Here is a 72,089-nt window from a genome sequence, read left to right as displayed (position 1 = left end):
GCGCCCAGATTCCCTCCATGTCGTAGTACTTTATGGTCCACCCAATCTCTAGATCAGTTGCAGTAGATTTCATCCCAGCACAAGCTAACTTGTTTTCTCTCTTCCTCCAAGTATTCTTTTCAGTCTCAGGGAGGTCCTCCAGTTCTTTCCAATCAAAATCAAGCTCTACATCACTGGGTTCCCAATGTTCTAGTGGGGAAACAGACTGTTGAGGAGAAATGGGGTATTTTTCAGGTTTTGGGGCTCTTCCCTCACATTCACCCTCACTGTGAGGAGAGGGCGCGTCTTGGACGAGAGATGCGTCCTTAGAAGCTGACGCGTCCTGAGAAGGAGGCACGTCCTCGTCTGAAATGATTATGCGTAGGGGCTGTTGACTGGTTGTGGGTACAATTTCATCATCCGTCCAATCTTCGATGGCGGCCCTATTATGGAGAATTGGAGTTCTTTTGCGTTTGAGTCCTTTCTTTTTCATTCTTGAGCTTATGAGGACGTGATCCATGGAATCGGAACTGGAGTCAGACATTATTGAAGTCTTTGAGTTGAGAGATTCAAGACGTGTCTTTCTTCTTTAAGGAAGGAGCTCGTCCTATGAGATTCAGGGAAGTCGGGTTTGAAAGAGATCAAGTGTGGGGAATAAATCCCAAGGCGTTTGTTGAGAACTTTGAATGGATGGAAAGGTGAGGAAGAAAACGCGTCCTCCAGCTGCAAAAGAAGGAAGAAATATTTGAGGACGCGTCCACATATAAAAAAAAAGAGAAAGAAAAAAGAAGGAAGTTACTGGAAACGTGCGTGGACGCGTCCTAAAGAATCTATTGCAGGAGATATACTACGAAGACGCGTCCTAGTAAATTATTGCCCCTATGTGACCTCTGGTTAAAATGACTTAAACATGTCCCAAACAGGGATTTGGAGGACGCGTCCTGACAGGAAGACGCGTCCAATATGGTGGCAACGTAGTGGAATTTCAATCGACTATAGTTGATTAGGAGACATTCTCTAAAAACCTAGAAACATGTCGTTCGAGAATCAAGGAAGCTAAAAACGGTGGTTTTACAGATATATACACATATACATACATGGGAAAAAAAAAAGAACAGTTCATAAAAAAGAGAAGGTATACCAAGGGTTTTTTACTTGCTATGACCAATTTATCAACTAAATGAGGAAATAAAAGAATATCGGCGTACCTTGTGAGTTGAGGGTTGGATTGAGCTGCAGAAATCAAGAAATGGCCGGCTGAATCGTCGGAGTTTTGAGCTTGAAGATTAGAGGCGACAGCGATGGTGGTTTTCTGAGGAAAAGAAGGATAGAAATGACGGTGGGGGTTCCCTTTTTGGGTATTTATAAAAGAAAAGATAGTTGACGTGGAGGACAGTTGTATGCCACAAGTACCCAGTAAAGGTAAGACGCGTCCTCAGTAATTGATGCGTCCTGTGTTTATGAGCCAAATTTCGTTGCTTGGATTTAAGGATAAAAATTCCAATTTTATTTTCAACTACAAATGGAATTTGGGGGTAGTTGTTATACCTAAAATTTGGCATTGGAGTGACTCGGGTCAAATGCGAATTTAGTACAGTCAAGACCGGTATTACATTATGGAAGGTAAGGGCGCGTCCAGGCAAGGAGGACGCGTCTACATGTTAGAAGATGTTTTACGGACAGGTGATGGTGAAGCATGGGAGTGCATTACTAGCTATGAACGCGCCCAGTAGATGTGAACGCGTCAACCATTGTGAAGGGACTTGATAAATGTAGTCTTGTGGCAAGTTAAGGCTGGGAGACGCGCCTGTATTGCGCGCCCTGAGTAATGGAATGCTTTGTGCGATGGTTTCTGAGGAGACAATACAAGTTTCATAAAGGTGAGGACGCGCCCAGGGCCTTAGGACGCGTCCTGGGCTTGGTCTAAGTATTCTCAATGGTCACTTCAGGACAAAGCTTGCATGGAGAGGAACAATGGAGATTGTTTTTACTAACGTATTTGTTGCAGGTACTCTTTGAAGAATTCCCTCCTTGAGACGGTCAAAGAGGGGGATGTCCGTAAAAAGTTTGAAGGCCTCCAGGGGTATGCCTGATGATTGAAGGGCTCCTCCTATATTCAACGGGTGTCCTCGTTGGGGATGCGGGGTTAACATTGGTAGTGTGTGCTTTGGGAACTCTGTTCTTGTATTCAACGGGTGTCCTTGTTGGAGAACTTTGGAGTCATCCTGCACTTTGCACCCAAGAGCTTAGGATCACCTGTCCTGTTATCTGGTGGGTTATCCTCATTCAGGGGACATGGATGCGTCCGGCACTTGGGGTGAACCGTGGCTATACCTGCGTCCGTAAATCAAGGGAGATAGTTGTAGCGGAGTGTTATCCTTGCGCATAGAGATGCACTATCCGTGAAGTCCTGTGATTACGGACGAGACTTGGACCTTCGCGGTTGGGCTTCATAGTTGGACATTCCTAAAGCTAGCGGAAGACGGACTTTGGATGGGCTTCTACCGGGCCTAGGAATAAGAGTCTAAGCCCATTAGATTTCTTGTTCCATCAATATTTTGTGACACCTTATCAAGCACTCTTACCATGTACTTGTGAGTACACACTAGAAAAATCTTTGTTTTAAAATATTTCTCTAAATATAATTTCTATTTGTTTTAGCGTCGTCTCTTTATTAACTAAGGTTATAATGTACATCCAAATAATTTAAAATTTTATTATGAAAATAAATTATTTAAAAAAACAACTTTTTGTAAAAATTATTTTACAATTTTAGCAAATTTTTAAAAATATATATAAAAATACTACTTTTATACTAAAAATATTTGCAAAACTACGATGTTGCACAATATGTTGTGTTTAGTTTGAATTTTGCAACTATTTTACGTTGCATTCGATATTGCATTTTATGTTATATATTATGTTGCAAATATGATTGCTAATTTGCAGAATGTATAATCGTAAATATTTTTAAATGTGATAATATTTTTGTAAAAATAATAATTAAAATTGGGTATTTATTAAAAATAAAAATTAGTTTATTATTTAATTAAGTAAAAATATATTTGGTTAATAGAGAAAAGTTCTATGAAAATCACATTTTTATCGAAATCACCTATATTCTGCAATCAAAACACTATGAAATATGTTATTTTGTGAAGTATGTTCTGCGAATATCACTAATTCATTAAAATTGTTGAAGATCATTTAAATTTAATAAGTATAATGTGTATATTCTGCAAGTTGACTAAATATTTTGCAAACTAAACATGATTCATAAAATAAAATATTTTGTAACGTTCTACATGCAATACATGAATGATGTTCAAGATTTTGAATAAAATAATAATGTTTGTAGAACATAATTCGTAAAATAATACGTTTTGCAATATTTTATTTATAAAACATAAATAGTCTCCCAAATTTCCAATAAAAATGGGGGACCCTTGGTTAATATAATAATTTTAGACTTCAAATTAGCATATATCTTCTATATATAATAGAAGAACAAGAGGATAATATTTTGAGATTAAAAAGTCACATTGAAAAGACTAAACTATCCCTATTTTTAATATTTATATAAAATATGTGTTTTGTGGGAATCGAACACGAGTTGTTTCATTCTTCTGTACAACCTCATACCAATACACCATATTGTCACATGTTCTTTTAATCATACACATAATATGTAAGTGTGCTAAATGAATATTTTTATTTAACTTTAAAGATAGTTACCTGAATTTCGCAAAAAAAAATAGTTACTTGAATATTTGTACAATTAATTTTAAAACACTGAATTCCAGATATAAATTTAGGCATAGTACATAAATGGATTACTATCTTATTTATTATTATTTTTTAATTTGAAAATATATCTCATATATTTTTAATATATTTTTTATTATAAAAAGTAATTAAAATGTACACATATAATTTTTAACGAAAATATTGAAAATAGAATCGCCTATATATAAATAATATAGATTGGTATTAAATATTTAGATAAATTCGAATTGTAATGAGTCCATTATTTAAAAAATACTCGAAATTTGACTACATGATTAGTCGAAAAACATTGTCACATTATACGTTTAGTAAATTTATATTACAAGTTCGGCAAAAATATATTACCAATAATGTGAATTTTTTTAATATCTTATATTAATATAAATTAATGTGTTTGAGGTATTTATAGGATCAAGTCAATTGATTATTTGTATTAAAATTACTAACTTCGCTGGTAGCGCATTAGTGTTTTGGGACTTGTCCCGATTTTAAAAATATTTAAAATTTGATATGAGAGCTCATAAGATTTGTTAAAATTACGATGATATATTAAATCGATTTATTTTTTATTTTTCACTTTAAAAAAACTAGCATTTTAAAAAAGAATTCTTTTAGATAAACAGTATTCATTGATTAGGATAATATTGTACACATATTTTGAATTATTCAAATAAAAGTTATATTTATACTATATTGTATCATATTATTCAATGCATTTTATACTATTTAAAATAAATATATATATATATCTGTTATAGAAATCGGCCGATTTTTTAAAAATCGTCGATAAATCGCTCAAAAATCGGTCAAAAATATTTGTCCGATTTGACCGATTTCCGATAAATCGCCGATTAATCATCCGATTTTTTAAAAATCGTCCGATAAATCGTAAATCGGCACCTCAACCGAATAGTTCCGATTTCCGAAATCTGTAACACTGATATATATATATATATATATATACATATATTGTTCATTAATTTGAACGAATTAACCAGTTCAACTAATATTTATAAACCTTTATCGAATTGAAAATTATTTAATTTTAGGAGAATAGTATACAATATTATGAAAGTATTTTATGAAGAAATATTAAAGTTGTAATAAAAGAAAAATAAAAATAGTTTAAGTAACAATATATTTACAATTTTTCCGTCAAATTCTTGAAAATAATCATGAACATCAATAATAAGACTTACAATATATAATTTATTTTTATGTTACAATCATGATTGATACTCGGTCGCGTAAAAAATAAATATGGATTGTTTGTCAGTGATAATGTGAATATCATATATAAATTATTGCAATTTATTTATTACATAATTTTAAATTATAAATAATTATAAATACATGTTATTTAATGCGGGTTACCTACGATAAAAAAATAAAAAAAAATTGAAACCATTGTAATTTCCTAAGAAATGTAACATACGATGTTAGATATATTTGATAATATCATGGCTAATATGTTTTATGTTTAGCTTTCAGATCTTATTTGAACAGGATAAATCAGTACTTAACTATTGATCAGTACTTATACCGGAAGTCAGGACTTAAGGATATCAGTACTTATATTATCAGGAGATAATCATCAGAAGTTAGATATCAGAACTTAAGTGCTGAAGGATGATCAGATAAGGACAGTAGCTGATTAAAGGAAAGAAGATCAAGATAAAACATAAGAAGAGATATGCATGAAGAAGGAATTCCGTGAAGAATGGAATACTTGGAAGAAAAGATATCTGATTGATATATTTTAGGAAGCAGAATTATATTCCATATCAATTAGCGATTATCTTGTAACTGTGTAGTATATAAACACAGACATAGGGTTTACACTATAAGTGTTATCATTATTCGAGAAGATTATTCATTGTAATCCTAGAAACTCTCGTGATATTGTTCATCACTGAGAGGTAACAGTTCCATACTGTAACAGAGTTTATTGTTTCAATAAAGTTTGTTTTCTATTACTTAAGTTCTTAAAGTTCGATTTGAGTGTACTATACACTGTATTCACCCCCTCTACAGTGTGTGTGTGACCTAACAAGTGGTATCAGAGCCTATCTGTTAACACACATACAGTTAAAGATCCAAACACAATCATGTCGGACACAGAAACTCCAACTAAGCCTACCAAAACTGAGGAATCACCAAAGACACAAATTCAGAGTTGGTATGAGACCATCAGAGTTCCCATACCGAGACCATCTGAATATCCCATATGGAAGGTAAGGATGACCATGTTCCTGGAAGCAACAGATCCAGAATACCTTGATAGAATCAAGGAAGGCCCTCACAAACCAACCAAGCTTGCTGTTGCAGTTGCAGGTGAAGCAGCAAAGACCGTACCAAAGGAGAAGAGTGATTATACTGCTGAAGATATAGCATCAATTGCTAAGGATGCTAAGGTATGACACTTACTGCATAGTGCCATTGATAATGTAATGTCAAACAGGGTTATCAACTGCAAGACTGCTAAGGAGATATGGGATGCTCTGGAAACAAGGTGTCAGGGAATAGAGACAATTAAGAAGAATAGGAAGACAATACTCACTCAAGAGTATGAACACTTTGACTCAAAGACTAATGAGTCATTGAATGATTTATATGATAGATTTGTCAAACTCTTGAATGATTTGTCATTGATTAATAAAGAGTATGATCTTGAAGATTCAAATCTTAAGTTCCTGTTAGCTCTTCCTGAATGCTGGGATTTGAAGGCAACGACAATAAGAGACAACTATAATCTTGATGAAACAACTCTTGACGAAATTTATGGTATGCTCAAGACTCATGAGCTTGAGATGGAACAAAGAAGCAAGAGGAAAGGAGGAAAGTCAAGGACAGTTGCTCTTAAGGCTGAAGAAGAATCCCCCAAAGCAGCTTCCTCAAAGAAAGACAAGGGTAAAGCTCTTTTCATAAAGTCTGATACTGAGTCATCAAGTTCTGAGAGTGATGATGACTCAGATTCTGAAAGCTTGCCTGAGACTGATGCTGATGAGGAGATGATGAAGCTGTGTGCTCTTATGGTGAAAGGAATCACAAAGATTGCATACAGGAAGTTCAGGAAGGGAAAGAAGTTTTCTAGGAAAGGCATAAGTTCTGATAAGAAGAATTTCAGAAGATCTGAAGGTAGAGGAGGAAAGTCTGACAGAGGAGATTACACCAATGTTAAATGCTATAACCGTGGTGAGAAAGGCCACATATCTCCTGATTGCAAGAAGGTAAAGGGTGACAAAGGCAAGGCTCTTGTCACAAAGCAGAAAAGCTGGACAGACACCTCAGACTCTAAAAGTGAGGAAAACTATGCATTGATGGCAAATGCTGATAAAGAAAGTGCTGATAGCAGTTCTGAAGCTGCTGAAACAAAGGTACCTCAGACTACTTATACTTTTCATACTGATGATATTAATGAGTTGAGAAGATATCTTAAAACCATGTCTGTTAGTTATAGAGATCAAACTTTAACATGTGAAAGATTAACTTCTGAAAATCTTGCATTTAAGAAAAGAAATGATTTCTTAGAAAAAGAGTTAGTCATGTTCCATCAAACTCAGAAGGATAGAGATAATGCTTTTTATGTTAGGGATGAAGTGCTAAAAATGAATGAATCTCTAAAAACTGAGTTAGAAAAGGAAAGAGAGATTATCAGGACTTGGACTAACTCTGGCAAAATAACTCAAAATTTGCTAAGTAGTGGAAACTGGAAAGAGGGCTTAGGTTATGGAGAAGATAAGAATGATAAAGGAACTGAAGAAATTAAGCCTATTGATAAGCAAAAGCCAAAGTTAAAACCTGTTAAGTTTGTAACTGTAAAGTCTGAAAATGAGAAATCAGAAGTTACAAAGGAATTAACTTCTGACAAACTAAAACAGGAAAAGACAGCTGAAGTGAACATAGGCTTAATGACAAAGAAGCAGCTTAAGTATAAGCTGAAAGATGTTAAGAATGCAAACAAGGTAAAATCACCTAGAAAAAATAGGAATGGAAAGGAAGGTGTGAATAAAAGCAATAATTATAAACCTGTTCCTGATGCTCCTAGGAAAATATGTCATAACTGTGGAAGTTCTAACCATCTGGCTTCTTTTTGCCGGAAGAATAAGAATATTAACTCCTTACCTTCAAAATCAGGAGTTAAGAGTCAGTCTGTTAGATACAAACCACAAAATCCTTATTTTCATTATGGTAGTTTATGGCATTCCATTTATACTTGTAAGGAATATCATAGTTTGTACTATGATTATTATCAAATAAAACCTTATTTGAAGAAAGTTTCCATTGTTCCTTCTAGTGTAAATTCTGATTCAAAGTCTGATAGTGTAAGTTCTGATAAGAAAATTGTTAACATAAACTCTGATGCTAAATCCGCTGCAAATGTTAACAAACTTAATAAGGCCAAAGGATCCAAGCAAGTCTGGGTCCTTAAAACTAATAATTAGTGGTCTTTGTGATTGCAGGGCAACAGGAAAAATATTCTAGTTCTGGACAGTGGATGTTCAGGACATATGACTGGAAATAAGGCCCTGCTATCAGACTTTGTGGAGAAAGCTGACCCAAGTGTTTCTTATGGAGATGGCAACATTGGAAAAACATTGGGATATGGCAATATCAATCTTGGAAATGTCATAATTAAAGAAGTAGCTCTGGTCTCAGGACTTAAACACAACCTAGTGAGTATAAGTCAAATCTGTGACAGAGGTTATCATGTTGATTTCTTTGAAGAACACTGTGAAATTATGAGTAAATCTAAAGGCAAAGTTGTTCTGAAAGGATACAGGCGTGGTAACATTTATGAAGCTAAGCTTTCAACAAGTTCTGATGGTTCTGCAATCTGTCTGATGAGTAGAGCATCAATTGAAGAAAGCTGGAATTGGCATAAGAAACTCTCTCATTTAAATTTCAACAATATAAATGAACTGGTCAAGAAAAATCTTGTGAGAGGACTGCCAAAGTCAGTATTTGCTCCTGATGGTCTTTGTGATTCCTGTCAGAAGGCCAAACAAAGAAAATCTTCATTCAAGAGCAAGACTGAATCATCAATTCTTGATCCTTATCATCTACTACATGTTGATCTATTTGGTCCAGTAAATGTCATGTCTATTGCAAAGAAGAAGTATGCGTTGGTCATAGTGGATGAGTTCACCAGATACACATGGGTGTATTTCTTGCACACAAAAAGTGAAACTGCATCTATCTTGATTGATCATGTCAAAAATCTGGATAAAATGGTCAAAGATTCTGTGAAAATTTTAAGAGTGATAATGGCACTGAGTTCAAGAATTTGATAATGGAAGAGTTCTGCAAAAACCATGGAATAAAGCAGGAATTTTCTGCTCCTGGAACTCCCCAGCAGAATGGAGTTGTTGAAAGAAAGAATAGGACTCTCATTGAAGCTGCACGTACAATGCTTGAAGAAGCGAAGCTTCCAACCTATTTCTGGGCTGAAGCTGTGCAGACTGCTTGTTTTACTCAAAATGCAACACTTATTAACAAGCATGGAAAAACACCATATGAGATGGTGAAGAAAAAGAATCCAAATCTTAAATACTTTCATGTATTTGGATGCAAATGTTTTGTTCTCAAGACTCATCCTGAACAGCTATCAAAGTTTGATCTAAAAGCTGATGAAGGAATCTTTGTTGGATATCCACTTTCCACAAAAGCCTTTAGAGTCTATAATTTGAGAACAAAAGTGGTCATGGAATCTATCAATGTCTCTTTTGATGACAAGAAGATTACTGGTCTTGAAGATTTCATTGACCATGATCAGCTGAGATTTGAAAATGAAGACTCAAATTCTGATACTGAAAATCCTGACAGTCTAAGTCCTGATACTGTAAACTCTGATGGATTAAACTCTGATGTTATTGAAACAGTGGTAACTACGTCAAAGGAAGATGCACCTATGCAGGGGGGGCATACTCAAGATCCTACCTCATCTCAAGAAACATCAGAACATGCATCTGGCTCTTCAAGTTCTGATTCGTCAAGTTCTGATAAGCCAAGTTCTGATAGTGCTGAAAATCTAAATACTGAAGAATCCAACTCAGAGAGCATAGTTTCAGGGGGAGTATCAGAAAATGAAAATGAAGATAGCATGGATCATGGGGGAGCATCCAGTTCTAGAGACAACCTTCCATCTGCAAGGAAGTGGACAAAATCACATACACCTGATTTGATAATTGGAAATCCTGATGCAGGTGTCAGAACTAGAACAGGTACTTCAAATGAATGTCTCTACAATTCTTTTCTCTCTCAGACTGAGCCAAAGAAAGTTGAAGAAGCTCTTCAAGATGCTGATTGGGTGCAAGCAATGCAGGAAGAGTTAAATGAATTTGAAAGAAACAAAGTCTGTACCCTAGTGCCAAGACCAAAGAATATATCTGTTGTTGGTACAAAATGGGTATTCAGAAACAAAACTGATAGTGATGGCATAATTACAAGGAATAAGGCAAGGCTGGTTGCAAAAGGATATTCTCAACATGAAGGAATTGATTATGATGAAACATTTGCACTAGTTGCTAGGTTAGAAGCCATAAGGATATTTTTGGCTTATGCTGCTAACAAAAAGTTTACTGTCTTTCAAATGGATGTGAAAAATGCTTTTCTCAATGGAAAATTGGAGGAGGAGGTATATGTTGAACAACCTCCAGGCTTTGTAGATACCAAACATCCAGATTATGTCTACAGGCTTGATAAAGCACTTTATGGACTTAAGCAAGCTCCCAGAGCATGGTATGAGACATTAGCTCAGTTTCTTCTGGAAAGTGGATTCAACAGAGGAACAATAGACAAAACACTGTTCTACCTCAACCATGGAAAGGACTTACTTCTGGTCCAGATTTATGTTGATGATATCATCTTTGGATCTACAAATGACAGACTTTGCAAGAAGTTTGCCAAACTGATGCAGTCAAAATATCAGATGAGTATGATGGGGGAACTTAGCTACTTTCTGGGCCTTCAAGTCAAGCAGAATGAAGAAGGCACTTTCATTTGTCAATCTAAGTACACCAGAAACTTGCTGAAGAAATTTGGAATGCAAGATTGTTCAAGTGCATCCACTCTCATGACCACTGCAACAAAACTGGATAAGGATACTGGTAAATCAGTAGATATTACTGATTACAGAGGTATGATTGGCTCTCTACTCTATCTAACTGCTAGTAGACCTGATATCATGTATGCTACATGTCTTTGTACAAGATTTCAAGCAGATCCAAGAGAACCTCACTTAACAGCTGTGAAAAGAATCTTTAAGTATCTTAAAGGAACAGCTGATCCGGGATTGTGGTATCCTAGAGAATCAGACTTTACACTAATAGGTTACTCAGATGCAGATTTTGCAGGCTGCAAAATTGACAGGAAAAGCACAAGTGGAAGCTGCCAATTTCTTGGAGGCAGATTGGTTTCTTGGTTCAGCAAGAAACAAAAGTCAATTTTCACATCAACTGCAGAAGCAGAGTATATTGCTGCAGGAAGCTGTTGTGCACAGATTCTTTGGATGAAGAATCAGTTACTGGATTATGGGTTAACATATTTCAAAATCCCTATTTACTATGATAATCAAAGTGTTATTGTTATGACATGTAATCCAGTTCAACACTCTATGACAAAGCATATCAGCATCAGGTACCACTTCATAAGGGAACATGTGGATGAAGGTACAGTGGAATTGCATTTTGTTCCCACAGATCAACAACTAGCAGATATTTTCACAAAACCACTATGTGAAGCTACTTTTACAAGATTGATAAATGAACTTGGAATAGTTTCAGGTTCTTTCTCTAAATCTGCTTAGTCTTGTTCTGTGTTATCAGACTTTATGCTCAGTATTTACAGCATTAATCTCATTGTGTATTCTGTGCTTAATTGATAAATGTTTTTAAGTACTGACCGTTGTCTGATATATGTTTCTAAACTCTGATAAGTGATATGTCTGTTTAAGTAATTATTCAATCCTATGAGGATAACTGTGCTAGATACTGACCTAGTAGTCTTCAATAAACAAATGATTCCATGTAAGAAGTAATTATTTCAGTGGAAATCTTATGACACTAGCAAATTCTGATAATTGAGCTTAGTTAATTTTACTTTGTATATCTTATTACTAAGTCACAAATTAGAATAATGCTACTCATTTGTTAAGTTCTGATACTAGTAAAACTGCTGAATGTACTAAGTGCTGATAAACCTCACTTATCAAAAGAAAAAGCAAAAAGATCAAAGAATAAAATCAGGTACTCCTTTGAGATCTAGAGTAAAAATGTGGAAGGGACGACCCAAGTGCATTGCTGGTATTAAGTAAATATGCATTAGAAAAGCAAAATATTTTCTTGGTGACTTTTCACACTCTATGATTACTGGAGAAATACTCTGATAATAACATAAATTCTGATAAGCAGTCGTGACTCGCTTACACTGAGAAGCCACTGTAAAATAGAATTTCAAAAGATGCATAAAATTAGCACAAAACAGTTGAGGTGGACTCATGCATGACCTCATTCATCAGTAGGTTTCAGGATAATGACAGCTCTTCAGCAAAATTTTAATCATGCCTTATTTCTAAGATGTCCTGAAGTGAATCAGACTTTACTCTTTGTCTATTATTTCGCTAAATGCACACACTAATCACTCCATTTGAATGATGAAAATTTCTGTGGAGGTCTATGTTATTTTAGATAAACAGTCACTGTGTCACTTTGCACAAATTATGAGGAAAAGTTTTAGTTACACGTTCTGATGATTAAGTTCTGAAGTCTATAACTCAGAACTTGTATGAGACTTTACTAAGATGGGCATTCCTTTTTCGAGTTAAGAAATTATGTTCTGATGACTGTTAAGTTCTGGTATAGGTCTAAGTTCTGATTTCTCAGTCTAATCCTTTACTTGGCTTATCTGTGAATAAAATTTGGTAACAGTCTCAGTTCGAACTAGAATATGTTGAAGTGGAAGATTAATAGTCACTATGATTAGGATTAATGGTATTCGTACTTGAACAATCCACTGTTTCTTGTTTCTTGTGCATTTTACACCATGATTCCTCTTTCCAATGAATGTTATTCTTTTTCAAAGTCTAGGGAGACGAGGTAGAATTAATTCTACCTGTCAGCATTCAATTTCTTTGCGTCTCCTGTCATTCTCTTGCCTATATAAGCAACCACTTCACATCAGCCTTCCCATCACACTTTTATCACAAACTCACTCTCGTTTTTCATTTATCATCACAAATGGCTGCATTTGGCTGGTTCTACAATTATGGTGATGAGACTGTGCATGTCTTTTTGAATGGAATTCCAACTCCATACCCTATCACCAACATTCCTCACAATCTCTGAATTCAATTTCCAGAGGTTATCAAACGTGATCTGGTGGTCGTTCGAAGAGAACTTCATCTTTGTCGTCTCCGCCAGCAAGAGCGAATCATCCGACTCGCCATTCTGTTTGTCGAGAGTAGGAAGAAGAAGATGACTTAATCTCGTCTTCTTCCTGTTTTTCTTCATCATCAGCTTTGTCAGGCTTCTTAGCTAGGACTAAGGATGTTGATGTTAGGTTTAGAAGCTTAGGGAAAATCTTGTATAAGTATTGATGTAATTTCCATTTCATGAATGTATTGTCTTGATATATTAATGAAAGTTGTTTTTACTTCAAGATTTTGTCTCTGAGTTATTTTATCTTGTGTTGATAAATCCTGATTGATATTCTGATGACCTTATAAATTTTGTTTAATAGTAAGTTCTGATTCATTTTCAGCACTTATCTAATTTATCTTGGTCATTTTCATGTGATTTATTTTCAGAATATTAATGATACAGTGAAAAATAATTCAATCAGTGATAACGGTTTAAATTTTGAATCAAAACTGTTTCTCTTGATAAATGGAACATTTTTTTTCCTTGAAACTCGGCAAATGGGTAAGTAATGATTCCTATTTTCTCGAGCCCAGTAACTGTCCGTTATTACTGCATGTCTGACAGGTGTCCAACGGTAACATTTTTTTTGTTCAGAGTATAAGTATAACAGAGAGAAGATTTCTTTAATCTTTTATTTTCTTCATATTTTATCTCTCTCCTTACTTTTACTCTCTTTCTCTTTATTTCTCACGTTGGTTTTTCATACAGACATTATATCAAACACCTAACAGGCATATTTGAATCTCAATTTTTTCACATGGCACCAAATGATTTAATCATTGATGGAGCTAAGTTTGTCCCCAACAACTATGCTGCAGTTCTTGATCACACTGAAGCTCCATCTGAATTGCACTTTGTGCAAGATCTTCTTGCACATAGTGAGGTTGGGTATGCATTAACACAGCCTGAATTCTTTTCAAGCAAACAAGTTCTGAGGTTTTGGAGGACTGGACTTTTTGATGATGGCGGTAAACGTGGAACTCCCAGTATTATCTTCCAAGTGGGTGATTCATCCTTTGTAGTCACTCCTGGTACAGTACGTAGGGCTTTACATCTTCCAGAAGATTGTACTTTCTCAATTCCAGAGGACTCAGCCCTTCGGGAGTTAATGGCTGAATTGGGATATGAAAAGAGTCTGACGAAACTTGGACAGTTGAAACGGGCTAATATCAGAAGAGAATGGAGTTTCTTCTTTGATTGCATCACCAAAGCTTTTGGGAATAAATGTTCGAATTTTGATGTTATCCCAATTCTGAGTCAGCACATAGGGTATGCTATTATTCATCAAACTCATTTTGATTTTGCAACTGGAATAATTGGTTTTATTGGGGATAGGATGACAGAGGATAGAGATGTTGTTTATTTTGCTAGATTCTGTCAACTTATTTACACTTATTGTACTGATGAAGCTCAATTAGTCAGTTCCTCAACCCCACCTTTTAGAGTTGCAAAACGATACTTTAATGATCTGGTAAATGCTGATACTAAGAAAACAGTAGTTAGCCCATTACAGATTCCTCAGTCTGTAAAATAGATCCTAGTAAATGCTGATCCTGATACTTATAGATCTGTTTACTCTGATGTCCAACCAACCACAAACACCCAACAACCATCATCCTCAGCACCTACCACTCATTCTACTCAACCTACCCTCAGAACATATCTCAAATCCTATCTCTCCACTTCACAGACTGCTCAACCTTCATCCTCAGCACCTACTGTGAAGCCTTCATCTTCCAAGCCAAAGAGGACAAAGAATGTTCCTCAAACATCTCAAAAGAGAAGGAAGATTGCATTGAGAGATGAATCTGATTCTGAGGAACATGTTTCTTCTAGAGAACCTGTTGTTTCTGAAGCTGAGAAAGAGATTTCTCAGAAGGATTCTAAAATTGGGGGTTCTAGGCTTCTCAAGAGGCTTAGACGAATGACAGTTCCTGAAACTCCCAAGGAATCCAAATCAACAAAGAAGTACAAGAAACAGAGGGCAAACAGGCCAGTTTCAGATGATGAAGAGGAAGCAACTAAGGAAAGGGATCAGGAATCTCTGATCTCACAAACCAAGGAATTTGCTCCAGTCACTTCTTCTCCATCAACTTCAACTCAGGAAGCTGTTTCTGAAAAGACTAACACACCTTCTGTGTCTTCTGTTGATCCAGGCACAAGTGCTGATATTGATGTTCAAAACTTGGTTGTGCCTGCAGTACTTTTCTTAGAAGCTCCAACAGCACCAAATCCTTCACCAACACCTGTTACTGATGCTGTTCAAACTCCAGAATTATCTAAGACACCTTCTCTGCATCTAGATACTGATGATCAGACTTTAGGTGAGCATCAGGATATGGCTGTTGATCAGAACTTAGTATCAGATCAGCAAATAGAGGATGCTGAAGCCTCTATTGCTACTCACACTGTTGTTTTATCAGAGGATACTGCTTCTGTAAGTTCTGATGCTGCACATGCTGGAGATACTGGTGATGCTGCTCCAACTGCTCATGTTGTAGATACTGATGCAGCAGGTCCTTTCGGACATACTCCTCAACCGACTCTTCCTAAGTCTGAATTGGTTAAGCAGTTTATTACCGGGGAAGCACCAGTACCTTGGAGTGAAACTCCTGTAGGTCAGGAGTGGACTAAGGAATGAAAATCAGTTTCATGTGTTCCAACTGACAAGCATCTTGCTGAGCACTTGACTAAACCTGATGAAATGTTAAATTCTGATGATTTCAAAACTCAGCTTAGAGTCACTGCATTGAGTACTAAACATTTACAAGGTCTTCATTCAACTACTCATGCAGAGCTACACAAGATTCAGGAGAACTTTATCAAACAAGAACAAGTTTGGAAAATTGATAAGAAAAAGTTCTTCCAACCTACCATTGGCAGGATTGCTTATATTGAGAAGACTCAAGATCATCAACAAGCTAAGATTGATGAAATTCTGAAAAATCAAGCTTCTCAGCAATCACAACTAACTGAAATCCAATCCTCAGTGGAATTACTTATCTCTCTTCTACTACCTGCTGATGCCAAAAAGGGGGGAGAAAGTGATTAAGTCCAAATGCAAGACTGAAAAGACACTGACAGGAAAGGATAATGAAAAAGATGATCAAGGAAGCTATGGAATGAGTAGAGGTCATAGTCAAGGTAGAGGATTCACATCAAGACAAGCTAGTCACAGGACAAGTTCTGATACTGGGAAAATGATAAGTTCTGCTGCTGGTAAAAAGTTAAGTTCTGATGAACTTTTAGATCTTGATGAGGAAATGTCAAGACGGTTATTTCTTCAAGAAAATCCAGGAATGGACTTGGAAAGTTTAAAGGAAGAGGAAGCCAGACTTAAATCAGAGAAAGTCACATCCAAATCTGAAGCTTCTGGTAAAAAGTCACTTCCAAAACTCAAAGGCATTGTGATCAAAGAAAGGACACATACTGAAGCAACATTGGTTAGATCACAACCACAGATAGATCCAAGATCCAAGGGTAAAGAAAAGGTTGGTGAACCTATCAAGGTTTATGTACCTCCTGAGGAAGAAGAAATTACTGATGAAAATGATGATCTTGCTCTGACTTCAAGAAAAGTTCTCAAAACAACCTCTGACATGGCTCAAGTTGTTCAGAGTCAAGAAATTGTAAGTTCTGATATTCAAAAGAAGCAAGTAACCTCTGACACAACTCAAGTTAACTTGATATCAGAAGATAGAACAAAGACACTCCTACCAGGATTCACTAAAGCAAAACAGACTCAATCTTTGAAGACTACTGCAAGTGGTTTTGAAGCAAGAGTAGTTACTGGAAAGGAAGCAAGAGATAAAACTGGATTGGGAAGTGCTGATGAAAGAAGAGTACACAACACTACCAATGATCCAACTTCCTTGAGTGAACCAGGTATTGGAGCAACTCTTGAGAGATTGAATCAACTTGAATCTGTACAGATGGTTTATCATACCTACTTGAAAGAATACATCATGTTGTATTTCATGACAGATGGTAGGGTTTATCATATAAGACAAAATGCCATTCCATTAAAGTATTTTGAAGAATTGGAGCATGTACTTTTCTTACTTCAAGTGGATGGCAGAATAACAAGGACTGCTGCAAACTACTTAAAAGAACAGATTCAGAGACAGAAAAGGCTTTATTCTGTTAAGTCTGACAGCACATATGTTCCAAAGTACAGAGATCACAATGGTAATATTGTTGATATGAAGCCTAATACTGCACATATCAGAACATATCTTGGTATTAAGGGATTTGAATTCAATCTGGAGTCTGACAAAGCTTATGTCATAAGACTAGATCAGGAGTTGAGAAAAGCAAAGATCAATGATCTCAGAGCTGCAATCTTTCAAACTGGTGAAGATGCTGCAGAGCTTAAAGATGTCAAAAGGAGAATGATTGATGAACTCAGATATGCTGAGAAATATTTGTTGAAGAACTATCTCAGAACAACTCCTGACATCAGAGAGTTCAGAAGATGATGAAACCAAGTCGAAGATCTACAACTGCTTAAATTCTGATATTTGTACAGACTGAAGTTGTTATCAGAAGTTGAATATTGGTAAAGCTTTAAGGACTGTAAGTTGTAGTTATCTAGTCTAATTCTCATGCATTTGTACTTAATATTTTTGACATCATCAAATATCTGTTAAACTTGTATATTATGCTAATTTACAAGTTGGGGGAGATTGTTAGATATATTTGATAATGTCATGACTAATATGTTTTATGTTTAGCTTTCAGATCTTATTTGAACAGGATAAATCAATACTTAACTATTGATCAGTACTTATACTGAAAGTCAGGACTTAAGGATATCAGTACTTATATTATCAGGAGATAATCATCAGAAGTTAGATATCAGAACTTAAGTGCTGAAGGATGATCAGATAATGACAGTAGCTGATTAAAGGAAAGAAGATCAAGATAAAACATAAGAAGAGATATGCATGAAGAAGGAATTCCGTGAAGAATGGAATACTTGGAAGAAAAGATATCTGATTGATATATTTTAGGAAGCATAATTATATTCCATATCAATTAGCGATTATCTTGTAACTGTGTAGTATATAAACACAGACATAGGGTTTACACTATAAGTGTTATCATTATTCGAGAAGATTATTCATTGTAACCCTAGCAGCTCTCGTGATATTGTTCATCACTGAGAGGTAACAGTTCCATACTGTAACAGAGTTTATTGTTTCAATAAAATTTATTTTATGTTACTTAAGTTCTTAAAATTCGATTTGAGTATACTATACACTGTATTCACCCCCTCTACAGTGTGTGTGTGACCTAACATACGATAATTTACATGCTAACACAGGCACATATAACTTAATCTTATTTTGTTAACAAGACTGTAAAAAACTAACATTTTTCCATACACACATACGTTGAATTTCAAAAACTAACATTTTTCATTAAAATCAACTTTTATATTAACAGTAATGTATATTTTACATTATTATATATTATGTTTACAAGTAATAATGAAGTCAGTTATTCATTTTTTATCTTTTTAAATTGAGTAAGTTAATTGTAAGTTAGTAGAGAACTCAGTAATAATATAGACCACTACATATAGTTTATTTAAATAAAATTCAAAAAATTTGGTCTAACTCTGTATTCAACATAAATGTTAATTTTTAACTTTTTATTTATAAACATATCAACGACATTCTACATATTAAGTTTAATTGTTTCATTTTAAACGTACACTAACTACCATGTTTATATTTATTCATTAAATATAAATTATACAACACAAATAAGAATATATATATATATATTGCTTAATGAGGTATATTAGAAATGTTGTGTAATTTAATAATGTGTTGTATAAAAATGATACACATTAATAAACAATCAACTTGTATTTTCATATTCGTTAGACATTATATAATATTTATAAATAAGAAAAAACTAAAAATATTATAATTGTATACATAAAATAACTCTAGAACGTGCAGGGAGAGTATGAAACAGTCTTATATTTACGTGGCAGCAGCGACCGATATTGTGAACTTGTAATGGTCGGTCCAACGCTCCAAGGCTTTAGCATTTTCACATGCAATTATCTTAAGCCACTGATTTTACCCCACCCTTTCTTTTTCTTTCCTACCTCATGATGTTGGAAAGCAACGTCCAGCCTTGTAATTGTAATGCTGGGGGACACTACCACTACTCACTGGTACAATTTAGGCTCTGAAAATTTGTTGACTCGCGTTTCCTCTTAATTCACGTGCCCATATATAAAGTAGTGGCGGAAGTACTGCATTCAGTATTAAAATTTGGTCTTAAGTGAGATAATATTTTTTACTTGGAAATTGGGGATAATGTAAATACAGGGTTTATCGATATTAATTAATTGATTTATACCCAATCAACACGTTGCATTTGTAGTTGAGTATCCATTTGATACCTTTAACATTAATTTCTTTAAAAAATGTGTATAAATATAAATATAATAAATCAAAATAATTCTAATAAAATAATTTTATTTATTAACATAAGGACGCCATATCCCTCTTTTTACTTTAATTTTTTTAAAACTTTTTGGAATAAAATAATAAATAAATTTATTGACAGAAATCAATTTATAAGAAAATGCAAAATGAACTCAGAAGTGAAAGCAAGGCCCAGGCCCACGTAAAAACATCCGGAAAAAGTCCAGTTGCCCTCGTGGGTAGTTGAGAGAGTGCAAAACTCTCTTAAAGCTAAATGATTGCCTCCCTCATCTCCGGCAAGTTCTTCTTAATCGGCGGCCGGAAAATGCTTTAAACGCCACCGGAATTTTTTGAGACTATTATCAAAAGCTTCTGACATCGGGAAAGAGCAGATATTCTATCTCTGATATCAAGTATGTATATTCTTATACATCATCTTTGTGGTATTATACCATAATTTTATGCATAGTTAATCGTTTATTTTTTTTAATTGGTGTTGGATTGTATTTTATTAACGATTATATCATAGAGTTTACATGTTTTTTGTGTGGATATTTTTGTTGTTGTGTGTGTACAATTAAAAGCCTAAATCAATTAAAAGTCCGTCCCGCATCGTGATAATTGATAAACTAAAAAGTATTTATATTGAATTCTGTTAATTATAATAATTGAGGGAGTGTGGGGAAGGGGCAGCGGAACACTTGATGGCCCGGGCGACCCCTAACCTTGCTCCGGTTACATGGAGTTAAATTATGTATACAGGGTGATTCGCTCGGTGCACCCATTCATGTGACCCTCCGCTGCTATTGTGGACCTATTCATCCCCTTTCGACTGGTCTGAACGGTTGGCTCTTGTGCCTTAAATCCTGCCAGCCAGGTTCGGCACTCCCTCCACCTTTTTTGCCTTTTCCATTCTATTTTTACATGTTCCCCCAATTTTATATGGAGTTTTAATCAGTTTAGTATTATTTTTTTACATAAGAGGCTTTTTTGAAATTTAAAATCCGTAAGTTGCTTTTCCCAGGCTTGAGAGACGAATAGTAGAATTCTTTTAGCTCCTACCTCTCCATCATCAAACTCTATTAGACCATCTCCAACCCAACTCTAAAAACACGCCTTTACACCATTTTGGTGTAAAAAGTCTCTCCAACCCAACTTCAAAAATCACACCAAAATGGTGTGACACCAAAAGTTATACCAAATTTGGTGTGACACCAAAAATTATAGAATTTTCAAAATTCCAATACTACCCTTTTATTCTTTCACAAAAACATATCATTCCTTTTGTCCCCAAATACTTTAATACTCTTTTGTTATCTTTCTTTTATTTAAATTTTTTTTCTTTATAACTTATTAGTTTAATAAAATTTGAAGCAGATTTTGCACTAAGAAATGCTTTAACCGATCATTAATGGGAGGAATATGGAAATTCAAATGATTAATCACTAGTGTAATTTGAGTATGTATTAATAATAAACGTTTTTTATAAGTCTTTGTAAATTTTTTAAGTTGATTAATTATTTGCTAGTAGATAATTAGTATAAGTATATTAGAAAGAAAAAGAATATGCTTTTAGGATGAGAATTATCCCTTTTGGTGTAAATTTTGGTGTAGATGGGTTGGAGATGGTATAAGTTTTACACCAATTTGGTGTAAAAGTCACACCAAATTGGTGTAATGGGTTGGAGATGCTCTTAGCTGCTGCTTATATTGGTTGAATTGAAGCAGCTCTTCCATAGTGTGTGGAATATTTAAAAATATAGTGTGTGGAATATTTAAAAATAAGAGCTTTGGATAAAGAATAATTGTGGTCCTAATAAGCATAAAAGGAGGGAACTTTATACCTAGTTTTAACTAGTTTAGTATTATTTTTTTCAATTTTATTGTTTATTTGTTATACCTAGTAGTCATTAGATGTTTTCCGACATTACAATTTAAAATAAAATGAAATAAATAATCCTCGTCAAAATGCTACAGGCAGTTAGGGGTGAGCAGAAAACCACACAAACCGCAAAAACCTCCCGCACCGCACCAATCCGCACCGCAAAACGCGGTTTTTAATTTTCGTGGTGCGGTTGCGGTTTGAATTTTTAATAAACCGCGCGGTGCAGTGCGGATTGTGATTTTAAATTTCTGAAATGCGGTTCAAACCGCACCGCACCGCGATATTTAATATGTTATATATATATAATATACTTATATTTCATGATTCCATTTATTAAGTATGATTCCATTTAACATACTGGTAGTGCTTACTTAGTGATCATCTTATTTCTGCAAGATCAATTGTTATGTAGTGATCATCCTGTTTTTTTCTTCACAAACAATGAGACACGGGATACAAAGCCAACTATTTAATAGTGAACTCATTTAATTGCCGAACCAAACTTCTATGTTAAAACTTTATAGTGTGTAATTTCTAATTTGTATTATTGAAGAATATTGGCGACTTTGTTATATTATTCCGAAATTTAAATAAATTTAAATTTTGTATTTATTTCAATTTTTTCGAACTTATAAAGTATAAACCGCAGTGAACCACACCACACCGCACCGCATTTTCGTGGTGTGGTTTATGCGGTTTTTAGGGTACGCGGTGCAGGTGCGGTTTGGAAATTTGATCAAACCGCATGTGCGGTTTGGTTTGCGGTTAGAGGAAAAACCCGCACCGCCCGCACCGCGCTCACCCGGCAGTAGTCCGGCAGTAGTTAAAATGCTACATGCAGTGATGTCACATGTCAGACATAAGGCGCGGTTTGTTCTTTCTCTGTGGTGTTTTTTTTGTTTCATTTGCTTGGTTAAATGCTTTTAAATTTGCATCAGTTTTACTTTGGTGAGAATTATTTTATTCATTTTGCTTTGTGTTTCCCGTTGCTCTTGTTTGTACCTCCCCAGGGACCAGGGGTCATATGACATGATGACAATATGCCAGTTGGAAGTACTGTAAAGACTAAATTAAATTAGATTTTTCTATTTATTCTTTATGTTTAAATAGTTCATATAAAACTAATATATTAATGTATAAACTCAGAGCGAATCTAGCGAATAAAAATTCCTCTAGTCTTATTGTTCAAGATTATTGCAGGTAGCAAGGACTACTAGTTCAATTTAGGCATCTGTAGTTTACTCCTTATGAATGCTTGAGAGATAAAGAACGAAAATATGGTTGTTTGAGAACATAAGGATTCAGATTGGGGTCGAAATATACTATCTTTCTCATTTTGTCTGTTAGGGTATATGGGGAGTGGAGATGCACAATGGTCATGATTAGTTTTTCTTGTTTGTTTTTGCAAGAAATGTCCCCAATCTGAAGTACCTTAAAGACTGATTTAAATTAGATTTTTCTATTCGTTCTTCATGTTTAACTAGTTCATACTGTCAATTTTTAGTAGTTGGACTTGGGACAAAAAATATTTGACGATATAAGATATTTTTCAATTCATAAAATTATCAATCTTAGCATACTTGGAGATCTTAAAATGTTCTTCCCACTGTTATGTGATCTTATTCAATTGGCTTTATATGTTTAATTTATAAATTACCAGTCCTTGTCTTCCTGAGCGCATACTTAACCGTTTCTAATTAAAGATCATCGTATTTATTGTTCATAATTTACGCCTGTACTTGTATTTATAAACAATTATCTTATTTTTTACATTCCACGTCATTATGTTATAAACTATTATCTTATTTATATACAGTGATATGTATAATATATATTGCCGCAGTAGCGCTCACTGTTAACTTAATAACCTTTGCATGTGGAAGATATCGCTGAGACTAAAAATTATACCCTTGCAAATTTTTAAGTGGATATAACTTACAAACTTGTGGGGGATCACGCTGAAATGGCTAATCCGGGTTCGAATCCTGGCTTCGGCAATTTTTTTTGCTGAGTGTTGATTTTATGCCTGGGTTAATTGTATTATATTGTAATAAATTAAAGCTTAATATGATGTCCCACATCTTCAAAATTGGTAAATTTAATTATGTATATATTAAGTAATACTATTATACTAGATTTAGGGGAGTGCCCTTTCGACTGGTTGAAGGGTTGGCTCCTGTGCCTTAAATCCTGCCAGCCAGGTTCAGCACTCCCTCCACCCTTTTTTATTTATGCCCCACAAGCCACTAGTGTGTTTCCCGTGCTCAATTTTTTTCTCAAATCAATAATGCGCTCTCTTTTGTTTTATTCTGCAAATTGTGTACCAATTTACTTCAACTGTTTCTAGTATATGGAGCATAATTGCTCATATAGTTTACCAATACTGTTTCTTTTGCGTTTTCCATTCTATTTCCCCTCAAATTTATACGGAGTTTTAATAATTTTTCAATTTCATTTTTTTGTTTGTTATACCTAATAGTCATTAGATGTTTTCCGACATAGCAATTTAAAATAAAATGAAATAAATAAACCTAGTTAAAATGCTACATGCAGTGATGCACATGTCAGACATAAGGTGCGGTTTGTTCTTTATCTGTGGTGTTTTTTAGTTACATTTTCGTGGTTAAATGCTCTTAAATTTGCATCAATTTTACTTTGTTAGAATTATTTTGTTGATTTTGCTTTGTGTCTCCCGCTGCTCTTGTTTGTACCTCCCCAGGGACCAGGGGTGTAACACATGTATAAACTGTCAATTTTCGTAGTTGGACTTGGGTCAAAAAATATTTGATGAAATAAGATATTTTTCAATTCATAATATTATCAATCTGAGCATACTTGGAGATCTTAAAATTTTCTTCATTCTTGTTCGCAGGGGAAAATAAATTATGAACTACTCCGGAAAGATTTCAAATCAGGAAGCGGAAAATACATCATTTTCCGATCAGCTTCCAGTCTCGTCACTCTTTATAGCAAGCTTCGATACCTCTTATTTTTCGTCATTGTTTGGCGGTGGGCACAAGAAGGAAACAGCCCATGCACTGCAAGAACCTGCCTCTGATCGATTTCTTCTCTTCTCTCTTTAGCCTGCAGATTCAGACCTCCGGTGTCAAGTATGTGGATTCTGTCTTTATCTATCTGTTTCCTGCATCATATATATAAAGATTTTTGGAATTTTAATTTGTTTAGAACATGTGATTCTCCCTCTGCATCTGCTTATGTCTCTCCCACTGTTATGTGATCTCATTCGATTGGATTTTATATGTTTAATCTATAAATTGCCAGTCTCTATCTTCCAGAGCGTGTACTTGACCGTTTCTTATTAAAGATCATCTTATTTATTGTTCATAATTCACTCCTGTCCTTATATTTATTTAAACAATTATCTTATTTTTTACTTCCCACATCATTATGTTATAAAACTATTAACTTATTTATATACAGTTATATGTGTAATATATATTGCCGCAGTAGCACTCACTGTTGACTTAATAACCTTTGCATGTGGAAGATCATCGCTGAAACTAAATAAATAATACCCTTGCGAATTTACAAGTGGATGTAAATTACACACTTGTGGGAGGATCAACGCCGAAAAGGCTAATCCGGGTTCGAATCCCGGCTGCGGCAAATTTTTTATTACCTTGTAATCAGCTAATTTTATTAAATTCTGCAACAATTTGTATTTATGAATATAGATATGAGGGAGCGATGATTATATGCCAGGTTTAATTATATTATAATGTAATAAATTAAAGCTTAATATGTTGTCCACATCTTCAAAATTGGTAAATTTAATTATGTATATATTAAGTAATGCTAGTTATATTAAATTATGGGAGTGTTGGTAAGGGTTAGCGGAACACGTGATGGTACAGGTGACCCATGGTTGTCAAGTCGGCGACTAGTCGACATAGGAGAGAAAGTCGACACACGACTTGTTGAGTTTGGCGTCCATGGGCTTTACCCGGTACCGGCCCAAAACCCGACTTAAAAACCTACCCAAACTGAAAAGTTAGGGGTTTTTACAGTATAGATGGCTAATCTCTTTGGTAAGTCTTTCTTCCTCATCTCATCTCTCTTCGTTTCCAATCTTCTTCTTCATCTAATCTCTCTTCTTCTTCTCCAATTTTCCTTCTTCATCTCTTGACTTCTTCTCTCAGTTTTTTTGATTGTCACGTCGTTGAATATACATACAGTCTGATTGGATGCATATATACGTTTTCTGTTTACTTTTTATTTCAAAACTTTTTTTTACTCTTTATTTAAAAATTATTTTTTTTATCTCTACTCTTCTTCTCGTTCTCAATTTTTTCGTTTCTTTTATTATTATTATTATTATTATTATTATTATTTATTGATTATTCTTTTGCATATAAAATGATTTTGTTTTCAAATTTTAAATTTATTGGATTATTTTAAAACTTCACTTCAAATTTATTTTTCTTTTCCTTTTGTTATATCATTAAAAAATATCTATGTTATCAATATTTTACAACTTCAATGTTTTTTATTGTTTTTTAAAACAAGTTATCAATTTTATTAAAATTTAAAGACAATTTTGAATTTTATAAAGAATAAAACTCTCGTGTGAATCAATTTACACATTGCTTATCAAACTTTTACACAGTTTTTCTCTTATCAACTCTCCTGTGTATCACCTGGTTGTTCTCTTCCTTGCATACTGCTGTCTGTTGCACCTGTACACACACTGTTGCACCTGGAAAAAACTACACACCTGCAGCGCTAGTCTGCCACACTGCTAATCTGCTACACATACTATTTTGCATATGTTTTCACTCTGACTTGGGTACTTGAACTTACTATCAAATTATTATTATTTGTATTATGGAATTGATCTGTTAACTTATACTTTATACTATATATTGTAATTACTCTAAAATATATATGTCGACTTTTTACAACTAGTCAATTTGAATGTACTCGAGCGCCTAGGCTCGACTCGTCGACTTAACAACCTTGACCCTAACCTTGCTCCGGTTACATGGAGTGAAATTGTATGAACAGGTGATTCAACTAGTGAATACGTTCATGTGCCCCCCGCTACTATGTGGACCTATCGATCCCTTTCGACTGGTTGAAGGGTTGGCTCTTGTGCCTTAAATCCTGTCTGCCAGGTTCGGCACTCCCTCCACCGTTTTTATGTTTTCCATTCTATTTCCCCCCAAATTTATACGGAGTTTTAATAGTTTTCAATTATATTGTTTTGTTTGTTAGACCTAATAGTCATTAGATGTTTTCCGACGTAGCAATTTAAAATAAAATGAAATGAATAAACCTAGTTAAAATGCTACATGCAGTGATCCACATGTCAGACATAAGGCGCGATTTGTTCTTTATCTGTGGTGTTTTTTAGTTACATTTTTGTGGTTAAATGCTCTTAAATTTGCATCAATTTTACTTTGCTTAGAATTATTTTGTTGATTTTTCTTTGTGTCTCCCGCTGCTCTTAAGATTATTAATTTTTTGTGGTGTAACACAGTGTATAAACTGTTAATTTTCGTAGTTGGACTTGGGTCAAAAAATATTTGATGAAATAAGATATTTTTCAATTCATAAAATTAATAATCTTAGCATACTTAGAGATCTTAAAATTTTCTTCATTCTTGTTCGCAGGCGCTGGGGAAAATAAATTATCAACTACTCCGGAAAGATTTCAAATCAGGAGGCGGAAAATACATCATTTTCCGATCAGCTTCCAGTCTCGTCACTCTTTATAGCAAGCTTCGATACCTCTTTTTTTTCGTCATTTTTTGGCGGTGGGCACAAGAAGGAAACAGCCCATGCACTGCAAGAACCTTCCTCTGATCGATTTCTTCTCTTCTCTCTTCAGCATGCAGATTCAGACCTCCGGTGTCAAGTATGTGGATTCTGACTTTATCTATCTGTTTCCTGCATCATATATATAAAGATTTTTGGAATTTTAATTTGTTTAGAACATGTGATTCTCCCTCTGCATCTGCTTATGTCTCTCCCACTGTTATGTGATCTCATTCGATTGGATTTTATATGTTTAATCTATAAATTACCAGTCCCCTATCTTCCTGAGTGTGTACTTAACCGTTTCTCATTAAAGATCATCTTATTTATTGTTCATAATTCTAGTCTGTCGTAAATATTTATAAACAATTATCTTATTTTTTACGTCCCACATCATTATGTTATAAAACTATTTACTTATTTATATACAGTGATATGTGTAATATATATTGCCGCAGTAGCACTCACTGTTGACTTAATAACCTTTGCATGTGGAAGATCATCGCTGAAACTAAATAAATAATACCCTTGCGAATTTACAAGTGGATATAAATTACACACTTGTGGGAGGATCAACGCTGAAACGGCTAATCCGGGTTCGAATCCCGGCTGCGGCAATTTTTTTATTACCTTGTAATCAGCTAATTTTATTAAATTCTGCAACAATTTGTATTTATGAATATAGATATGAGGGAGCGATGATTATATGCCAGGTTTAATTATATTATAATGTAATAAATTAAAGCTTAATATGTTGTCCCACATCATCAAAATTGGTAAATTTAATTATGTATATATTAAGTAATGCTAGTTATGTTAAATTGAAGGGGTGTGGGTAAGGGGTAGCGGAACACGTGATGGCCCAGGTGACCCTAACCTTGCTCCGGTGTTACATGGAGTCAAATTGTATGAACTGGTGAAACCGTTCATGTGCCCCCCGCTACTATGTGGACCTAACGATCCCTTTCGACTGGTTGAAGGGTTGGCTCTTGTGCCGTAAATCCTGCCAGCCAGGTTCGGCACTCCTTCCACCTTTTTTGCGTTTTCCATTGTATTTCCCCCCAAATTTATACAGAGTTTTAATAGTTTTTCAATTTTATTGTTTTGTTTGTTATACCTAATAGTCATTAGATGTTTTCCGACATAGCAATTTAAAATAAAATGAGATAAATAAACCTTGTTAAAATGCTACAGGCAGTGATGTACATGTCAGACATAAGGCGCGGTTTGTTCTTTCTCTGTGGTGTTTTTTTGTTACATTTGCTTGGTTAAGTGCTCTTAAATTTGCATCAATTTTACTTTTGTGAAAATTATTTTATTGATTTTGCTTTGTGTCTCCCGCTGCTCTTGTTTGTACCTTCCCAGGGACCAGGGGTCTATACAGTAAATTGGGACCAGGGGTCAATACAGTAAATTGGTTCTGGGTAGACATGTTCACATGACATGATGACAATATGCCAATTGGAAGTACTTTAAAGACTAATTTAACTTAGATTTTTCTATTTATTCTTTATGTTTAACTAGTTCATATAAAAATAATATATTAATGTGTATAAACTCAGAGCTGATCTAGCGATTTTTTTTTCTCTAGTGTTATTTGTCAAGATTATTGCGGGTAGCAAGGACTACTATTTCAACTTAGGCATCTGTTGTTTACTCTTTATGAATGCTTGAGAGATGAAGAGCGAAAATATGGTTGTTTTAGAACCGAAGGATTGGGGTTGAGATATACATCGTTCTCATTTTGTCGTTCTCATTTTGTCTGAGATGATTTCTGTTGGGGTAAATGGGGAGTGGAGATGCACAATGGTCATGATTAGTTTTTCTTGTTTGTTTTTGCAAGAAATGTCCCCAATTGGAAGTACTGTAAAGACTAATTTAGATTAGATTTTTCTATCTGTTCTTTATCTTTAACTAGTTCTTATAAAACTAATATGTGAAACTGTCAATTTTAGTAGTTGGACTTGGGACAGAAAATATTTGATGAAATAAAATATTTTTCAATTTATAAAATTATCAATCTTAGCATACTTGGAGATCTTAAATTGTTCTTCACTCTTGTTCGCAGGTGGAGGGGAAAATAAATTATCAACTACTCCGGAAAGATTTCAAATCAGGAGGCAGAAAATACGTCAGTTGCCGATCAGCTTTCAGTCTCGTCACTGTATAGCAAGCTTCAAAACCTCTTATTTTTTGTCATTGTTTGGCGGTGGCCTTGAGATGGAAACAGCTCATGCACTGCAAGAACGTGCCTCTGTGATCGATTTCTTCTCTTCTCTCTTCAGCCTGCAGATTCAGATCTCTGGTGTCAAGTATGTAGATTCTGACTTTATCTTTCGGTTTCCTGCATCATATATATAAAGATTTTTGGAATTTTAATTTGTTTAGAACATGTGATTCTCCCTCTGCATCTGCATCTGCTTATGTCTCTCCCACTGTTATGTAATCTCATTCGATTGGATTTTATATGTTTAATCTATTAATTACCAGTCCTTATCTTCGTGAGCGTGTACTTGACCGTTTCTTATTAAATATCATCTTATTTATTGTTCTTAATTCATTCCTGTCCTTGTATTTATAGATATGAGGGAGCGATGATTATATGCCAGGGTTAATTATATTATAATGTAATAAATTAGAGCTTAATATGATGTCCCACATCTTCAAAATCGGTAAATTTAATTGGTATATATTTTTTATGCTAATTATATTAAATTGAGGGAGTGCGGGTAAGGGGTAGCGGAATATGTGATGGCCCAGGTGACCCTAACCTTGCTCCGATTACATGGCGTCAAATTGTATGAACAGATGATTCAGCTGGTGAATCCGTTTATGTGCACCCCTGCTAGCCTATGTGGACCTATAGATCCCTTTCGACTGGTTGAAGGGTTGGCGCTTGCGCCTTAAATCCTGCCAGCCAGGTTCGGCACTCCCTCCACCCTTTTTTATTTATGGCCGGCTTGCGTGTTTTCCGTGTTCATTTTTTTTCCAAATCAGTCTTTTATTTTATTCTGCAAACCGTGTAGATGGAGCTCAATTGTTCATATAGTTTAGCAATATTTTATTAGGGTTTTTTACGAAACTCGTGACTGTTTCAAAGTTTCCTCTAGTGTTGAGATTATTTTAGTAGCAAGGACTTTCTATTTCAACTATATGTACATTATCTGGGTTTTTTTTTTCAAATATCGTGACTGCTTATCAGTGGTTGGAGATTATATCTACATCCATATGTATGTGTGTATAATTGTATATTTTCAGTGATGGTAGATGTAGTTCTGAAATTTTTATTTGTTTAGGACAAGTTTCTCCGAATTTGCTTATGTAGTTTGTGTCTCCTTCTGTCATGTGATCCCTTTGACTGGCTTGTAAATTTTGTGTCTCCCTGTAAATGTTTCTATCTGTTCTCTTTTTTAAATGTCTAAGTTTATGATTTTATATCAGTATTACTTACGAATACCTAATAAGAATTATTTCGAAGTTATTCCTCAGTTTAAAATTTGTCTGGCTACATATTTAAGTATCAGCCTTTGTGCCAACTCAAATTCCTTCATGACGATTTTTATTGGCTGTTATAATTTGCTCTCTCGGGTTAGGTTCCATTCTTTGCTTGCCGATGTGCTAAAAATCCCGGTGCATCCTGATTCCTGGGCTCATCACTTGTCCGAGAGTACTGGGACGAAACGAACTCAGCTCTTGGGTATTTCGGCTTTGAGACTTGCCAAAAATAAGTCATGTTGTAATACAATCCTATATTTTTTTGATTATTAGCAAATTTTGATTTATGTATTCAAGCACCCCATATCGCACATGGATATGTTACGTATATTAATAAATTATAAATGAATTACGTCCTTGATAAAATATTTTGAAGTAGTACATGTGTTCAGGGCTAGCCGATTTTTATTTGTTCATCCAACATTAAAACACAAGATTAAAAAAAATATGTAATGCGACCGGTGTGGGACAAGGCGCTTTTAATTCCACTGTTATTATATATTCCCTCCGTCCCAACCATTTGTTTACATTTGGTTTGGGCACGGAGGTTAAGAAAAATGAAAAAGTAGTAATGGAAAGTTTAAAAAGTGAGTAAAGTGGTGGAACCAATTAATATTTTATATATAAAGTGAATATAGTGGAGATAAGTAGCGATTGAATTTACTTTTTGTATTATAAAAACTTTACTACTTTTGGAAAATTTTGAAATGTAAAGAATTGGAAAGGATATCCAAAAAAAGAAAGTGTAAAGAAATGATTGGAATGAAGAGAGTAATAATAAAACTTAGAGCGCGCTAATCATAACTAGATATAATCTTTACTTATGGCGATGTGGTACACCTTAAATACATGAAGGCACGCGCTGGACTCGTTAGAAATCTTTCGTTTTTATTTTTTATTTCTTAATTTCTTTTTTTTTTTAAAGAAAAAACGTTTTACTTTTTAATTAGCCTGATGAAGTTATGTGACAAAAAACCACTTGTGAATAATTTTCACAGGTCACAATGACTTATGTTATGTGGATGTATTTGTAACCGCATTTTCACAATAATTTATATCACGCGAGTATACGTGTAAACCATATTTTAAATATTAAATTGATAAACATTCATTCTAGATATTTATTATTTATACATAAAATGTGACTCTTGCATTTATGCATCGTGTAATGCGAGACAAAGTATAAAATAGTAGTGTCACTAGTAGATTAACCTTTCTTCACAGGTTCTCAATAAACATGTCATGAAAAAACGATTAGTGCTTTTATGAAGGGGGCTCTAGCAAGTTATTATATTGTTTATTATGTTAACTCCAACAATCCTTTATATTTGCTTTATATTTAGATTTTAGAGAAAATTGGGCATGACATTGATTTCAGATATCTTATCTAAGATTATAATATCTTTCCATATAAATAATTGATGACATTTTTATAATAATTAAATTTGCTCCCATGTATTTATAAAAATAACCCCTTGTGTATTTGTCCTAACCTCTGTTGTTACCTATCTATATTTAATATTTTAACTCTACTATAAAAAAAACTAGATTAGGTCCCGGACAGCTATTTTATATTTATTTTATTTAAATTAACATAAAAAAATTATTAGTATAGATTTTATGCACATAATATATTTTAAGTTGATTTAATTAATTTAAATAGTATTATTGACATATTCGAGCTTTTTTCAAATAGATTTAATGAAAATCTTAAATATTTAGTAACCATGATATGTAAAATAAATAGTATATACACTTATTAAAAATTGTAATAAATATATTTTGACAATATAAATCTTAAATAAATTATCTTAATAAATATTATTGATTAAAGATAAGAAATTGTGAAATTAATAGTAGAGAAAAAAGGAAAGAAAATCAGGGAAAAGAATTTTTTTTTTTTAAGAAAATTAATATATTTAAGTGTTGAGTAATTTAAATTAAAATACTCATGAAAGCCAATATTTTGAGATATGGTAAAAAGAGAGAATTATTGAAATTAGAGAAATGGATAGGATGGACTAATGGAGAATTAGTGAAAATATGAATGGAAGAAAAAATTGGGAGGAACGAGATCTAGTGGAAATAGATGAAAATGTATTTAATACAATACAATTAATAATTCTGAAGAATAATAAAAAGGAGAAAATGATACGTGTTCTCTTTAAAGAAGAGAATGCCAAGTGTACTTTTTTAAATAAGATTAGAATTTAAGTAGTGAAAAAATATGGGGGAAATCACGCTCCTGAATTTAAAAATAGAGAGAAGAGAGAAGCATTTTTTCTAAAAAGACAAAACTCTTTACTTATAATTAACTTGGCGAAGTTATGTGACCAAAAACCACATGCATTTAATAAGTCATTGTAAAAAATCTTCACAGGTCACAAGGACTAATGTCATGTAGATGTATATGTAACCTTCATTTTCATAATGTTTTGTATCATGTGGGGTGTATATGTAAATCGTATTTTAAATATTAAACTAATGAACATTAATTTCAGATATTTATTATTTATACATAAAACGAAACTCTTGCATTTCTGCATCGTGCAATGCGAGACAAGTATAAAGCAGTAGTGTCCCTAGTAAATTAACCTTTCTTCACGGATTCTCAATAAACATGTCATGAAGAGAAACAATTAGTGCTTTTTATGAAGGGGGCTTTAACAAGTTATAATATTGTTTAGTGTGTTAATTCCAACAATTCTTTATATTTGCTCTATATTTATATTTTAAAGAAAATTGGGCATGAGATTTACCTCGATTATTATAAATGTTCGATAATATTTTTTTAATAATTAAATCTGCTTCCATGCATTTATAAAAATAACCCCTTATTTGTAGTGTATTTGTTTTAACCTCCGTTGTTACCTGAGGTGATATCACGGTCAGCTATCTATATATTTTATATTTTAACTCTACTATAATAAAAATTAGATTAGGACCCGTGTAAATTGCCCGGCTTGAGAGTATAGCATTCTCTTGTAATCTCTTACGCACTAAGATTCTTATCTCAAAATAAGTGATTTTTCTAGTTTTCATGTATTATTGAGCAAGTGAATTTTTCAATGTTAGAGCAAAAATTTAAGAATGTACTAAAATATTATACTAAACTATAATTTGAAGCTTCTTGGACAAATAAATTATCCACCAACATCTTAGGGGTGCCATTCATTAATACATCAATCACAATTTACATGTCTCAGTTTTAAGACAATAATACACATGTCCCATATCGTTTCTTTCAATATTTTTTACACATCATTCTCCGTTCGCTCTTATTATAATTCAAATATATTAATGTTTCAATAATAAGGCACAAGAAACTTACGCTGCTCTTATGGTACATTGGATCTTCGGTCCATGGGACCCAGGGGTGACAAGATAATACGAGATATATATCACGCAATAGAATACTTAGTTTAATTCAACCTATACCAGACATATATCACACAAGAATATTTAGTTTAGTTCGACCTTTATTAGAGATAGTTGTGTAATATTTTTCAAACAAACATTTATATAAAGGTAAAATTGGTTTATGTGCAATTCTCTAAAAAATTAATTAAAATAAACCGGAATAGTTAAAAGCGCAACCATTCACGTTTTTGGTAAGTACTCCCTCCCTTTGAAAGTAACTGTCCACATTTGAAAAAAATTGTTTCAAAATTCATCCGTTACATGATTGTGGTGAGTTCATGAGATACTTTTTACTATAACATCTGTAGCCAGTTCAAACACTAATTAATAAACATTACAAGCCCTAATTTATACATTACAAGCATCCCTTACTTGGTTGTTGTGAGTTTCAAAATAGTCTGTCGCTACACTAATTTATACATTAAACATCTGTAGCCAGTTTCTCTACTTACATGACATAACTCTATCTCTTAGGTTGTAGCTAAAGCAGCTCATTCCAGGCCTTACAACTGGTCCAATACCTTCACCAAGGAAGAGTGGTGACTATGAGACTTTGTTAACATGACAAGAAAAAATGTTGGCATACCGTTACCGCGACACTGGAACATTTTTATTTCGGAGGGCGGGCTTGATAAACCTAGTCATGATCAAAACTATATTTAAAATCTTACATTGAGTAAAATATTGCTGATGAACTTGCTAGCATAACTTATTGTTTAGACCATCTTCGTCGAATGACCAAGAAAATCTGGATGCAAGACATGAACAAATATTCTGGGAACGGATCAACTTTGGTACTGAACGGATCAACCACCAATTTTGTTCAGCACTGAACACATTAAAATAAGGTTGTTGAGGTACGCTTGACCTTTGCAGTAGTGCAGTACGTGGGCAACACTTGAAGACTGCAATAACATGCTAGTTGAAATAACATTTAACACTATCCATACAGCCAGATATCATACTTATAAGAACATATACTATAATTAAACTTATAAGAACAAATACTACACTCAATCTTAGCAAGCAACAAATGTACGAACAAAAGGCACAAATATGAAAGAACATAATACTGTAAATTAAGATGCAACAAATCACATACATCCCAACAAAAATCCCTCATTAAAGTGAATTTATACAGCTAGAAAAGGGATCTTATTAAAAGAAAACAGTTCTTTGTTAATATCTAATTCATTAGAACATAAGGTTAATGCACTTTAAATATGTCTTCTCATGTTTACGCAATAGTAATACATTCATAAAATATTACAAAACAAGTACCAACAACAAAATATGTTTGAACATAAAATATTACAAAACAAGTACCAACAACAAAATATGTTTGAACGCTAAAAAATTGAGATATGATTGGTGGGGTGCACCGGGCCTTTTCAACAGTGCAGTACATGGGAAACGCTTTAGGAATCCTATAGCAAGCTATTGCGAAAATCCCCCCCTTAAAAAATAATATCTAATATCACATTAAACACATAGCCCACATATCATATATTAAACAGATAATAACACATCCTACTATGAATCTTAGCCTTTTAGGCTATCAAGGGTTTTAAATGTTTGTCCCAGACCATTATTTATACATAAAACGGAACTCATGCGTGTGTTTCTGCACCTTGCAGTGTGGGACAAGCATAAAAAACTATTTTCACTACTAAATCAACTTTTTGTTAACCGGTTCTCAACAAACAAAAATTACATGGAACCAAACCAGGGCTCTTAAGTTTAAGATATTCGTGCATAAATTCCTATATAATTTATATTATAAAAATATATTCGATTTAATTGATGGTGTAGTTAAGATAGCAACCAACCTGTCAAGTTATCAATCTTGCTTGTATTTTTTTAATCATGATTTTTGGGTTATCAAAGCCCTACAACAAATAACATAAATCCCGACAAAAAGACCTCATTTGAGTGAATTCATACAACTAGCAAAGGGCTGTTATTAAAAGAAAACGGTTCCTTGTTAATATCTAATTTATTAAAATATAAAGTTAGTGCACCTTAAATATACGTCTTCTCATGCTTACACAATAGTAATACATTCAGAAAATATTACAAAACAAGTATCAACAACAAAAAATTTTGAATGCTAAATTTTTTTGATATGATTGGTGGGGTGCGTCGGACCTTTGCAGCAGTGGAGTGCATGGCCAACGCTTTAGGACTCCAAAAGCAAGCTATTAAGAAAATCCTCCCCTTAAAAAATAATTTAATATCACGTGGACATATAGCCCACATATCAGATATTAAACCGATGAGAACAAATAATACACTCAATCTTAGCCTTTTAGGCTATCGAGGGTTTTAAATTTTCATCCCATACCATCATTTATACATAAAACGGACGCATCTTGCAGTGTGGGACTAGCACAAAAACGAATTTTCACTACTAAATCAACTTTTCGTTAATCGGTGCTCAACAAACAAAAACTACTGGAAACAAACAAGGCTCTTATGAATTGGACTTTGGTGCATATATTACTATATAATATATTTTATAAAACTCAATTCGATTTACTTAATGGTGTAGTTAAGATAGCAACCAACCAATCAAGTTATTAATCTTGCTTGTATTTTTTTTAATCATGGTTTTGGGTAGCAAAGCCCTACATGTAGTGATTTTAGCAAATCATATAAATCCTGACAAAAAGGCCTCATTAAAGTAAATTTATACAGTTGGCAAAGTGCTCATCTTAAAAGAAAATGGCTCCTTGTTAATATCTAATTTATTTTTATTAGAAAATAAAGCCAGTGCACTTTAAATATGCGCCTTCTTAATCTTAAGCGATAGTAATATATTCTAGAAAATATTATAAAACAAGTACTCCCTCTATTTTTTACTTGTCGCTTTGATTGTTGCACACATGTCAATCTGCTTTGACCGGCTAGTTAGAAATATAATTTTAAATATTTCTTTTTCGTAAATTAAAATATAAGTTATCTAATTTTATATACAAAATGAAAATTTTACAAACGATAATTTTCACTAGCCGGTCAAAACATGTTAAAAGTGCAAAGGTCAAAGCGACAAATTAAAAAAACAGAGGGAGTATAAACAACAATATATGTGAACGCTAAAAAATTGAGATATGATTGGTTGGGTGCGCCAAATTGATATATGATTGGTGAGGTGCGCCAGCTGCCTTTGCAGTAGTGCAGTGCATGGGCAACGCTTCAGGACTCCAATAGCAAGCTATTGAGAAAATCCTCCCCTTACAAAAATAATTTAATAACACGTAGCCCACATATCATATATTAAACTGTTAAAAACAGATACTATACTCAATCCTAGACAAGGATTTTAAATATTCGTCACAGACCATTATTTATACATTACATGGAATTCGTATGTTACTGCATCTTGCAATGTGGGACAAGCACAAAAAAGTACTTTCACTACTAAATCAACTTTTTGTTAACCGGTGCTCAACAAACAAAAACTATGTGGAAACAAACAAGGACGCTTATGTATAGGATTTTGGTGCATAAATTACTTTATAATTTATATTATATAAGTCAATTCGATTTAATTAATAGTGCAGTTAAGATAGCAACCAACCAGTCATGTTACCAATTCTTTTTGTATTTTTTTAATCATGGTTTTGGATAGCAAAGCCCTACATGTTTACATGTAGTGATTTTAGCAAATCACATAAATCCCGACAAAAAGATCTCATTAGATTGAATTTGTACAACCGGAAAAGGGGGCTTATTAAAAGAAAATGGTACCTTGCTAATATCTAATTTATTGGAACATAAAGTTAGTGCACTATAAATATGTGCCTTCTCATGTTTACGCAATAGTAATATTTTCAGAAAATATTACGAAAGAAGTATCAACAACACAATATGTTAAACAATAAAAATTTGAGATATGATTGGTGGGGTGCATCAGGCCTTCGCAGTAGTGTAATGCATGGGCAACACTTTAGGACTCTAATAGCCAGCTATTGTAAAATCTTCCCCTTAAAAAAATTAATTTAATATCATGTGGACACCTAACCCACATATCACATATTAAACTGACAAAAATAGATACTACACTCAATTTTAGCCTTTTAGGCTATCGAGGGTTTTAACCGTCTGCCGCATACCTTTATTTATTCAAAACGGAAATCTTGCTTTTTTGCATCTCACAATGCGGGACAAGGACAAAATAGTACTTGAACTAATAAAATCAGCTTTTCATTCCTAGGTGCTCAACTAACACAAACTCTGTGAAGACATACTAGGCATTTTATGTTATGTATAGGACTTTAGTTTTAGTGTATAATTATATGATTTACATCATTAAAGTTAATTCGGTTAATGTTATGGTGTATTTAAGAAAACAACCAACCAGTTTCTTGGTCAGGTTATCAATTTTGTTTTATATAATTTTTTTATGTTGGTTTTAGGTATTTTGCAAATTCCTACCTATAGTGTTTTCAGCGATTCAAATCCACCCCCAACCAAACCACCTCACTACAATGAATTTAAACAGCTGGTAAAGGCATCTTATTGATGAAAATGGTTCCTATAGAAGTTCATAACTATCTTTATTAGAATTTAGAATGATTTAGCATTGTCCCTCTTAATGCTTACTCATTAGTACTATATTCAGAAGATTAAAATATGATTGATGGGGTGCGCCAGGCCTTTGCAGCAGTGCACTGCACAGACAACGCTAAAAGACTCCAATAGCAAGTTATTGAAAAAATCCTCCCCTTAAAAAATTAATTTAATATCACGTGGACACGTAGCCCACATATCAGATATTAAACTGATAAGAACATATACTACATTCAATCTTAGCCTTTTAGGCTATCGAGGGTTTTAAATGTTCTTCCTAGACATTTATTTATACAAAACAGTGCTTGTACTTTGCTGCATCTAGTAATGTGGGAGTGGGACAATAAAAAAATTAATTTCACTGTTAAGTTAGTTATACAGAGTCAAGTTATAGAAAACAGTAGTGGATAACAAACCACAAGCACAAAATCGTGCTCACCGATTAATCATAACTAGAGTTCCTAAACCAAAGATCCTAACCAAACTTACTCAAATATATGTGAGATAAATTGGAAGTTATTTGAAGAACAGAAAGAAAATTCATACTCTATCATGTTTGTGGCAACTGGAAAGAAAGCATATTAAATGAGGCCTAAGCAAAATAGCATATTTATAGCGAAAACTGCAGTAAAGTCACTACAAATAATGTCCATAAAAGCGGCCAACTAGTAAAACAAAGAGCAATTCAATCAGGTATACCATGGATCAACAAGCATGGTTCATTATCAACAAGAGAAGTTAAAAGGTTTTCCTGACCTCTTTATAGATTCTGATTATTAATCTTCACAGTTCAGAAGACGATTGTTTCTTCATACCAGCTATTCCAGATTTCCAGATAGGGAAACTGAACCCAAGCGCGGAAGCATCCCTTATTGGTTGTGGTGAGTTCATGAGATATTTTTTACTATAACAAAGTAAGTCCTGTTGACAAAAACCTTGGCCTTCCTGATTTCATCAAACAATCCTGAAAAAACAAGCCATACAACGGACTTTTCTCACATGCAGAGATGGTCTGAGTGCAACTCCGTAGTCAAAGGAGTACTGGCATCAGGTGTGAAAAGTGAAAAATAAAAATAAAAATTCGAAGCACTCTACTCCTCCCATTCTGCCGCTTCTAAAGGAAAACTGAAAAGAGCACATAAGGGTAAATAAGTGACACAAAGAAAATAGTCTTTTGCTACACTAATTTATACATTACAACATTTGTAACTAGTTTCTCTACTTACATTCCATAACTCTTATCTCTTACGTTGTAGCTAAAGTAGCTCATTCCAAGCGCAACTAGTCCAATACCTTCACCAAGAAAGAGTAGTGACTACGAGACTTTGCTTTGCACCTCACAAACATGACAGGCAAAAATGTTGGCATACCTTTGCCGAGATACTGCAACATTTTTATTTTAGGGGGCGGGCTTGATAAAGCTAATTTTGATCAAAATATATTTAGAATCTTACAGTGAGTATGATATTTCTGATGAACTTTTTTTTTGTTAATCCGGTGTCCAGACCAGCTTCCGTGCACATCGACTAATCCGGAGGACTGCTAGCACACTCGTATCTGTATTGCTGATGAACTTGCAAGCACAACTTATTGTTTAGACCATCTTAGTCAAATGACCAAGAAAATCTGGATGCAAGGTTGAAATAATTAGAAACCTTAAAAAGAACTATCATGTTATCGGTGCTAGATTAAGGAAAAGAACTTTTCCCAGGGAACCACAAAGTTGGGGTTAAACCCAATAGGTAGTATGGTCTTGGTGATAGAAAATATAATTGATTTGGGTAATAATTGTATGGGTAGACAATTATTATCATAATTGAGTTGGGTAATAATTGTATGTTTTGACAATTATTATTATAATGGGAATGGGTAATAATTGTATGGGTAGACAATTATTATTGTAATTAGATTAGGTATGTTTTGTTGGCTAAGTTTGTGATGGCTATATATACATAGTCATGTTATTGTTTTGATGTATGCTTGAGTATTGTTTGACTTAAGTATCGCTTGAGTGAATACCGTTTGGTGAGATTGATTGTATTATTGATAATTGTTTTGATTAATAATACAAGTTGGGATGTGGGTTTTTCCGCGTCATATATTGAGTGTGTGTTTTGCATTATTTGTTTGGTTCTATACTTGTGTGTGTTCCCCTAACAGTTGGTATCAAGAGCCAAGGTTCATGATGGAGAAGGTTGGGGAATTTGAAATTGAATTGTTTAATGGAAGAAACAATTTTACCTTGTGGTAAAGTACGGTAAAAGATCTGTTAATTCAACGAGGGTTATATGCAACTCTCGGAGGGAAGAAGCCTACTGAAGTTGATGATACAAAGTGGGGAGACATGAAGTTACGTGCGGCATCAACGATCCGGTTGGCCCTTGCACCGGAAATCAAGTATGATGTTCTTGAAGAGGACAATCCCAAGAATTTGTGGGAGAAGTTAACGAAGACTTATCACTCAAAGTCTTTGGCCAACAAGCTGTTTCTCAAGAAAGATTTGTTTGGGCTCAAAATGGAAGAAAACGGAGATTTAAGAGATCATCTGAATAGTTTTAATGGCTTAATCAACCAGCTAAATAATTTGGATGAAAAATTAAAGGATGAGGACAAAGCTATTCTACTACTAGTGTCTCTACTGAAGAAGTATAATACTGTGATGACTTCTTTATTGGTTGGGAAAACGAAGTTAGATTTGGATGAGACTATTGTCGTTCTTCTGGAGGCCGAAAGATTGATGAAACAAGAATCGAGTGACACATCTGATGGAAGTGCATTTGTGGTACGTGCGCATGACACGGAAAAGAAGTATGCTAAGAAACATAACCCTAATATCAGGTATTTTTATTGTGAGGAATTGGGTCATATACAATTTATGTGTTCAAAGGCAAGAGAAGACTTGAGATAGTTGAAGAAAAATCGAGGGGGTAGTGTTTCGCTTGTAGAAGCTGATGAAGATGTTCTTTTGGTTCAAGAAGAGAAGGGATCAAAAGAAGAATGGGTGCTTGACTCGGGATGTTCTCATCACATATGTGGTAGGAGGGAGTGGTTCTCGTCCTATAAAAAGTGTGAGGGAAAGATTATAACTTTACCGAACGGTAAAACGGTAAAGGTTGCTGGCATTGGTGAGATAACAATGAAACGTCACAACGGTCGTGTTCAGAAGTTAACTCAAGTAAGATACATACCGGAGTTAAATCGAAATCTGATTTCGTTGGGTAAATTAGTTGATTTGGGATATACTGTTATGATGAAGAACAGTATGTTGAAAGTCACTAAAGGAGATTTAGAAATACTCAAAGGTCGAAAAGATAAGAGAAATCTTTTTGTACTAGAAGGAGGGGTTATTGTTCGAGGGGAGGTATTGGGCGATCGACGTCGATGGCTTGATGGTGACCGTTAATTCGGTTGTGCATGAAATCATATTGGGTTGAAGGGGAGGATTGTTGGGGTTAAACCCAATAGGTAGTATGGTCTTGGTGATAGAAAACATAATTGAATTGGGTAATAATTGTATGGGTAGACAATTATTATTATTATTGTAATCAGATTATGTATGTCTTGTTGGCTAAGTTTGTGATGGCTATATATACATAGTCATGTTATTGTTTTGATGTATGCTTGAGTATTGTTTGACTTAAGTATCACTTGAGTGAATACCGTTTGGTGAGATTGATTGTATTATTGATAATTGTTTTGATTAATAATACAAGTTGGGACGTCGGTTTTTCCGCGTCATATACTGAGTGTGTGTTTTGCATTGTTTGTTTATTTCTATACTTGTGTGTGTTCCCCCTAACATGGGGGGCTTATATATGAAACGAATTGATAACTAACTTTATAACATTTTTGGAGAAATTACAGTGGTTCACTATTCTATATATTATTTTTTGTGAAAATTTCAAAATCGGAACAGATCTTCTGGGATTGGATCAACTTTGGTGTCAACCACCAATTCTGTTCAGCCCCAAATACATTCAAATAGAGCTGTTGAGGTTCGCTTGACCTTTCCAGTAGTGTAGTACATGGGCAGCGCTTGAAGACTCCAATAACAAGCTAGTTGAAATAACATTTAACACTATTCAGACAACCAGATATCAGATATCATACTTCTTTTTTTGTCAGGAGAAATCATACTTATAAGAACATATACTAGAATTAAACTTATAAGAACAAATACTAACACTCAATCTTAGCAAGCAACACGTGTACAAACAAAAGGCACAAATATGAAAAGAAGAATCTAATTCTGTACATTAAGATGCAGCAAATTAGGAAGCAACTCTGAGGTCGTGTCATTCGAGTCGTTGCCTCTCTAACAGATTTTTGTTATTCATCTCTAAAACCTCCGGAAACAGCAAAGCACAGTTTGCTCAATTGAAATAGTATGCCTCGCTGCCTGTCATAATCATAACTATTAACACTACAAACTATCTAATATAACCACAAACCCACTAATAACGACACGAGATGCACGAAAAAATGTAAGCAGTATATACACCAGATGTAGTGAACATAATAACATTACGAACACTGTTTATATCAGTGAATTGTAAAAATGTTAAATAAACAAATGTATTTATCAAATATACATATCTCTATTGCAATTTGCAAACACAATAATAAAAGGATATTAGAATTAATAGTGGAAAGTAAAGATACCCTAAAACATAACAGTAGATTACATTATCTCAGTGGCGGGTGCACCCTGGTGCATGGTGTGTCATTTGACACACCATTATTTCAAGGAAAAAAGTTTTTCTTTCAGTGTGTGTTAATCATGCTTTTGTTTTCATCTCTCACCCTGTCTTTCCATCTTTATTGTCTGATCTTTGCAAATAAATTTTGGTTTAATTCTCCAACTTGTAGTACCCAGTTATCTAGTATATAATAAAGTAATAAAATGAAAAGAGACTTAGTTCATAATTTTTTAATAAAAAAATTCAAAGAGATATCATGATTTTTTTACTTTTAATTACATATAAGTAATTTTTTAGCATAAAAATATCAAAAATTTTGAAAAATTGTAGCCAAAATTATATATAAAAAAATTGAATTTGCACCACCGACTTATGACATACTCACTTAATTACTAAAGTACCTAGTGAAGTACACAATACTTCCCATACTTCCAGATAAGCTAGACTCATGATCCGCAACTGATAATAAATAGTCATAAAATATTTTGAAACAATATGAAATGATCAAATATATTTGTTAGTATTAGTAATTACGTAATGACACACCATTTTCAAAATCCTGCATCCGCCACTGCATGATCTCCAGGATCACAAGACAGCAGGGGCTTAATTGAAATATCGAGGTTAACCAGAACTTAAAGTAAACTTTCTTATTGTTTTACTAAAAATCATGATGTTATAAAAAGTAAATTCTTACAAAAAATTTCAATTTAGCAGAGACAGCCCTAGTAACCTCGGGAATAATTCAATCGTGTATTAAAATCGTAACCTAGTATCAGACTTCTATGTAAGTATTACAAAAATGATGTAGTAGAACATGAAGATCGGAATAAACATACTTTACATTGGAGACGAGCTTGAGAGAAGTGTCATTTGTAAAACAATCTATTACAACTAAAGTCTACAGTTTTACTTGCCCCCGAACAACAAACGGGTTGTAACCTGCTTGAGCCTTAGAGGCAGCATTAACCCATTTACGGGCCCAATTTTTTTCTTTTTCCTTTTATCAAGACGGGCTCAAGTATATTTAACTCAACAGTACTGGTTTGTTTTATCAATTTTGTTAAACAAGAACTTGAACTTGAACTAAGTTATAACCGACTCTTTAGCTCGTGCAATTTACGGACATGATCTAAATGAATATGTTATTTTAACTACAGTTTTTGAGTGTATATTTATATTGTCTCTCGGTGAATAGATGATGTATATGTTTGTCTATATAATACGTAGTTTTTGGGGTATATATCGATGTAGAATGTCCATCGATATTTGACATTAAACTGAAACCACATTTATAATGGTATTCATTATTATTCACTATGTGATTTATATGGGTTGTTACGCAAATGTATGTAATTGTTTGAACTACTGCAGAATATAGTAGTTTATTTACATATATTTTTATTTTATAATTATTATTTGAATGTAAATCTTGTTATTTTTTTACCTTAATAAATCTCCCCCTCCATCGTTCAATCTTAACAAATACACAGCTCTATACATGTTAATGCCTCATGGTTGCATTTGATACAAAAATCTTACCATAATTATTCGTTTTAATCGATACATATATATGTGTATGTGATTGATATACATTGTATATACGTTGTGTTTGAATGTTAAAAATGTGAATACGAATTATTTTATTTCTTTCTATGTTAAAAATATGATTGATGAGTTATACAACACTTAATGCCACTACAAATTTGTATTATAAATATAATCATATATACATGAAGAGAATAGGGATCATAAAAAAACAATAGAATAGGGATCATAAAAAAACAATGTAAGCAACAAATTCATCTTAATATTTACGCACCATCTTTGATTTTATTTTTAAATTAGGAAAGTATATATTTGAATATTTAATATAATATATACAGATGAATCATTTCCCAGGAAAATTCCCTAAGAGCATGCTAGAAAATCCTTAACTAAATAATCTAGGTGACATTTATGTGTCAAATACGTTGCATTATTAGATTATATGTTAAAATTCTTGCACTCCAACCTTGTGTGCTTTTAACAAAAATTATAGACAATCATTTTTAGTTGTCTATATTTGTCCAACCAATAGGTATGATTTTACATAATCAAAATATAGATAATATCATTGGAGTATATATCAAACCCTTGAACAAAAATTTACAAAATAATTTTATATTTTAGCATTGGGGATGATCTAAGCTCTACCTTAGGATCCTTATTCTCATACATGAAAATTCTTTATTTTATTATTTCTATGTAAATTTAAACTTATCTGTAAAATAAAATATAATAATTAAATTATGACTTATGTATATACAATTTTTTAATAAGAGGTACGAATGCTTACAATAGACTTGCATGCTTAATACATACTATTTTCAGTTGATATTTTTTAAAATATTTAATTCGTAAATCTATATAATGCATCTAAATATTAGTAATTATGTGATATACGGTATATGTCATCAAATCTTGTGATGAATTATTATTGATAAAGTGTGACGAAAATCTTGAAATTGATGACAAAAAACATTATTTTTGTAATAATAAACTCTATAATCATCTAAATATATTGCCACCTATTTATAAAATAAGAGAGAATCGCCATTATACTCTTTTTTGCTATAATTTGACCCAATATAAATGTTGTCAGTTTATTTTAATAAGGGCCCATGTAAAGCTCTAACTACAATAGCATATTTATTTTATATTAATATGTGTAAACATATGTACTTTTCTCCCCCTCAACCTCATCCCCTAACTTTTTTCATCATAGCCGCCTTCAACGACCTCTGTCCAGGTGGTTCATCCTCTCATTTCCTTCTTGTCCATATGTTAGGTAATGAATACAACACAGGGGGTAAATGTGTTTTGGATTATTTTTAAGCTTTTTGAACTGTTATAGATGGTGAACAAAGTAATCTAACTGTAGAGATAATATGTTTTAATATGAATAATAAAACATGCATATGAACACACTGTCTTTCAAAACTCACTTAATTTTATATTAAAATCAAGTATTTCTTGCTACAATTTTTGGGTTCTTTGTTGATAAAGAACTCAGTTTCTCTCTTAAGAGTTACAAGAATTTCTAGATCTATTTTTGTTACTTTAAAAACAAAGCATCCAGTATTTACTTTATAGAACAGTAAACACAGGTTTTACACAGCATGCAATAGCATGTACTAAACCCTACTTTAAGTTAACTAAAAATTTCTATTTATGGCTTAGTGTATCTTTGCAAATCGTGCATGTCTATGATTTCTACTTTGTCAGTTAATCTTGGCCTTTGATCTTGTATTCTTCAAGTTGCTTTTTGTAGACTTTTCAAATCAGGGATTGATTTGTTTGTTGATTGATAATCTTGGATATTTAACTGATCTGCATTCTGTACTTGAGTTTTACATCGAGATCTCCAGTTTGTTATATAGAGAACTCGACATCTCGATAAGTATAATGGCTTATCGAGATCTCTTATTACTCTATAGTTGTTTTGACTTATTGAAGTCTTCAGAGTTCTCTATAAGAGAACTAGGCTTGTCGAGGTCTCCAATCTTCATGTCTTCATTTTGGCTTATCGATATCTCTGAGTTCTCTAGTGAAGAACTGACTTGTCGATATCTCAGAGATCTCTAGTGATATTTTGACTTATCGATATCTCAGAGATCTCTAGTGATATTTTGACTTGCCGATATCTCCAATCTTCATGTCCTCATTTTGGCTTGTCGATATCTCTGAGACTTCTCTATAAGCTTTTCTTGACTTCTCGATAAGTTATTCTGGAGTTCTCGAATGACTTCTTTATAAGACTTAATCTGTGACTTGTAGATTTTTTGACTTAGAATGTTTTTCCCAAAACAGATTTATTCAACTCCAAGCTTCTTCATATATCTCTGAGACATGATTTTCATGATCTTCTTTCAGAGTTTATTCTTAGGCTTGAGACTGTTTATAGAAAAATACTCCAGTCTAATCTATTTACACTTTTACAGACTTAAGTGATACAATACAAAATACAAACTTAGATTATCATACAACTTACTTAGGGCTGTCAATTTGACTTATTCTTGTAATAGTATAGGCATGTCTTGCACAACAATCTCCCCCGATTTGTGAGAATATTGCTTATCACAAATTCATGCCTGTTAACAAGACTAACCCCAAGCTAAAATGAACAGTAAATCTTTACATAAAAATTGACAGAAATACAATATTTAACATTGAGTGGTTATAGAAGTTTTAACAAGGCATTCATTACATAAAATCCCCATAGCCTGGCTCATTTCTAATGAGATCCTTAAGAGTTACTAACACTTCCATTTCTTCTATAATTTCAGTTCCTCTTAAAGCTTCCACAAGCTTGAGCCACTCATCTAATGAATAACCATTTAAGTAACCATCTCTAAACCTGGAGTATCTGCCAACCTTATGTTCAGAAAATGTCCATATTTGGAAATTCTGCTCATCCCTTTTGCTTTAAGCTCGTTTGATCTTTTCTCAATTCTTGCAAGTTCTTCTGCATACTTCTTATCTCTTTCTTGCTTTTCAGCCTTTGCCCTTGCATTTTTCTCATCTCTTTCTTTCACCCATACACAACATACAGCTTTCCAGAACCTTGTGATTGTATCCTTATCCTTCATTAAACTGATTACTCTTTTGAATTTTGTGGTTGAAAGTGTGTCCCTTAGGTTACTGCCATGTAAAGTGAAAGAACCATCATCACAATATATTCTGATTTCTTTATATGATACAACCCAGACTCTGACTATTTCTTCAGCTAGTTGTTGAAAGTATTCTTCATCTGCGAGGCACCAATTTAGTGGCAGAAAGTCATATTGATCATAGTGATTCCAGAGAGATCTTTCAATAACTTGTAGTTGCTTTGTTTTTCTTCCGACAAATTTAAAGTGAATCTTGGTTGGTGGTTTAAATGAAGGTGGTTTTGAGATTTTCTTTAGGCTAGTTTGGCTGGTAGTGATTGGGATTTTGAGAAAAGAGTTTGCAGTTGGCTTATATAAGAATTTTGGCTTTGAGGTGAATGATGGTTGGGTGTTTGAGCTAAAAGGTTTAATGGGTTGAGCTTGGTTGATTTGGATTGTTGGGGATTGTTTTTGTGGTCCTGAACCATCTTCCTCCTTCTTCTTTCTCTTTTCATCTCCTTTCTTTCTCTCATCTTCCTTCATCTTCTCATCTCCTTTGCTTTCATCCTTCTTCTTATCTTTGCTGCCAGTTGCTCTTGAAGATTGACTTGGATTTGAGCCAAAAGGTTTTTTCTCATCATTCTTCTACTCATCATCATCCTTGTCATCTTTTGAGTTGTTAATTTTTAGATTTGGCAACATGGTATCAGCATTTGTAAGATACCTTTCAAGAATCCCTATCATCTCCACATCCCCGGCCTTCTTGCTCCTTTTGTACTTTAGATCAGACTTAAGAGTCATGATCAACCTCATGTTTGATTTGACACAGTTTCTAGGAACGATGAGGTGTTTGCATTATTTGGTTATTGGACAGATGTAGGCCACCCATTTGTTTGGATATAGATGGGCTTTAGGAAAAGCTACTATTTGTGCATTTTTGAGCTCTTTCAGTAGTTGGGTGTCCTCTGGAATAACTGGATTTACTCTGTCAATCATTATATCCAGCTCAGATGCTCTTAAGTTTTTGAGATTTGAAAGAGACACCTGGAGACATCTGTCCACACCATCATCATTGATATTCACAACAATTATCTTCTCCAAATAATTATCAATCTTCACAACCACTGCCCTAAAGAAGATGTTCTTGGCCAATGCTCATTTGTAGGCGATGTAGTTATTTTGAAGAGACATCCTTAAGACTGCAAGAAGTTCACTGAATTTTTGATCTTGATTTGGTCCTTCTGCAGCCTTGTTGAATCTGTCTTTTCCCACATCTTTAGAGATTTGAGCTTTTGAGGAACTTTGACTAGTCTGAGTAGGCTCCTTTGACTTACCAGCATCACTGGATTGTTGAATCCTAGCTTCTATCTCCCCCTTAGTCTTGGGAACATGCATGATAAGGGGAGTTGGTAGTTATAGCCTGTTATTCCCAGCGAACTAACAATGAGATTTACAGAAGGGGGGTTGAATGTAAATCTCAAAACTTTTTCAAGTTTTGAGCAGTTTCTAGGCTATGTGTTTTAATGAACAAGTGTGTGTGAATTGCTTTCAGCTAATGCAGACAGATATATATTCAAACACAAATGTAAAGAACACAACAGACTTAAAAACTTTTCTGGTGGATTTGTTGTTCCACCAGAGATGTGTTATTTCAGAAAATCTGTGATTCAAAGAATTAAATCACAGCTGCGTCCTAGTACAAACTAGATGATTTTCTCTCTGGATTTTTCTAAACAGCTCTGGAAAATTCACACATCTAATTACTAGCTGCTACTTGGTTTATATATCACCAAGTTTACAAGTGAAGACAAAACTGTAAAATACAATTAAAAGATTCTTCACATATTTCTTCTTCATTTCTCTATCCAATGCAATTTAGGTTTAGCTGTGAATCTTTGAATACTTCCTTGTTTGCACCAGAATGGAAATGCTGTATTTTCTTGATTCCTCCTAGAGGCTGCCACATTCCAGTTTGTCTCTGTCAACCCATGTGCCTCTGTCAGCTTATGAATTGTCACTATCAACTGCTATTTGAACTAAGCATCCGTTGAAGTTTTCATCCGTTGATGCTTTATCCATTGAAGCTTTATCCGTTACAGCTTTATCCGTTGATGCATTAGCAGTTGAAGCTTTATCCGTTGAAGCACTCATCCGTTGATGGATGTTATCCGTTGAAGCTTTAGAGACATCCGTTGAAGCTTTGCTTCTCATCCGTTGAAGGCCTTTAATATCAGTTGATACTACTTCACTTATACAAAATTACAAGGCATGAAATATTTACAATTAGCCCTCCTATTTGCATATCCACTAGTGGCCAACATGACTGATAATTTCCCACAACATCTAAGAATTACAACTTAAATACAGAGAATGAAATGTGCTACAATACTAAACTTATTTCTAAGTAAAGTTGCTCCTTCAGCGGATAGCCAAAATGGTCATATCCGTTGAGGCTACAAATACTAGATTTCTACTTAAGTGTTTTGTTTAACTTATCATCAAACTAATACACATATTCCTAACAATCTCCCCCTATTTATGTCTACTTGAACTGTAGGCATAAATTTGGGTTTAACTTGATGATAACAAAACACTTAGCAAACATATGAACTGAAATAAAGTAGAAAATCAAAAGTGCTGCAAAAGTGTGTATACTGAGATAGAATTGAAGAATTACATTATTTTCAAGGGTGCTCCTTTAGCCTGAGCAGATTAATTTCTTTTCCTTTGATCCCTTATTTTCTTCCCTAGCCTCCTGTCATTCTCCTCTATTTGGAGTTGGAGTTGTCTGTAGAACTCAGCTTCATCTTCTTCATTGATGTCCAACTTAGATTGCATATCCTTGAGAGTTTCATTACTGGCAATCTTGAGCTGATCTTCAAGTCTGAAAAATCTTATGAATCCTTTATTGTCTCCGAACTCCATCAACCAATGAGGTGATTTATGAATTGTAATTCCTCTCTCTTGGATGAGTAATGTTCTAGGCAAGGCATTGGGCTCCCACCAAGTTTTCCTTATGCTGGCAATCTTGTTGAGAATCTCAGTGTTGGCAGTCCTGGTAAAGCCAGAATCCCTTTTTTATGGCTGAGTAGACTCTAACCAAGGTAGAGTATCCTTCATTCAGAATTCTGTAAAGGGGCCAAGTCCTTTCCCCACTTCCTTTATATTTGAACACTAGTCTCTCTGGAAGCTGTCTGTAGGCATCTATTCCCCTTACTTTCTCCAGCTCATCCAGATAGAGTTCAATGTCTGAAAATTCCTTTATGTCACAAATATGAACATAATCATCCTTTGAGGCTTGTGGCTTAGGCTTAGGCTTCTGAGTGAATTCGATTGAGGTTAGAGGAGGTGTTGATTTGATTTTCCTTTTCTGTTTCTTTGATGGTGGAGAAGTGGTTAAGAAGGTGGGCAATTTGATGGTGTCCCAATCAATTGGTTCCTCCTTAGGAGTGATTGTTTCACCATGTATGTTTATGAAGGGGTCAGGCACAATAGGTTCAGGAATAGAAGGTAGTGGTTTGGATTTTGATTGGGTTTCTTCATTTTTATCTACCATCTTCCTTTTTGCATTGGCCTTCTTTCTGTTCCCTTTTTGCCATTCCTTTCTTTCCTTACTTCTTTCTTCCACATCATCACTAATCATGTCCCCCATACCTACATCTTCACTCTTGTCTTCAATTTCTTTCTTTTCTTCAGCTTGACTTGACTTTAGCTGTTTTTCAAGCTTTGCTTGTGCTCTTTTGTCAGCCTTTAGCTTTTTAGCTTCTTCATTTAACCTTCTGGCTTCTTCCCTCTTGGCTATTGAGAATTTGGGATGTCCTTGTATCACACAGACACTCTTTCCCTCTCTAAAGATAATAGCCATGTTCATCCTTTCAACCACATCCTTGGTCTCCTTGTGCTTCATGATATTACCACCCAAAATCTTGTCTTCATCAGGCTTTGGAAGAGGAAAGTCCGCTTCTTTCAACTGAGCAAGGCTTAGAGGGTTCTTTGTAGAGTCCTTATTGGATCTGTTGTTGGGCTTGAGAACCATAGGTTTCAGATTCTTGGAAGAAGTCTCTCCAACCTTATTCCTCCTTATTGGCTTGAGCTCCATAATGATTGGCTCCACCTTTGTGCTATGCTTCACAGATTGTGATTTAGAAGTTGTAGAACCAAAGATTTGTTGCATCCTTTCATCAATTTTCTTCCTTTGCTCTTTGACTTTCATCTCAGCTGCTGCTATCTGGATTAGATCAATTCCATCAAGCTTTCCTTTAATTTGAAGAGTTGGAGAAGTGGTGATGGAAGGAACTAGCACTTTAGATATTTGAACTGTTGTTGATGGCTCTCCTTCCCCTTCCCTTTTATTCTCCCCCTTTTTGTTATCATCAAGGATAGGGGTCAAGCCTTGTGCTTTTGCCAGCTGCAATAGTAGATTTGTCTGAGATTGTTGATTTTGAAGAATGGTGACCACAGAGTCTTCAATGACTTGAACTCTTGTTTCCAACTTGGCCAGCCTCTTGTCAGCATCAGATTCTCTCCTCAATCTCAGCAACAAATCTTGCATAGTACCATAAGGCATAACTGAATCCAACTTCTCAAAATTGGAGGATTTCAGATCAGCAATATCCTTTTTGAGTTCATCCACACTTAAATTTCCAAGAAAACTTCATTCTTTCCTAAGGCCCTTTCTTCTAATGCTCCCTAAACTAGCAGAATCAAAAGAATAGCCTATGAAATCTAACATAGCAGATACATCATTATCAGTATGTGGTGTCATGGCATTATTCTCAGGTAACTTAAAGCATGACTGTATATCATCACAGTTAATACAGTAATCCTTACCTTTGAGAGAGAAAGCAATGGTCATATCTGTGGAGTTGAACTCTGCAGTTGTCCAAATCTCCTCAATTACCTCACAATAGATAGTTGGGGCTTCCAACATTGCATAGCTTAGTTTGTAGTTCTTGATGAAGTCCATCATCTTGTGATAATCTGAATGGGCTTCATTATTTTCCACCAAGGCTACGAAATTATTCTTTTCATAAACAAAGCCAGACTGAGATATAATCTTGACTACTGGTGCCATTGTTGTGAGTAGAGGTTGCAGAGAAAAGATTGAGAGTTTTGGGAGAGAAAGAGAGTAAAAATTGCAAGAAAGCGTAAAGTGAAACAGTGTATAAGTAAACAAATCTACGGCTGTGACTCACTTAAAGTAAATGATGTGACACTTCAACGGATGAGGTAAATAGTTATTCGTTGAATATTAACACAGTTTTTATCTGTTGAAGGATGAGATTACCAGAAATGTATTTGTCTTTCAACGGACAATGAACATCCGTTGATAGAACAATTTTGGCTTTCAACGGATAGGGAATATCCATTGATAGAATAATCTTTACTTAAAGCCAACTTTGTTCTTGCCACAAATTCATTTCAGGCTTCAAAGCAGATTATAACGAGGACATGAATTTATGAATAATTAAGCATACCTAGCTCACTTACTAATCTTGTGAATGTTGATTCATCAAGTGGCTTGGTAAATATGTCTGCAATCTTGTTAGGTCTCAATATGTTTGTAGAAGGGGGGGTTGAATACAAATAATGCCGTTTAATCGAATAAAATGCGGAATAAAAAGGTGAAACAAAATTTAAGTTAAATAAAACTATTATTAAACTTGAAAGGTGTTACAACAACGGTATCGTTTACAAGGGATTAATCTTAAATCAATTATTACAAATCTAGAATAAATTCGACATGAACTTTTTCTATTTTTGCAATAAAAAGATCAAATGCTAAAAGCGATTTGAGATTAAGTTCTAGGGATTTCGATCCGCGAGATAGTTACACAAGAACAAGAAAAGTATTTCTTGTGGATTGGATTTAACAATAAATACTAGAAATAAATGATCTGTGTAGTTTGCAATAATTTCTCTGCAGGTTCTCTTGTTCTGTGTTGTGCTGTTGAATATTCAATGCTGTGCTCTGATGAAAATGATCTGCTTTCTGTTGTTTAAGTAAACAAAATAATCCAATTGAATCAGCAAGTTTCGGCAAGACAATCAAAATGAACTAGCATGACTTTCGGCAAGACAATCAAATGAACTGGCATGACAATCCATTTGAACTGGTAGGACTTTCGGCAAGACAATCAAAATGAACTAGCATGACTTTCGGTATGACTATTGATTGTCATACCGATTGTCTTCCTAATACAAAAGATAGTCTTACTGGATTAAAACAGATTTTAATCAAATAATAATTCTGAATTAATTAATCAATTAATCAATTAATCAATAAATTAATCTTTGCAGATTTAATTTATTTTCTTAATTAAATTATATGACTTAATTAATTAATAGATAATTAATACCAATCTAGAGCAGCAACCATTCTTCTGAAAATCACTGTCAATTACGAATCAATTCCACCACTTCAATGTTGACACTCGATAAACTGTCTGGTTCATGAGTGACTAACTTCCGTGACGTTTCTTCATGCCTTGACCTTGATACTCTTGATTTTCTTCAGACCAAATCCTTGTAATTAATTGATACCCTGACGAGATCTCTGTCACTTGATTAAATCCACAATCTTGATTTATATCACTGAGGCTTGATCAATTGCTTGAGCTTCTTTCAGTGAATTAAGTCATCAAGTCTGTAGAAGAACAATGTTACTTAATCCTTTGACATATGTTACTCTGAGAGATCTCTCTGACGATAGATCCACTATTTACTTATTACATTCTTATTTGAGTTGAGTTAAATCCTCGAATAAACAAATAGGCTATGACATATGCCTTTCAATCTCCCCCTATTTGCTTGTTAGACAATAACAACAAATACCTAGAGGATAACTCAACTAACAAATAAGAAAAAGATATAAACAGTAATGCAAAGTAAATAGCAGAAAAGTTCTGGATTATATTTAACATTTTCCAGATTCCAAAAGAAATTTACAAGTGAATACAAGATAGATGTTCCTCTAGCCTGAACATATAACTACATTAGTCTATCTTGATTCATAAAGCTCTAATCATATTACATTGAGTTTTGAGCTAATTGAATTCAGTTGTCCTCTCTTCTGACTTCACCTTCTTCTAAATCTTGAAGCAGCTCCTTGTCAAAGATACGATCCTTTTCTGAAGCGAAGCTGTCTGGTCTAACTGGTTGAACTCCAATTGTCTTTAGCTTATTCTTGAGTTGATTGTACCTTTTAATATTCTTTTCACAATAAGCTTGAATCAGATCAGCTGCTTGAGTTTTCAACATGGATGAATATCCAGCAGTTCTTAAGTGATGTACCATCCAGACCAGATGCTTAGCTGAGTAGTCTTTAAGAGATTGTAAATCGAGCTGGCAGATTTGAAGACAGTCGGACTTAAAGAATCTTACCTGATGAGGATTGTTGACCACTTGAGGACTAGCCCTGCTGGCAAACTCTTTGAGTCTTTCTCTAAGAACTTCATTCAATTCTGAGCTTCTTTTGACTTTTTTGAGAAGAACCCAAATCTCTGACAAAGAACGATTCTCAAACAGATGAAGTGACACCTTGAAAGATCCTTCGCTCTGACAATATACAAATATGCTCATCTCATTTAGGGATCTGTCAAAGCCAGCTATGATCCTTGAGACTTCAGTCTTTATAGCATTCATGTACATGTCATTGTTTGGATTAGAGATCTCCAGCTTGTCCAGAAGATGTAGAAACTGTCTATCATTGTTTGTGCTCAGCTGAGGCATATCAAGTACTCTCCTAGCTTCATCCCATTTTTCACCAATCTTTAGTCTGACATCTCTTCTCCTTTCTTGAGCTTTAATGTCATGAAGACGTTTCTTTTGAAGAGTTTATGTTCTTTGTATGTCTTTCCTCATGTCAATGATCTGGGAGACCTTTTTGAGTTCAGCTTTTTTTCTTTTCATCTCTGACTGCTGCTGCTGAAACTCTTTCTCAAACAGAGGATCCACTGGAGCTTCCTCTTCCCATTCTCCAAAATCACTTTCCTCCTCAGCTTCAAAGAAACCATCTTTATCTTCCAAGACTGGTTCAGTGGGAATGTCACAAATATCAAAGTCATCCTGTTCTCCACTATAGTAGATATCATCAGGCTTCCCTGTGCCTCCAGCAGACGACTCGTTTTCTTTTCCCTTATCACTTCTCCCTTTCTTCTCCCCCTTAGTTGAGGAATCCTCTACAGACTTTCCCTTAGATCCTCCATGACCTCCATCGCCTCCCGAGCCTGAGCCTCCACCAGACGGCCCTTCAAAGAAAGTCCTTTGTTCTTCATTGGGACAGTGAGAATTTTTGATCATGTAGTACATGTGCTTCATCCCTTCATTCAGATGTTCCATACCCGTCTCTATCTTCAGAAATCTGGAGGAATCTAGTGAATGATTCATTTCAACCAAGTCTTCAAGAGAAGTCATTCTTGTATGTAGAGAGCAGAAGTTTGAAATGTCGTCAGCTGATAACGTTGGAGATTCCTGGATTGAGTTAAGCTTTGGTACAACAGATGTCTTCAAATCTGATATTTCAGTCCTGATAAGAGCCAGCTGATTATTGACAGAGGTGGAAGAAGAAGACCGTTCAACCACTTGTGCTTTGAATGATTTAGCTTCAGCCTGAATTTTTGCAAGTTGTTGCTTGAGATCAGCAATTTGAGCTAACAAATTTTCAGTGTTTGTGTCTGTGTGTGCGCTCATCTAAATATCTCTCCTGTTTAATTCACTCATCTCACGTGCATGTGTATCTCTCAATATAATTGCTCGTGGGGAGTCTTCCGGAGGCTGATCTTCTGTAACTGTATTTAAAATCACCCTAGCCTCTTCAAGAGAGGTCAGTGGTGGTGCAATGGGAATTCACGAGTCCCGATCCTCAAACCTATCATTTCATGTGAAATAGATGTCTGAATTGCTTCAGGGATAGATTGACCGAGTTGCCCTCCACTTTCTCCAGATAAATCTGCGAGTGGAGAATCCCGTGAGGGAGCCAGAGGTGTTGGATCTGGGAGGGGAGAAAATGACTCTATTAAAGGTGGCTGAGAGTCAGATTTTCCCTCAGAAGCATTTGACTGCTCTTCTGCCGTAACTATGGCAGGCACTGTAACCGACTCTATGTGCACTCCTCGCTCCGTGTCCTGAGTATCATCTACTGGTCTGTATGCTTCCATTGTGAGTAATGGAATTGTGCTTGACTCAGTACAGGATGCCATGGCCCTATGGCCAATTTCAATAGATTCATCCTGTTGAGAGGATGTTTCTAGTAACTGTTCAGTGGCCATTTCAAAGTCCATGTCCTGTTGGGAGGACAAGGATGGGCTTTCAGATGCCTCAGTAAATGTTCTTCTTTTCTTCGGAGGAGGTAGAGCTGAGGGTTCATTCACATCCACCAACAAACTACTTCCTATTAACCTTCTAGGCAACATTTTAGACAGTGGGGGAGAGGTTGAGATAGGTTGTGACTCTGTGTTTGGCTCTATGACCTGAGATTGAAGCTGTGGTTCTACAACTTCATGGTCAGTCCTATCAACCACTGGGGGTCTTTCAACAGAAGTAGGAATAGGTTGAGTTTGAGGAACTATTACATGTAGAGGAAGAGCATCTGATGCTTGAGCCTGGGTGGTTTGAACCACTGGAGGTTGAGCTTGTTGTTCATGACCGGGAAGATTGAAGATAGGTAAGGGAATATAAGTGGCCATGAAAGCAGATACAAGTACTGGAACTTGCATGAATTTGAAAGTTGTGTCTTGGCGGGTGTAAATCTTTTTGCTTACAGGAGGGGGTTCGGTTACTGCGGAGTTAGCAAAAAGGGCTTTATGCTCAGGTGAGAGAATATGTTCTGCTATGAGCATGAGAAAACGAGCATAGTAACACGAGACCCTACGATTTGTAGAATGATCACGTAAAGCAGTAGTGAGACGTCTCAAAAGAATGGGTAAAAGTAGTTTGCCAAAATTGATCCTTTGATTGAAAACAACCGCAAGACCAATATACTGCAGAGTGGAAGTGATGTTGTGAAAATTGGATTTAGTGCAGTTGGCAAACACTTTAGAAAGTGTATCGAAGAAAATGTCCCATTCAGACACCAAATTGGATTTTGATAATTTGGTTAAATTAGTTACCCCCTGATAGTGAATGGCATGGAAAAAGTTTGAAATATCATTTTCAGAGGGCAAATTACAGAAATTGTCGATAGGAAAATTTAACGCTCGATTGACGACTGTTTCATCAACCACATACTGTGTGTTTGCCACGGTGAATGAAAAAGATTTAAAATCATCGGCCACAGTAGAGGTTGTGCAAATCAGTCTTAGCAGATCAACATTTAAGATCACATTTGATTTAATAGCAGAGCTAACAATCGAATGGTCATTTAAAAATCTAATCCACGGCTTAAATTGTTCTACATCACATTTATCTGGATTAAAATAACCAACAAGATTATGCGAAACAATTTGGAAATTGAGAGCCATTTAAAAATAATAATAAGACACACACTTTCAGAATTTTAAGAATAATATTAAGAAAATTCGAATTAATTAAATTAATTTAATAATTCAAATTAAATCAATTATAATCGAAAAATTTAGAAAGAAATGTATTTCGTTAAAATTCTTAACTCACAAAAGCAGATTTGAAAAACCACAAGACACAAAACAAAAATTAAAATAAAAATACCCAAAATCAAACAAACACAAACCGAATTTTTTTTTATAACAAAAAATCGACAGCACTTCTGTATGTATATACGTGTATGTATATATATCACAAGAGTTATGATATGGTTTGCTGAGTAAAAACTCGAGCAGTGAGACAATGGAGGTTGTGTTTGATTAAGATCGAGTAGAGAGAAAAACGAGAGAAAAATTGAAAGACTGTTGGAATTTTTAACAAAAAAACTGATTGAATGACTTTACAAAACAAAATAACTGTTAAGTAGACAACTGGTATGACAATTCGGGATAGTCTTACCGATTGTCATACCGATAGTCATACAAGGCAATTTTGAAAAAACAAAAAACAAAACAAATAATAATATATAACTGGTATGACAATCTGATAGTCATACCGATTGTCATACCAGTACAAAATAAAACATAATATATCTGATATTAATTTTATTACTGGCATGACAATCAATAGTCATACCGATTGTCTTGCCAGTTATAAAATTAAACTGATTTAAAAATAAACAAGTATTAGTACTGGAATGACTTTCAGCAAGACAATTTCGATTGTCTTGCCGATTGTCATTCTAGTATAAAATAAATTAAGTATTTAAACATACTGAATAATTAACATAAAAACTGTTAAAAACACATAAAAAAACACAGAATATAGAAAATATTACAATTTACAGAAAACTGAAATGAATATCGCAGAAAATATTTACATAATTAAAATAATTAAAATATTTCAGAGATAATAATATTTTCAGTCCAAAAATAGATTTCGTTTGAATTTTAATAAATAAAATTCATAGAAAAATATTTTTAGAGAAAATAAAATATTCTGAGACATTAAAATTAACAAGTTGAGTAAATAAATAAGATTAGATAATAAAAATTACATAGAAATAAGCAGGAAATTTTGGAAAATGATAAAATAAATTTGCAAATGAATTTTTCATTTATGAAAAATTCATTTGTAAATTCACTCAAGAACAGATTTTAGATATTCACAAGTTTAATCACTAAAGCTATTCAACATACCCAATTTACCAACTAATTTGGTAAATGTGGATTCATCAAGAGGTTTAGTGAAAATATCTGTTATTTGTTCTTCTGTTGGAATAAAAAATAGTTCAACAGTACCATTCATGACGTGCTCTCTAATAAAATGATACCTGATGTCAATGTGCTTGGTCCTTGTATGCTGCACAGGGTTGTTGGTGATGGCTATTGCACTTGTATTGTCACATAGAATAGGTATTTTGTTCAATACAGAGCCATAGTCCCGTAGTTGATTCCTAATCCACAAGATCTGAGCACAGCAGCTTCCAGCAGCAATATATTCAACCTCAGCCGTTGAATTTGAAACTGTTTGTTGTTTCTTGTTGTACCATGAGACTAGTCTGCTATCTAGGAATTGACAACTCCCTGAGGTGCTTTTCCTATCAACAACACTTCCTGCGTAATCTGAATCTGTATATCCAACAAGGTTAAAACCAGATTCTTTAGGGTACCAAATACCTAGATTTGGTGTTCCCTTAAGATATCTTAAGATTCGTTTAACAGCAATGAGATGAATATCTCTAGGATCCGCTTGTAACCTTGCGCATAAGCATGTAGCATACATAATATCTGGTCTACTTGCAGTAAGATAGAGTAACGAGCCAATCATACCTCTGTAACTTGTGACATCTACCTTAATGGAGTTTTCACATGGTCCAAGCTTGACAGCTGTAGTTGACGGAGTCCTTGCTGATGCAGAATCCTCTAGATTGTACTTTTTGAGGAGTTCTTTGAGATACTTGGATTGACAAATAAAAGTTCCATCTAACCTTTGATTTACTTGTAATCCAAGAAAGAACTTAGCTCTCCCATCATGCTCATTTCAAATTTGTTATGCATTAACTTAGCAAATCTCTTACAGAGATTATCATTAGTAGACCCAAATATTATATCATCCACATAGACTTGGACTAATATAGTATCATTCTTATGCTTTTTAGAAAAGAGATTTTTGTCTATGACACCTCTAATAAAGCTATTTTCAATAAGAAATTCAGAAAGAGTGTCATACCATTTTCTCGGAGACTGTTTGAGTCCATAGATAGCCTGGAACAGAAAGTAGACAAAATCCAAATGATCTGGATCTTCAAAACCAGGAGGTTGCTCTACAAATACCTCTTCATCCAGCTTTTCATTTAGAAAGGCACTCTTGACATCCATTTGATAAACTTTAAAGTTAGAGAATGCTGTAAATGCAAGAAATATCCCGATGGCCTCTAGTCTAGCCACTGGAGCATATGTTTCATCATAATCAATGCCTTCAGCTTGAGAATACCCTTTAGCTACCAGTCTTGATTTGTTTCTTGTAACCACACCATCTTCATCTAGTTTATTCCTGAATACCCACCTAGTACCAACAGCTTTCTTGTGTGTAGGTCTAGGTACCTGATTAACAGGTTCTTCACCAGCAACAACCTCAGGTTCTTGATCATGTTCTGATTCTGAATCTGACATATCATCAAACTTCAGTTTCTCAGAAGGATCTTCAGTTTGGATACTAGGGAGTTTAGTGTCATCAAATGTAACATTGACACTTTCAGTTACTTTGTGTTGATCAATGATATACACTCTGTATGATCTTCTTCCATATCCAACAAAAATACCCTCATATGTCTTTGCCTCGAATTTACCACGACGATCATCTCCATCCTTGAGCACGAAGCATCTGGCACCAAATACATGAAAGTATTTGATAGAAGGTTTCTGTTCATTCAAAATATCATAAGGAGTTTTCATGAAGTTTTTGTTGATTAGAGTTCGATTCTGAGTATAACATGCAGTATTGACAGCTTCAGCCCAAAAGTACATTGGAAGACCTGATTCACTTAACATTGTTCTTGCAGCTTCAATCAATGTACGATTCTTCCTTTATACCACTCCATTTTGTTGAGGGGTTCTAGGAGCTGAAAATTGTCTGGTAATCCCTTTATCTGTACAAAATCCATTGAGAAGTGAATTCTTGAATTCTGTTCCATTATCTGACCTTATTGCTCTAACAGGGACATTAGAATCTAACTCGATCAACCTGATATGATCAATCACAACTTGTGGTGTTTCATCCTTAGAGTGAAGGAATAAAACCCACGTATACTTGGAATAGTCATCAACTATCATAAGACAGTAACACTTCTTTGACATCGAAAGGACATTAACTGGTCCAAATAAATCCATGTGCAATAATTGCAAAACACCAGTTATGGAAGATGTGTCAGTGCCTCTGTGACTTGCTTTCTTTGACTTTCCTTTCTGGCAAGCCTCACATAGTCCTTCTGGGGAGAATTCCAGCTGAGGCAGACCTCTGACCAATTCTCTTTTGACAAGAGAATTCATTGTTTTGAAATTGAGATGAGAAAGTCTCTTGTGCCATAGCCAACTCTCATCTGACGATGCCTTTGCATAGAAACAATTGACTTCAGGATTGCTTCCAGAGTTCATGTCAGCTACGAACAGATTTCCTTTTCGGATTCCCATCAAGGAGGGTTTTTCATTTTTCTTGTGCAGAATCTGACACTTCAGCTTGTCGAATAAAACATTGTAGCCGTTGTCACAGAACTGACTAATGCTAAGCAGATTGTGTTCAAGTCCTTGCACAACATACACATTTTCAATGATAACATTTCTAGCTAACAAACAACCATATTCCTCCGTTAAACCTTTGCTTTTATCTCCAAAGGTAACCACTGGGCCAGCTTTCTCAACCACATTTGATAGCAGGGCTCTATCTCCGGTCATATGTCTTGATGATCCGCTGTCAAGAATCCACACTACCGGTTGTACCTGTTTAATGCCCTCTTTTCTTGACGATGAGGTGTTTGCATCACTAGCCATGAGAGCAAGATTCCCAACTTCTTCATCTTCACTGTCAGTATCATCCCAGCTTCTTCCCTTTGCCAGGTAAGCCCTTTCAGATTTACTCTTCTGATTATAATCGTAAGAGTTCTTCCTAACTTGTTTTGGCTTCCTGCATTCTGTGGCAAAGTGTCCCAACTCATTGCAGTTGAAGCATCGAATGGTGCTTCAATCAACCATCCATGTTTTGTACCCACCACTGCTGGTGTTAGAGGATGAAGATCCACCTTTCTGGAATCTGTTGTAGTTGGACTTGTACTTGAACTTGGGATTCCTTTTGAATCTGACATTTGAGAATCTCTTGACAATCAGGGCCATTGACTCATCCTCCAATTGCTCCAGTTCTTCCAAGGAATAAAAATCATCTCCTGATTGATTTGTAGTAGGAGGATCAAATTCTGCTACTATCACATTTTCTTCAACCTTGGAAGACTGTACCATTCTTTCTGACTGTTGAGATTGTTGTTGATATTGTGGTTGTTGTTGTTGTTCATCAGCTACTAGAGCAGTAGACGTGTTGACCACTCTTCCTTTCCCGTAAACTTCCTTCTGCTGAATCTGCTCCAACTCATAAGTCTTTAACACACCATAGAGCCTTTCCAAAGAAATCTCACTCGGATCTCTTGCTTCTCTTATGGCAGTGATTCTATGTTCGAGATGAGTTGGCAGTGTTAAAAGGAACTTTTTGTTGACCTCCCTGATGGAATAGTATTTACCATTAATGTTCCGGTTGTTGATCAATGCATTGTACCTCTCAAACACTTCAGTGATTCCTTCTCCTGGATTGGATTTAAAGTATTCATACTCAGAGGTTAGGATTTCTAACTTGTTCTCCCTAATTTCCTCTGTGCCTTCATTAATAACCTCAATAGTTTCCCAGATATGTTTGGAATCTTTACAGTTCATCACATGTCTATTCATCAAGGGATCAAGGGAATCTACTAAAATTAATTGAAGGCTAGCATCCAGGGAGGCTTCTTCTTTTTCAGCAGGAGAAAAATCCTCAGGGTCTTTCACATAAGTTCTTGCTTTGGTAATCACCACATCATTTTCTATTACCTCTGGTTCAATAACCATCGGAATTTTAGGACCCTTCTTTAACACTTCCAGATATTTGGAATTTGCAACTTGTAAAAACAATAGCATCTTCTTCTTCCACATAACATAATTTTCTTTATCGAATAGTAGAATTTTAACAGTTCCAACTTTTTGTGTAGTCATTATGAATTTTTGAGTGAATAAAAAATTCAAGGAGTGAAAGAAACACAAAAGTCTAGGATCTTGATTTGTACGTTAATCAGAAGGCTCTGATACCAATTGTTAGGTCTCAATATGTTTGTAGAAGGGGGGGTTGAATACAAACAATACCGTTTAATCGAATAAAATGCGGAATAAAAAGGTGAAACAAAATTCAAGTTAAATAAAACTATTATTAAACTTGAAAAGTGTTACAACAACGGTATCGTTTACAAGGGATTAATCTCAAATCAATTATTACAAATCTAGAATAAATTCGACATGAACTTTTTCTATTTTTGCAATAAAAAGATCAAATGCTAAAAGCGATTTGAGATTAAGTTCTAGGGATTTCGATCCACTAGATAGTTACACAAGAACAAGAAAAGTATTTCTAGTGGATTGGATTTAACAATAAATACTAGAAATAAATGATCTGTGTAGTTTGCAATAATTTCTCTGTAGGTTCTCTTGTTCTGTGTTGTGCTGTTGAATATTCAATGCTGTGCTCTGATGAAAATGATCTGCTTTCTGTTGTTTAAGTAAACAAAACAATCCAATTGAATCAGCAAGACTTTCGGCAAGACAATCAAAATGAACTAGCATGACTTTCGACAAGACAATCAAATAAACTGGCATGACAATCCATTTGAACTGGTAGGACTTTCGGCAAGACAATCAAAATGAACTAGCATGACTTTCGGTATGACTATTGATTGTCATACCGATTGTCTTCCTAATACAAAAGATAGTCTTGCTGGATTAAAACAGATTTTAATCAAATAATAATTCTGAATTAATTAATCAATTAATCAATAAATTAATCTTTGCAGATTTAATTTATTTTCTTAATTAAATTATATGACTTAATTAATTAATAGAGAATTAATACCAATCTAGAGCAGCAACCATTCTTCTGAAAATCACTGTCAATTACGAATCAATTCCACCACTTCAATGTTGACACTCGATGTACTGTCTGGTTCATGAGTGACTAACTTCCGTGACGTTTCTTCATGCCTTGACCTTGATACTCTTGATTTTCTTCAGACCAAATCCTTGTAATTAATTGATACCCTGACGAGATCTCTGTCACTTGATTAAATCCACAATCTTGATTTATATCACTGAGGCTTGATCAATTACTTGAGCTTCTTTCAGTGAATTAAGTCATCAAGTCTGTAGAAGAACAATGTTACTTAATCCTTTGACATATGTTACTCTGAGAGATCTCTCTGACGATAGATCCACTATTTACTTATTACATTCTTATTTGAGTTGAGTTAAATCCTCGAATAAACAAATAGGCTATGACATATGCCTTTCAAATCTGCTTTTCACTTGGAACAAAATGAAGTTCCACTGTACCTTTCATCACATGTTCCCTTATGAAGTGGTACTTGATGTCAATGTGCTTGGTTCTTGAGTGTTGTACTGGATTTTCAGTAATGTCAATGGCACTTGTGTTGTCACAGAATATAGGAATTTTGTCAACATTTAGTCCATAGTCAAATAGTTGATTCCTCATCCACAGTATCTGTGCACATCAACTACCAGCAGCAATGTACTCAGCTGTTGATGTTGAAACAGAATTTTGCTTCTTGCTGAACCATGACACAAGCTTATTCCCTAGAAATTGACAGGTGCCAGTTGTGCTTTTCCTGTCTAATTTGCAACCTGCATAATCTGCATCTGAGTAGCCAATTAGATCAAAACCAGACTCTTTAGGGTACCAAATTCCTAGATTTGGAGCCCCTTTGAGATATCTGAAAATCCTTTTAATAGCCACTAAGTGAGACTTTTTAGGGTCAGCTTGAAATCTAGCACAGAGACATGTAGAAAACATTATATCAGGTCTACTAGCAGTTAAATATAAAAGTGAACCAACCATGCCTCTATAACTTGAAATGTCTACAGACTTTTCAGCCTTATTTAATTCAAGCTTGGTGGCAGTGGCCATGGGAGTTTTTGCAGATGAACAATCCATTAAGTCAAACTTCTTTAAAAGATCATAAATATATTTAGTTTGACTAATGAAAATTCCACCACTAACTTCTTTAACTTGTAAACCAAGAAAATAAGTTAGCTCATCCATCATGCTCATTTCATATTTACTTTGCATTAACTTAGCAAACTTTTTACAAAGCTTATCATCTGTAGATCCAAATATAATATCATCTACATAAATTTGAACAAGTATTGTTGAGCCATTAACATTTCTAAAGAAAAGAGTTTTGTCAACAGTACCTCTTGTGAAGTGATTATCTAGAAGAAATTTTGACAAAGTCTCATACCAGGCTCTAGGTGCTTGCTTTAGTCCATAGAGTGCTTTCAACAGATAATACACATAGTCTGGAAAATTTGGATCTTCAAATCCTGGAGGTTGGCTTACATAAACTTCTTCCTCCAATTCCCCATTCAGAAATGCACTCTTGACATCCATTTGATAGATCTTGAAATTGGCATGGGCTGCATAGGCTAGAAAGATTCTGATGGCTTCAAGTCCGGCAACTGGAGCAAATGTCTCATCAAAATCTATTTCCTCTTGTTGAGAATAGCCTTTAGCAACCAATCTGGCTTTATTCCTTATGACAATGCCATTTTCATCCATCTTGTTTCTGAATACCCATTTTGTGTCAATAGAACTCTTGTTCTTTGGCTTGGGTACCAGCTTCCATACTTTGTTCCTTTCAAATTGGTTTAGCTCCTCTTGCATTGCTAAAATCCAATCTGGATCCAATAGAGCTTCTTCCACTCTCTTAGGTTCCTCCTGTGATAGAAAGCTACTATACAGACATTCATCTTGAGTAGCCCTTCTAGTTTGCACTTTAGATGTAGCATCACCAATGATTAGTTCAAAAGGGTGATTCTTGGTCCATTTCCTTTGAGGTGGTAGATTAGCTCTAGATGAGGTTGCCCCAGTATTGTCATGATGTGAGATAGAATGTTGATTGGTTGAAACTCCCCCTGAGTTGCTGATCCTTTGAAAGGAATTGGGAGTTCTATCAACTGATGAAGTGAAATGATTATCCGTTGACAGACTGTGATCAACGGATGCTTCATTATGAACTTCAACGGATGATGCACTTTGTCTTTCAACGGATGATGCATTGCTTCTATCAACGGAAGCTGAATTATGACTTTCAACGGATGCAGCATTCTGTGCATTATCCAAAGGCAGATTTTGAATTCTTTTCGAGGTGCTTTCTCCATCATTCTCATCTTCACTATCATCACAATATATCTCAATGTTGTCAAATTTGAGTCCTTCATGATGTCCCTCATCTGTCAGTCCATCAATCTTTTTTATCATCAAACACAACATGCACAGATTCCATGACAATGTTGTTTCTTAGATTGTAGACTCTATATGATTTTCCAGCAGAATAACCAACAAATATTCCTTCATCAACCTTTGCATCAAACTTCCCTTTGTGATCAGGTTGATTCCTTAGTTAGTAACATTTGCAACCAAAGACATGCAGAAAGTTTAAAGTTGGTTTTCTTCTCTTGAACAATTGATAGGGAGTCATGCCTTTTGCCTGATTAATTAGAGAAATATTCTGAGTGTAACATGCACAGTTAACAGCCTCAGCCCAAAAGTATGTTGGGAGTTTTGACTCTTCAAGCATTGTTCTTGCAGCTTCAATTAGTGATCTGTTCTTCCTTTCCACCACACCATTTTGTTGTGGAGTCCTTGGAGCTGAGAACTCATGCATGATCCCATTTTCTTCACAGAACAACTTGATGGTTGTATTCTTGAACTTAGTTCCATTGTCACTCCTGATATTCCTTACTTTGAAATATGGATGATTGTTGACTTACTTGATATGGTTGATGTGATTTCATTAGCTTCATCCTTTGATCCAAGGAAATAAACCCATAAAAACTTTGAGAAATCATCTACAATCACTAGGCAATATCTTTTCCTTGAAATTGACAATACATTGATTGGTCCAAAAAGATCCATGTGTAGCAGTTGTAATGGTTCATCAATTGCAGATTCAAGTTTTTTACTGAATGATGCTTTCTTTTTCTTTCCTTTCTGACAAGCATCACACAGTCCATCCCTTGTGAATTCCACTAGAGGGATTCCTCTAACTACGTCCTTTTTGACTAGATCATTCATTGTCTTGAAATTCAAATGGGACAGCTTCTTGTGCCATAGCCAACTTTCATCTCGACTTGCTTTGCTGAGAAGACAAGTAATTGATTCTGAATCAGTAGAGTTGAAGTCAGCTAAGTACACATTCCCTTTTCTAACTCCAGTTAGAACCACTTTGTTGTCCTTCTTACTTGTGACAACACAGGCTTCAGAATTGAAGGAAACAGTATTCCCTCTGTCACATAGTTGACTGATGCTCAATAGATTGTGTTTGAGACCATCAACTAATGCAACTTCATCAATGATGACATTTTCTTTTGAAATCAAGCCATATCCCATAGTGAACCCTTTACGGTCATCTCCAAAGGTTATGCTAGGGCCAGCTCTCTCCTTGAACTCTGTGAGCAGGGTGAAATCTCCTGTCATGTGTCTTGAACAGCCACTGTCCATATACCATAGATTCCTTCTTTTTCCCTGCACACAACAAAATCAATCAAGTTGATTTTGGTACCCAAGTTTCCTTGGGTCCAGCCTTGTTAGTCTTTTTCCTAGACTCCATTCCTCCTGCATCTTTTGACTTAGGTAACTTTGGGTCAACCTTGGTCTCAGATGTAGTTGGTTGAAGTGTAGGGTTAGTCACAGAATCATTTAGCACATTTGATTGAATTTGATAAGGCATGGATTATGCAAACATATTATTCTACATAGGCATGTTGTATGGCATCTGAGGCATACTGAATGCAGTAAAATAAGGATCATTAACATATGGCATGTTTGCAAAATGTGCATGAGGATTCTGATGAGACATAACAGGCATAGCATGCAGAGGTGACATAGACATGTTAGGCATGGAGGGAGTTAAAGGTATGGGAGCATTCTTAACAGATTTGCAGTTATCAGATAGATGATTAACACTTTTATAATGCACACAGCTTTTTCGAGGAGCATATTTATCAGGTGTGTAATTGTTGTGTTTGTTAATCCCTACCTTCCCAATTCTATTAGATTTTCTTTTAGTTTCCTTTTTATCCTCAACCAATTTAAGCCTATTTTTCAACTGATCTAAAGTCATGTGTCCTATATTCACCTTACTGGCATCTTTGGATGTGCTAGCTCCTTCTTTGACAAAGTTCTTGAAAGTTGAACCAACCTTCTTATTGAGATTTTTCTTTTTAGAATCACTTGCCTGTTTTAATTAATGAGCCTTTAACGGATGCTCTTTTTCTTCCTTCAACGGATAACTTTCATCATCCGTTGATTCCACATCTATTGACAATCCATCAATTAATTCTAACTCCTTTTTGTTTTTCTTCCAGGCATTCTCACAGAATGATTCAATTCCCTGAACCTTGACAATCTGGGCACTAACATCCCCAGATATTTTCCAGGCCTTGATTACCTCTTGCTCACTTTCTAACTGTTTAGAAAGAATTTCTACTTTCTTAACAACTTCTTCTAGTTCACTTTCAACAGTCAAGCATTTAATTTTAATCTTTTCAAGCTCAATTACCTGATTCTCTAACACAGCATTCCTATCACTTAAAAATAAATTATTCTCTTTGATTCTTGTGTTTTCTTTAGCTAGTGATTTAAGGGAAACACGCAAATGATATAATTCATTGGACATATCATTTATGGCTTCATTGCATTCAATCTTAGAAAGCTGAGAGAGATCAGTAGTAATTACCTGGTTGCTTGATGAACTAGTTTCATTTTCATCAGAATTAGCCATCAGGGCTAGGTTGACATATTCCATATCATCATCTTCATTGACTCCATCTGCTGCCCAATCATCTTGAGTCAGAAAAGCTCTTTCCTTTTGTTTGAGCAAATCAAAATACTTCTTTTTGTAATCAACTTGCTCAAATTTCTTCTTATCAGAGGTTGGCTTCCTGCACTCATTGGCAAAGTGTCCACTAATGCCATAGTTATAACATTTGAATTTAGATTTGTCCACCATGTTTTTGTTTGACTTAGTGAATTTTGTATTTTTTCCTGAATTTCATCTTTGCAAACCTCCTGGACAGAAAAGCCAGATGTTCATCAACATCATCAGAGTCATCTTGACTGGAATTGTCTTCATCCTCAGCTACTTGCTCCTTTCCCTTGCTTGATTCTGATTTGTTTGTGCCAATTTTGAGACTTGGCATTGTCTTTTCCTCATTCATGGCTTCAATCTTCTCATTGTCAGCTACAAGTGCAACTGATCCTCCTTTTCTCTTTCCCTTTTCCAACAGCTCATCTTGCTCCATCTCAAGTTTATATGTCTTCAAAATTCCATATAATCTTTCAAGTGTGAAGTCCATATAATCTTGAGAATTTCTTAGAGAAACAATCATAGGCTTCCATTCCTTTGGTAGAGACCTCAGAAATTTTAAATTGGAGTCCTTAACTTGGTACACTCTGCCATACAGCTTCAATCCATTCAACAGTTTCTGAAATCTGTTGAAGGTGTCATTCAATGATTCTCCTTCTTCAAAATGAAAATATTCATACTGTTGAATGAGAAGCTGCATTTTGTTTTCTCTAACTTGCTCAGTACCTTCACATATAAGTTGCACAGTATCCCAAATTCCCTTAGCAGTTTGGCTGTTAATGACATTATCAAACATATCTTGATCTAGGCCATTAAACAGAATGTTCATGGCTTTCTTGTCCTTGTGAACCTCTTCAATATCTTCAACAGTCCATTCTGCTTTTGGCTTGGGAATAGACTGTCCAACAGCAACTGTTACAGTAGCAGCTGTGGCCACCTTGTGAGGGATGTGAGGACCATTTTCAATGCAGTTGATGTAGCTATCATCTTGAGAGAGAAGATGTAAATGCATCTTCACTTTCCAGTGATGATAGCTATCTCTTTCCAGGATTGGAATCTTTACACCAATATCCTTCTTACTCATGATGTTAGCAGAATAGATCTTTAAACTCTTTGTATATTAAGAGCTTGCTCTAATACCAATTATTATTCCCAGTGAACTAACAATGAGATTTACAGAAGGGGGATTGAATGTAAATCTCAAAACTTTTTCAAGTTTTGAGCAGTTTCTAGGCTATGTGTTTTAATAAACAAGTGTGTGTGAATTGCTTTCAGCTAATGCAGACAGATATATATTCAAACACAAATGTAAAGAACACAACAGACTTAAAAACTTTTCTGGTGGATTTGTTGTTCCACCAGAGATGTGTTATTTCAGAAAATCTGTAATTCAAAGAATTAAATCACAGCTGCGTCCTTGTACAAACTAGATGATTTTCTCTCTGGATTTTTCTAAACAGCTCTGGAAAATTCACACATCTAATTACTAGCTGCTATTTGGTTTATATATCACCAAGTTTACCAGTGAAGACAAAACTGTAAAATATAATTAAAAGATTCTTCACATGTTTCTTCTTCATTTCTCTATCCAATGCAATTTAGGTTAAGCTTTGAATCTTTGAATACTTCCTTGTTTGCACCAGAATGGAAATGCTGCATTTTCTTGATTCCTCCTAGAGGCTGCCACATTCCAGTTTGTCTCTGTCAACCCATGTGCCTCTGTCAGCTTATGAATTGTCACTATCAACTGCTATTTGAACTAAGCATATGTTGAAGCTTTCATCCGTTGATGCTTTATCCATTGAAGCTTTATCCATTGAAGCTTTATCCGTTGATGCATTAGCAGTTGAAGCTTTATCCATTGAAGCACTCATCCGTTGATGGATGTTATCCGTTGAAGCTTTAGAGACATCCGTTGAAGCTTTGTTTCTCATCCGTTGAAGGCCTTTAATATCAGTTGATACTACTTCACTTATACAAAATTACAAGGCATGAAATATTTACAATTAGCCCTCCTATTTGCATATCCACCAGTGGCCAACATGACTGATAATTTCCCACAACATCTAAGAATTACAACTTAAATACAGAGAATGAAATGTGCTACAATACTAAACTTATTTCTAAGTAAAGCTGCTCCTTCAACGTATAGCCAAAATGGTCTTATTCGTTGAGGCTACAAACACTAGATTTCTACTTAAGTGTTTTATTTAACTTATCATCAAACTAATACACATATTCCTAACAT

At 34.5% G+C, this 72,089-nt stretch overlaps 1 long non-coding RNA gene, 4 other non-coding genes and 1 pseudogene across 11 annotated transcripts; 1 reads left to right on the top strand and 5 right to left on the bottom strand.

Moving 5' to 3' along the window:
• The first annotated feature begins 19,835 nt into the window (after nucleotides 1–19,835).
• Nucleotides 19,836–31,159, top strand: LOC141712265 (uncharacterized). Of its 7 annotated transcripts, none has more exons than XR_012571564.1 (6): nucleotides 19,836–20,046; nucleotides 20,327–20,510; nucleotides 24,391–24,628; nucleotides 27,153–27,396; nucleotides 29,365–29,608; nucleotides 30,890–31,159. It is a non-coding gene; the product is annotated as an uncharacterized LOC141712265 (long non-coding RNA). The 7 variants fall into 7 exon arrangements; XR_012571565.1 differs by having other exon boundaries at nucleotides 20,321–20,510; XR_012571566.1 differs by having other exon boundaries at nucleotides 19,838–20,046; nucleotides 20,396–20,510.
• A 4,423-nt stretch (nucleotides 31,160–35,582) lies between these two features.
• On the bottom strand, nucleotides 35,583–35,778 carry LOC141715776 (U2 spliceosomal RNA). The gene has a single exon (XR_012572526.1). It is a non-coding gene; the product is annotated as a U2 spliceosomal RNA (small nuclear RNA).
• A 565-nt stretch (nucleotides 35,779–36,343) lies between these two features.
• On the bottom strand, nucleotides 36,344–36,537 carry LOC141716376 (U2 spliceosomal RNA). Its single transcript, XR_012573088.1, has one exon. It is a non-coding gene; the product is annotated as a U2 spliceosomal RNA (small nuclear RNA).
• Nucleotides 36,538–37,357: 820 nt separating this feature from the next.
• LOC141715663 (U2 spliceosomal RNA) lies at nucleotides 37,358–37,537 on the bottom strand (annotated as a pseudogene).
• A 576-nt stretch (nucleotides 37,538–38,113) lies between these two features.
• Nucleotides 38,114–38,307, bottom strand: LOC141715431 (U2 spliceosomal RNA). Its single transcript, XR_012572195.1, has one exon. It is a non-coding gene; the product is annotated as a U2 spliceosomal RNA (small nuclear RNA).
• Nucleotides 38,308–38,853: 546 nt separating this feature from the next.
• Nucleotides 38,854–39,048, bottom strand: LOC141716147 (U2 spliceosomal RNA). The gene has a single exon (XR_012572867.1). It is a non-coding gene; the product is annotated as a U2 spliceosomal RNA (small nuclear RNA).
• Between the last annotated feature and the right edge of the window lie 33,041 nt (nucleotides 39,049–72,089).

Source organism: Apium graveolens, chromosome 3 (genome assembly GCF_009905375.1).
Source record: "Apium graveolens cultivar Ventura chromosome 3, ASM990537v1, whole genome shotgun sequence".
Lineage (NCBI taxonomy): Eukaryota > Viridiplantae > Streptophyta > Magnoliopsida > Apiales > Apiaceae > Apium > Apium graveolens.
This window is presented reverse-complemented; position numbering and strand designations above follow the sequence as displayed.